This window comes from Puma concolor, chromosome A1 (genome assembly GCF_028749965.1).
Source record: "Puma concolor isolate L17-30 chromosome A1, mPumCon1.1.hap2, whole genome shotgun sequence".
Taxonomy (NCBI): Eukaryota; Metazoa; Chordata; class Mammalia; order Carnivora; family Felidae; genus Puma; species Puma concolor.
In genome coordinates, this window is record NC_141667.1 from 212640225 (window position 1) to 212705585 (window position 65361).

The following is a 65361-nucleotide window of genomic DNA, read 5'->3' on the forward strand; positions in this document are numbered from 1 at the left end:
GAATGTTGAAATGACAACAAAGGACTTACAATATTATATAAACGTAGCTGACAAAGCAGCACCAGGGTTCGAGAGGACTGAATCCAATTCTGAAAGAAGTTCTGGGTGTAACAAAACAGCATCATGATACAGAGAAATCGTTTACGAGTCAATTCACATGGCAAACTTCACTGCTGTCTTAAGAAATTGCCACAACCACCTGACCTTCAGCAACCACCACCCTGATGGGTCAGCAGCCATGAACATCGAGGCAAAACCCTTCACCAGCAAAAAGATGGACTTGCTGAAGGCTCAGAAAATGGTTATTAGTATTTTCAGCGATAAAGTACTTTTTAATTAAGATATATGTATATAGTTGCAGACATAATGCTATTACACACTTAACTGCCTACAGTATAAACATAAATTTTATATGCACTGGGAAACCTCTATAATGTTTCTCCCAAATGATAATATAGAAAAACTAACTAGCAATGCTCAACAATTGACCCCAGAAAAGGAAAACTAAAATCAGATATCTAATAACTGTCAGTTCAATAAAAGAACTGTGGTTTGGCCAAACAGTACAAACCCAGTCACACCAGAGGTCTTAAAATTTGCATACTGTATATGCTTTCAAATATAGCTCTTCTGATGAAATAACTTTTATGAACCAGTACTGGTAGGGAACTATCAATACAGATGCAAAAAGTACCTACTTTGCCTGCTCCACTTGCTCCAAATACAACCCAAGGAAAGTGACCTGTACTGTTCCTGGATACTTTAAATTGCCCAATGGACAATTCAAAGTCTGGCAAATGGATTTCAATCAACCTCTCCCCTATCCCCAGTTTCATAGATAGAAATATGTTTTAGTCATGGTTTGTATGTTTTCTCACTGGACTGAAGCTTTCCCTTATTAGGCAGGCTACTGCCTTTTCTGTGGCTAAAATACCATTAGAAAAGACTGTCTCTACCTGGGGAATCCCCTTGAACTTCATAATGACCAGGGAACTTAGTTCCCTGGTCAAGGGTTTTAAAGACCTGTGCTTATTAGCCATTCTACAACACTTGCATTGTGCTTACCATCCTCAATCCTCAGCTAGTCAAATACACACTAATGGCATCATTAAGGCTCAAGTGGCAAAATTTGTAGAGACCCTTTTAAATACTCAGGCCAAGGGGCACCTGGGTGGCTCAGTCAGTTAAGCATCTGACTTCAGCTCAGGTCATGATCTCATGATTCATGAGCACAAGTCCTGCATGGGGTGAGCTCAAGCCCCGTGCTGACAGGACGGAGCCTATGTGGGATTCTCTCTCCCTCTCTCTCTGCCACTCATGGGATTCACTTTCCTTGTCTGCCCCTCACTCACTTGTGCCCACTCTCTAAAAAATGAAGTCGTAAGATGTCATTAACACTGCATTTTTAGAATACATACATACATACATACATACCCAGGCCAAAAGCACTGCCATTAGTCTTTCAGAATCCAGAAACTCTCCCTCAAGGCATCCAATCCATATGGCTCCTGCTTCTTTGATTCATAGTCAAGAAAAGGAAATATACTCTAATACTGTAAAGGTCTAATTACTTCTGTTGAAAATAACCATGCTCTGGTAGAACAGTCTTTCAACAGTGCACTCCTGGGAGACAAAGACCTCAAGCATCACTTCTTGTAACTCAGAGATTTAATCTATTGGAAATGACATCTCTAGAAAGACTCTTCAACTCTGTTAGAAAGGCTCAATTTTTCTACCACCAAAGAGATTTTTGGATCCATGTATCACTTCCAAACAAAGCACCAAACCCGAACTGGACTTGTGCACCAACAGGTGACCTGAAAGAAAGTATTTCCCAAGCAGGTGGCTTCCTGGGATGACTGCACCTATATACCTTCTTTCCCTTGCTTGTTCTCCCGTTTTCTTCTCCCTTTTTCATGGAAGGGTAATACTTCTGTCATCATTTCCCAATATCTTGCAAAAAGGGTAAGCTGCTCCAATTACTGGATTTGTTATCAGAAACCACTATCTGTCCATGACCCCTTAGTTTACCATGTAAGTAATTCTGTTGGAATCCCAGATGCAACTGTAAGCCTGAATTGTTCCACAGGTCCTTTTTACAAAATTGAAATACTAAATCCACATACCACCAATTCCTGCCTCAATTTAATCCAACCCTAGGATGGGAGAATGTGATCCATCAAATACAGATTTGAAAGATACTGCACAGCAGTCACCATAAATCAGACCATTGCAGATTTGCTGTCAAACCCATGTATCTGGGTGGTCTTTCAATATAGTATACAGCATTTGAGTCTTGGCCGAATGATGCAAACACCTCTATATGGACCAATGGGTCCATAACTACTACTACTTATGAGGAAATCATATATATACACATTCCAGCTACTCCTTCACATGTGGTGGTTTTGGCAAATTGCCCCTATGCTTAGGTAACTTATCATCTTAACAGCTGGACAATGAAAGGGCAGTGTGCTCTTACTGTAATTACTGTTCTGTCGTCATAACAATGAGAATCCTCCTACGAAGTCCAGCCCATTAAGCCTCCACAGTCACCTTGAACAGGAACTTCCTTGAGGCAAATAGGACTCCCGGTTTGCTTCCATAGAGATAGCCTTTCTCTCTTAGGCCAGAATGATCAGAAATCTCTCTCTTAGGCCAGAATAAGTGCTAATGACTGCATGATCAGAAAGCTAGCCAACTTTGTAGCCAAGGCAACAAGCAGCGTACCAACAATGACTTGACTCACTGGCTAGTGCAGTTCTAGCTAACTGTATAGCCCTTGATTGTATACTTAATGAACAAGGAGGTATCTGTGTGACTGCCAATACTTCCTGTTGCACATGGATAAATTCCTCTGGGAAAGCAGAAATTCAACTGCACAAAATTAGGAAATTAGCACATTTCACCTAACAATCCATGGTCCTTTGATCACTTCAGCTGGTTACCTTCAGGTCTGGCCTCCTGGTTTAGAATCATTGAACTGGACTTGTCATTATTACTTTTTTTTTTTTTTTTTTTAACGTTTATTTATTTTTGAGACAGAGAGAGACAGAGCATGAACGGGGGAGGGTCAGAGAGAGGGAGACACGGAATCTGAAACAGGCTCCAGGCTCTGAGCGGTCAGCACAGAGCCCGACACGGGGCTCGAACTCACGGAGTGTGAGATCGTGACCTGAGCCGAAGTCGGCCGCTTAACCGACTGAGCCACCCAAGCGCCCCGTCATTATTACTTTTAATTTTGCTTTGTAGAACTGTTATTAAGCTTTGTACCCATGGCCACCAACCCTTTGTAAAAAACAATATGCCCAACAGGGTAATGTTAGCTCAACATTTTGAGCTGATCTCCCCACCCTTACAACACTTACAAGATATAGACTTTAAGTGGGAAATGCCCGAATTCCCCCTCCTACCCTTCCTTTTTACTCAAATGTGGCCTAAACGATTTCCAACCTGGGTACTTTCTCTCCACTGTGAGATGTGACAACCAAAAAAGGTCCTTCCAGGTACTGAGGAACAAAATCACTAAATGCAGAAAACCTGAGTCCTGGTCATCCAATGAGAAACTGCCACATCTCAGCCAATGAGAAGTAACCACAAGCCTGAATTCTTCTCCTCCTCCAAACTTCCCTTCAAACTCTCCCTCCCAACCTCTTCCTTTCCTCTATAAAAGCAAGCCCTTCTCCTTCATTCCTAGAGTTGCCTATGGTTTGCCATAGTTTTCATGTTTCAAATTGCATTTCTTCTGCTATTCCCAAATTAACTCATTTTGGTGGTAAAATAACTCTTTTATTTTTAAGGCTGACATTCCCCATTCTTTGGTGAGAAAATAGGATTGATGAACTCTTGTAAAAACGTCAGCTTCTCTACACTCATGGAAATAATGGGACAGAATTCATAGTTTATAAGTGGCGTGATTTTGCAACTTGTTTTTATAAATCCTAACAGTTTTACTCCGTTTTGACATTTAAATTAAAATGGAATTAAAACTACAAAACTTCTGAAAAGAAGTCCCTTAACATTCTACAAGTCTTTTAAAAATACTGCTGACAATATGTCTACATATTTAAGCTCTGCTTAATTAAAATAACTACCCATTCAAATTAAAGACTCTTTCTATGAACTCTTATGCTTCGAAAGTATCAAGTTTAAAAATTATACTAACAATTTTCAATTAACTGATACTTTCCTCAGACAGAATCTTGAATTTTACAGGACTGAACTTGTAACAAAAAGGCTTTCTATAGGATTTAAGCCTCTCAGCCTAAAAGCGTATAAAATAATCTGACATTATCTATAATATTAAGCACTGCGCTTTGCACTTTATAGATACAGGTACATAATTCTTTCAAAACCCTTGGAGTCAGATGTGTTTCTCAATTCAGAATTTTGGGTTTTAGAATACAATACAGATACAGCATTTATTTTTTAACATCAGCAGGATTTGTGCTAGCATTCTGTAATTAAACATATTAATATTTCTACATCAAAATAGGACTTCATATTGTAAGTTCACACACAAATTTAGTTTTTAGAGCCCTCGGGATTAAAATAAACTCCTTTAACTCCTAACAGCCTACAAGGTGCATATCATTATTATCCCAAGAAGTGATCAGCATGAGGTGCCAAGTCTTCCTATACTTGTAATAGTTGTTAAGTGTATCTCATTTGTCTGTAATTGCCTGGATTTAAAAAAAACAACACAGCACCTTCAACACAAATCAAGACAACCTGCTTACAATACCTTCTATTAAGAGATCTGTATTCCCAATAGGCTTTCCTACTTAAGAAACTGTTAATATTCTGACCTTTTTAAGAATATGCTTTCCCAGCCCACATACAAGTAGAATCAAACAGTTCAACAACTTGCACATTTTCTGCTTGTCAGACAGGTGATTAATAAAAATCACTCACTGCACACCCAACTCATAAACCTGAAGAGGCAGTTACAGCATGGCAGTGGAGTCTCACAGGCCTAGGTTCAAATCCCTGCTCTGTCACTTAGCAGTGGAGTAAATTTGGGCAAGGAACTTAACTTTGACTTCATTTTTCTGAGATATAGTAAGATGTTATCACTACTTCACAAGGCTGTTATAAATGAGGTAGTGTATATGTAACAGTGACACCTGGCCACATTTGTGTGGCCACATTTGTGTACAACAAAATGTACAGAATAGCTACCACTGTTACTGCCCTAATGGATTCGCAACATACATAGGATTTTAGCTGATTTGGGGGTCAGGAAGTAGGTAGGCAGAGGCAGGAAGAGAGGCTAAGAGTTAATTTCAGAAACAATTTACAAGGATGGTCCAAACAGTAACAGTTGTGCGTAAATCAGTATTTCCAATTTGCCCACAAGTTCCAGACATTTCGAAGATCACATCTCTTGGTGTAAAATGAATCCACAATAGAATATGCATAGTTGCAGACAAAGGAACCAGATCAATGCTGATGATCTCTTACATACAACTACTTATAACTCTTTCTGGCACAGACACCATTATTTTGTCCTTTTAAGCTCTTACTATCTTCTCTCCTTGGTTCCTCTGAGCGACAGATAACTGAAATCCATATTCTTACGAGACTATGTAAGAGCAGGTATGAATGGCTAAAGGTAAACTTCTTTAGAACTGGTTACAATGAAAAGCAGCTCTCCTAACAAACCACTCAGCCATCCAGAAATTTTCTGAATTATTTTTGGAAATGTCAGTAATAGCTACAAGTCAGAGAGATGCACACTAATCTGGACAAGGAAGATACCAATACAATTAGTAGATCTGCATTAGGCAGATCAGATGGTAAACAGGCAATACTGCTCTGAATCAGTGATATATCTCAGAGATCAATGACCTAATCTGATATGTAGATAACTGGGGAAGGAGAAAAGGAAAGTAAAACGGGTAAGGATAGTCAAAAAATATTTAGGTTATTGAACTAAATTAAAATTTCTACATATTCACGTTAACATAGTAACATATCCTCATTTTAAATATTTGAAATTTATAGAACTTATAGATACATTTTTATAAGACAGTCCAATTTTCTCCCTTGTTCTACATAGTTCGCCTCAGGAAAACAGTATCATTCAATATTCTGAAGTCAGTGAATACCATAAATCTAAGAGATGAGTATGTTTTTACAAATGTAGTTATCGGGGCGCCTGGGTGGCGCAGTCTGTTAAGCGTCCGACTTCAGCCAGGTCACGATCTCGCGGTCCGTGAGTTCGAGCCCCGCGTCAGGCTCTGGGCTGATGGCTCAGAGCCTGGAGCCTGTTTCCGATTCTGTGTCTCCCTCTCTCTCTGACCCTCCCCTGTTCATGCTCTGTCTCTCTCTGTCCCAAAAATAAATAAACGTTGAAAAAAAAAAATTAAAAAAAAAATGTAGTTATCAATGCAAACCATCCTTTCTCTCCATTTCCATATAAAGAAAAAGAAAACCAATTATTTTTTAAAGTGGCCTGTAATTACCATGTTGAAGACTGAACTTTGTTATAGCTGGCAACCAAATCTGAAGGAGTTAGGACACAGACAGAAAATTATCAAAATTGACTCTGATGTTTAAACTGTGGTACAGCCATCTAAAGAGATTACTTGATAGAAGAGTTCAAAGGAGTAGATTATCCCAATCAAAATTCTTTGAGGATAATGTGAGAATTCTGGGAAGTCATCAAGGTGCAAATGATTATAAAAATCAGGAGAACAGATGAAGAATCTAAGGTTAAGAAAAAAATGTATTCCAGGACTAATCCTTAGAAAAGAAAATAAGAAATACTAAGAGAAAAAAAAAATGTATCTTCTGAACAAAAAGTCAACCAGAAAACTAAGAAAACCAAATTTAAGAACTGAAAATGGAAATCTAGAAAGAAAGCAAGACCAATTAATAGCTGAGAATATAGAGGATAAGGATAAAGAGATTTTTAATTGAAATGGAGGGTTGCTGTTGTTTTTTAACTTCCTGGAGGCTTATAAATTCTCATTCTCTAGAATGGTGAAAGAGAAACAGTACTCCAGAGTGGTACCTTATGCAGCAGTGTAATCCACTTCTCAAAAGTCCCTTCTTTACCCATAAATCTAGTGTACTTGTTTGAACCAGATCCATTTTATAATATAGTCATGTATATTAGGAACTCCATTTGGCTCAGCAAAATCCTGAATCCCAAACATTAAGCAAATCTAGTCAATAGACAAGTGTACTTTAGATACAGTCAGTATACCTTTTTAAAGTACAAGCAAAACTAGTACTAGAATTCTATTTTAAAACAGCTTCTATTACAACAGTGTCCTTGCTAAGAAAGAAAAAAGTTGCCCTTTAGTGGCAAAAATGTTTCTTATTTAGAATCATGGACTTTTAACTCTAAGACGCTAAAGATTATTTACAAATAATGAAGACAAAGACAGGCTAAACCTACTGAAGATTATAAAGCGACTTGACAGAGGTTTGCTGGAGCTAGGACTCTTGTCTCTGGTGTAGTGCTGTATGGCCAACTTACGACATCTGTAGCAAAGCCTCCCTACCCCTTAGGACTAATGGTATACTGAGAAACTCTGACATACAGAATACTAAAACTACTATCAAGTTTCCTCAAGATGAAAATGTTATAAATTCACGCAAGAACTTAATTTTACCTTTCCTTCAATATTGAAGAACAAAAAACGTAGTCTGTAGCTGTAAGTGGGCGGAAGGACAAGTAAAAATTCCCAGGTGCTTACATGAGCTTGTGTAAGGTTTGGGCAAGGCTGGTTTATCACACCACCACCGTCCTCATGAATCCCGCTACATTTCAGGTCAAACAATTAGATGGAAGGGACTGAATTCCCACTCTTCTGAAAGTTGAACCAATGGTTGATTTGCCTCCTGTTCACCCTATCCTCAGCTATGAGGGCCCAGTAATGCCTTGTGCCACATTGTGAGACCTGAGAGACACCAACCTCTATGGCATTATAGTTAACAATTATGGTCAGAAAGCAAAGTCAGACCTACATGTCACCAATGGCCTACACTCTGTAACAGCTTAGACTGCAAAGTATTTTAATCATAAAACACTATTTTTCTGTCTCAAAACTATTTATAATGAGTTCCATAATTCTTTCATCAATAATTTTCTCTGTGCTAGATTATAAGCTCTTTGAAGTTAATGATCATGTCTTTACCTTTTGTATTCTCATGGTATCTATTTACTCTAGAAACAGAGTACATACTAAATGTATACCTGTTAATTTACTCTCTCAGCAGCTACCCTAAACCACAGAAACCAAAGTAACCATGGCGACATGAGAAGGACTAATAAAGAAAAAAATACACAAAAACAAAAAAAAACAAAACCCCAAACCAAACCAAACTACCAGTGATTTGGCAGGAAAAAAAAAAAAAAACCAGCAAGAAGGTAAGTTGGGCTTTCCTAAATCACTATTTGGCCCAATTTCACAGATTATCCTTCAACACAGATAAATTTGCAGCATGTTAAACTCAGGTGTCTATGTTTTAGACAGGAATTTGGAAAGTAAGGACCAAAATCTCAGTGTAATTACAAATATTTCGCATATAACCAAACAGGAATTCCCTGTGATAATTTCTCAAAGTTCTCATTAAAAAAACTTAAGAAAAAGGTAAATAAACCAAACAACTTCATAGAAAAATTGTATTTACAACTCCATCCAAAAGCAGTTTTTAAAAGCAAACAATGTAACACTTGAAAAAAATCTATGCTCACCCAAAATTGCCAAGTCTAATAAATATTAACGTAATACTTCATCAAAAATAAGGCAATAACCCAAGATATTCATTAATGATTTCTCCACCTTCCATAACTAGGTAGAACTACTCTATCTAGTAGCAAATGATACTTCATTCCATTTCAGCATGTCTGAAATCCTTAAGGACAAAAGTGATAAAATAGGATCTTCATTCTTCATTAGACTCTTAGAACACTTGAAGGAAAATAATTTCTAAAGCACAAAGAGGTAAAGAGGTAAAACCTTTCAAAAAGATACTCAGTGTTCAAAATTCAAGAATGCAATATTAATACACAATGGGCATTAGGTGAATATATGCAATACAGTGATAGCAAATTAATTTATTTAGTACTTTTTCCATTCCATATCATCAGGAGGATTGATTTCAACTTTCCTTTTACCTACATCAGACCAGTTGGTACTCAAAACTGTACCACCAGACTCCATCTGCAATAAGAAATAAAAATAGATTAATCTCTGGACCATATAATCAAAATAGTATTTTTCTAAAAATGTTCCAAGCATAGAGTTCCAAATATAAGCTATGTTTGTCTCAATATAAACACAAGATATCATTTTGATTTAATCTTAGTCTTTTCAGAGAAGTTAACCATGTTCTCTACAACCTAAGAAGGAAACTCTAGAGTAAGGTAGAAGCCATCATGTTCATACACACTGTCTTATTTCCTTCTGCTAATCAGCACTGAGGCGTAATGTGGAAAATCTACCTTCTGATGAAAATACAATTGGCTCCCAAAGAAAATTCTTAATCTCTTTCATTAAAGATAGTAGAAACCAGGCAAAGTAAACTCTTTCGATAGTAGCTGAACAGAACTTTAAGAGACCCTTTGTAAAGCTCTGTGACAATATATACCAGGGAACATGGAATTTTTTTCAAATCACACACAGGTACTTAATATCAGTATCTCAGTAGAGAACCGGTTATCGATTTACCATCTACAGAATATACCTCCTACTAACAACCCTAGCATATTCATAAATACATTTTAAAAAACTTCTAGACATTTGTTATCTTAATGGAATAAAAATTCATCTACTTGGATCATAGCAAAAAACGTGAATTAAAATCTAAACATTTTTACAAAACCAGTTGTGTTGCTAGCAAATGTATAAAGTTATACAATTACACTGGAACCTTGATATAACCCCATGCCCCACACTCTCTGTCAAGCTCTCTTACATGGGTTCCTTTGCATGGGATATTCTCCATCCCAGTTTTCTTTCTATTCTTTAGTTACCCTCTAAACAAGACCTATCACCATTTCTCTGTGGCCTCATTTGACCCTAATCAGGACTCTACCCTTGTAGGATTTGTCCTCTGCATGAAAATAGTTACCATTAATATAATACACATCCCACTACTGTTAGAATTTTAAGGATCTAATTTCTTTTATACCTGCTTCCCACCCTTGGTTCCAACTAAAGCTGAGAGCTCCTACAAAGCAAGAAAACTATCTTACCAACACTTATATACTAGATCTAAGCACAATCGTTGAGCACATGGTAGGCTTCAAATAAAATACCGATACCTATGTTTGTAAATGGTATGTTTGTAAATGGTCTGCATGTGGGAACAGACCTATACTTGAATCAAACTACATGGTGTATAATGCGTATTTCAAGTAATGCCTTCTTTCATTAAGATGTAAGTGCTTGTAAACATATGTTAGCAGCATATGGGAAGAGCCCTGTGCTTATCTCACAAAACTATACTGTGTATAAACTGTTGTTCAAGTAACATCTTCTCTCATTAACACAAACCCACTAACACCCTAAATCCCAATCCTAACCCCTAAACCTAACCCTAAAACCCAAACCCTAAACCTAACTCTAACCCTAAATCAAACCCTCTGGAGAGTTCTCTAAACTTCGGGATATAAGGAACATACTCTCACCCTGCCATAAACCCTAACCTAACCCTACATCTGAGGAAAAAAAAAAAAAAGAGAAAGTAGTGGTATATATACAATGGAGTATTACTAAGCCATAAAAAAAAAATGAAATCTTGCCATTAACAATGACACAATGGAGCTAGAGAGTAATATGCTAGCTGAAATAAGTCAGAGACAAATACCACGTGATTTCACTCATTATGTGAAATTTAAGAAACAAACCAAAGAGCAAAGGGGAGAAGAAGAAAAAAAGAGAGAGGCAAACCAAGAAAACAGCCCCTTAACTATAGAGAACAAACTAACGGTTACCAGAGGGAGGTGGGTGGGGGCATGTGTTAAACAGGTGGTAAGGATTAAGGAAGGCACTTGTGATGAGTACCAGGTGTTGAACAGAAGTGCTGAATCTCTATTTTGTAAACCTGAAACTAATATTGCATATATGGTAACTGAAATTTAAATAAAAACTTAAAAAAATAAATAAATACAAACTTTATTTTATTTTTTTATTTTTGAGACAGAGAGAGACAGAGCATGAATGGGGGGAGGGTCAGACAGAGAGGGAGACACAGAATCGGAAGCAGGCTCCAGGCTCCAAGCTGTCAGCACAGAGCCCGACGCGGGGCTCGAACTCGTGAACCACGAGATCATGACCTGAGCCGAAGTCGAACACTTGACTGAGCCACCCAGGCGCCCCGTTAAATACAAACTTTAAAAAGAAACAAACTACTCCTAAAAAGACTACAGAAAGATTTAATTTGAAATTTGATATTTACTCAAGACATCTGTTTCCCCAATTTAGCATTTCCCTCTGAGTATTTTATACATGTTGGTCTTTTTGTCCCAATTAGACTGGGAGATCAGAGTCTATTTTGTTTGTTTTCCCATAGCACGTGGTATGTTCTAGGTCAATGCTGACAAAGGGTGGCTTGTTTTATGGGTGTAGATGGTTCAATTACTACTAGCAAAGCCTCTGTATGAAAATGGATGCAGATTCTATAATCTTTGAAATTTTACACACTATTCTGTCCAGCACACTCTTAAAAAAGTCAATACTGAAATGGACTTCTCTTCTGGGGACACAGGGTAGATGTACTTTAGCCAACTCTTCCCATAAAGTACTATTAAAAATCTCTGACATTATACATATGTAAACAGACATAAGAAAACTCTAAAAGATGAAGGGAAGTAAACAAATCAGCTAGGGACCTTGGGAGCCAGGGAACAACATAATATGGTGGTGAGTCTCTGGGTTTTCTTTTTTGTCTCATGTCTTACAGTTGCTGCTGAAGAAGCTGGAAACACTAAGAGGCACAAATAAAGCTCCAACAAAAACCTGATTTCTCTAGCAAAAAAATTAGACAAAAAGACCACTTAGGAAGACAGAAAAGTTTTAGACTATAATCACTCCACTGCAGCTAAACACCACAGATAAAAACTATGGTTCCATTCCCACCCAAGGCCAGCAAAGGCTGAGTGGGAAGCCTAGACTTCCATCCATGCTGGGCTACCATGAACCCACCTCCTCTGCCACCTGTGGTGCCAGTGAAAATCACATAGATATAATATCTATCCCATTGCCAACAGTAACAAGGGGATGCCTGAGATGTATAAGGAGGCTGATTAGGGTATCTGGATTTCTACTTCCATCTAGCAATAATGAAGGGATGCCCTCCCTTCCTCTGCCAGAGCGGCTGGGCAAGAAAGCCAACGGAGATGGAGGGGTGAAATAAGATCCAGTCGTACAGCAGAACATGAAAATGTCCAGGTTTCAAAGGAAAATCACTTGTTGTTGATAAAAAAAAACACCAAGAACCAGGAAGCTTTCATACTTTTTTTTTTTTAAAGGCAATCAATAGATGCTAATGTTGAGATGACAGAAATGTTAAAATTATCTGATAAAGATTTTAAAGTAGTCATAGTAAAAATGCTTTAACTGAGAATTATGAAGTTACTTGAAAAAAATAAATAGAAAAATTCAGCAAAGAAAAATAGACACAAAAAACAGTCAAACGGAAAGTTTTAGAATTAAAACTACAATTGAAATAAAAAGGTAAGCAGATAGGCTAAAGAATAGAAGGGATAGAGAAAAGAATCAGTGATCTTGAAACCAGGACAATACAGATCACTTAATCTGCACAACAAAGAGAGAAAAGAGATAAAATGAAGATAGTCCCAGGGATGTGCGAAAATTGTAACCAAGTATTTAACATTAATATCATCAGGTTCCAGAAAGGAGACAAAGGAGGCAGAACTGAAAAATTACTCAACAAAATAATGGCCGAAAATTTCCCAAATTTGTCAAGACACCTAAACCTACAGATTCAACAAACCCCAATCAGCATAAACCCAAAGAAATCCTTGCTGACAGAAAATCTGTCATGAGCAGATCTAAAAGAATGATTAAAGAAAGTTCTCTAAAGTAAGAAAGAACAAATGACAGAATCTTAAAACATTACAAATGAAAAAAGGTAACAATATAGGTAAATATAATAGAATTTGTTTTTTCTCTTGAGCTTTCTAAACTACATTTGATGGTTAAGTGAAAATATAACACTGTATGATGTGGTTCTAAGTGTACGTAGAGGAAATATTTGTGAAAATTATAAATGAGAAAGGGTAAAGAACATAGACGGAGGTCTGGTTTCTATACTTCACTCAAACTGACAAGAAAAATGACACCAGTAAACTATGATAAGCTATGTATAATATGGCTACTGTAATATCCAGAGCTACCACTAAAAATGCTATACAAATAAGACACACTAAAAAATATACATAAATCAGAATGAAATTAAAAAATAATCAAAAGTACTCACAGGAAGATAGGAAAAACAAAATCAAAATACAGAACAAAAATAAAATGGTACACTTAAACTCCTAACATATCAAAAATTAAATGTAAATGATTTGGAATTAGGAGGGAAGATGGCGGCGTAGGAGGACGCTGGGCTCACCGCGCGTCCTGCTGATCACTTAGATTCCACCTACACCTGCCTAAATAACCCAGAGAACCGCCAGAGGATTAGCAGAACGGAGTCGCCGGAGCCAAGAGCAGACGAGAGGCCCACGGAAGAGGGTAGGAAGGGCGGCGAGGCGGTGCGTGCTCCACGGACTGGTGGGAGGGAGCCGGGGCGGAGGGGCGGCTCGCCGGCCAAGCAGAGGCCCCAAGTCTGGCTTGCAAAAAGCGGAGGGGCCTGACGGACTGTGTTCCGACAGCAAGCGCGACTTAGCGTCTGGGAGGTCATAAGTTAACAGCTCTGCTCAGAAAGCGGGAAGGCTGGAGGACAAAGGGAAGGAGAGCTGCTGAGCCCCCTGACGACAGAGCTCAGTTTGGTGGGGAACAAAGGTGCTCGCCAGCACCATCTCCCCCGCCCATCCCCCAGCCAAAATCCCAAAGAGAACCAGTTCCTGCCAGGGAACTTGCTCGCTCCGCGCAAACACCCAACTCTGCGCTTCTGCGGAGCCAAACCTCCGGCAGCGGATCTGACTCCCTCCTGCTGCCACAGGGCCCCTCCTGAAGTGGATCACCTAAGGAGAAGCAAGCTAAGCCTGTCCCTCCTGCCCCTGTGCACCTTGCCTACCCACCCCAGCTAAGACGCCAGATCCCCAGCATCACAAGCCTGGCAGTGTGCAAGTAGCCCAGACAGGCCACCCCACCCCACAGTGAATCCCGCCCCTAGGAGAGGGGAAGAGAAGGCACACACCAGTCTGACTGTGGACACAGCGGTGGGCTGGGGGCAGACATCAGGTCTGACTGCGGCTCCGCCCACCAACTCCAGTTATACACCACAGCACAGGGGAAGTGCCCTGCAGGTCCTGACCACGCCAGTAACTATCCAAAATGACCAAGCGGAAGAATTCCCCTCAGAAGAATCTCCAGGAAATAACAACAGCTAATGAGCTGATCAAAAAGGATTTAAATAATATAACAGAAAGTGAATTTAGAATAAGAGTCATAAAATTAATCGCTGGGCTTGAAAACAGTATAGCTGACAGCAGAGAATCTCTTGCTACAGAGATCAAGGGACTAAGGAACAGTCACGAGGAGCTGAAAAACGCTTTAAACGAAATGCATAACAAAATGGAAACCACCACGGCTCGGATTGAAGAGGCAGAGGAGAGAATAGGTGAACTAGAAGATAAAGTTATGGAAAAAGAGGAAGCTGAGAAAAAGAGAGATAAAAAAATCCAGGAGTATGAGGGGAAAATTAGAGAACTAAGTGATACACTAAAAAGAAATAATATACGCGTAATTGGTATCCCAGAGGAGGAAGAGAGAGGGAAAGGAGCTGAAGGGGTACTTGAAGAAATAATAGCTGAGAACTTCCCTGAACTGGGGAAGGAAAAAGGCATGGAAATCCAAGAGGCACAGAGAACTCCCTTCAGACGTAACTTGAATCGAGCTTCTGCAAGACATATCATAGTGAAACTGGCAAAATACAAGGATAAAGAGAAAATTCTGAAAGCAGCAAGGGGTAAACGTGCCCTCACATATAAAGGGAGACCTATAAGACTCGTGACTGATCTCTCTTTTGAAACTTGGCAGGCCAGAAAGAATTGGCACGAGATTTTCAGTGTGCTAGACAGAAAAAATATGCAGCCGAGAATCCTTTATCCAGCAAGTCTGTCATTTAGAATAGAAGGAGAGATAAAGGTCTTCCCAAACAAACAAAAACTGAAGGAATTTGTCACCACTAAACCAGCCCTACAAGAGATCCCAAGGGGGACCCTGTGAGACAAAGTACCGGAGACATCACTACAAGCATAAAACATACAGACATCACAATGACTCTAAACCCATATCTTTCTATAATAACACTGAATGTAAATGGATTAAATGCGCCAACCAAAAGACATAGGGTATCAGAATGGATAAAAAAACAAGACCCATCTATTTGCTGTCTACAAGAGACTCATTTTAGACCTGAGGACACCTTTAGATTGAGAGTGAGGGGATGGAGAACTATTTATCATGCTACTGGAAGCCAAAAGAAAGCTGGAATAGCCATCCTTATATCAGACAAACTAGACTTTAAATTAAAGGCTGTAACAAGAGATGAAGAAGGACATTATATAATAGTGACAGGGTCTATCCATCAGGAAGAGCTAACAATTATAAATGTCTATGCGCCAAATACCGGAGCGCCCAAATATATAAAACAATTACTCATAAACATAAGCAACCTTATTGATAAGAATGTGGTAATTGCAGGGGACTTTAACACCCCACTTACAGAAATGGATAGATCATCTAGACACACGGTCAATAAAGAAACAAGGGCCCTGAATGAGACATTGGATCAGATGGACTTGACAGATATATTTAGAACTCTGCATCCCAAAGCAACAGAATATACTTTCTTCTCGAGTGCACATGGAACATTCTCCAAGATAGATCATATACTGGGTCACAAAACAGCCCTTCATAAGTTTACAAGAATTGAAATCATACCATGCATACTTTCGGACCACAATGCTATGAAGCTTGAAATCAACCACAGAAAAAAGTCTGGAAAACCTCCAAAAGCATGGAGGTTAAAGAACACCCTACTAACGAATGAGTGGGTCAACCAGGCAATTAGAGAAGAAATTAAAAAATATATGCAACCAAACGAAAATGAAAATACAACAATCCAAATGCTTTGGGACGCAGCGAAGGCAGTCCTGAGAGGAAAATACATTGCAATCCAGGCCTATCTCAAGAAACAAGAAAAATCCCAAATACAAAATCTAACAGCACACCTAAAGGAAATAGAAGCAGAACAGCAAAGGCAGCCTAAACCCAGCAGAAGAAGAGAAATCATAAAGATCAGAGCAGAAATAAACAATATAGAATCGAAAAAAACTGTAGAGCAGATCAACGAAACCAAGAGTTGGTTTTTTGAAAAAATAAACAAAATTGACAAACCTCTAGCCAGGCTTCTCAAAAAGAAAAGGGAGATGACCCAAATAGATAAAATCATGAATGAAAATGGAATTATTACAACCAATCCCTCAGAGATACAAACAATTATCAGGGAATACTATGAAAAATTATATGCCAACAAATTGGACAACCTGGAAGAAATGGACAAATTCCTGAACACCCACACTCTTCCAAAACTCAATCAGGAGGAAACAGAAAGCTTGAGCAGACCCATAACCAGCGAAGAAATTGAATCGGTTATCAAAAATCTCCCAACAAATAAGAGTCCAGGACCAGATGGCTTCCCAGGGGAGTTCTACCAGACGTTTAAAGCAGAGATAATACCTATCCTTCTCAAGCTATTCCAAGAAATAGAAAGGGAAGGAAAACTTCCAGACTCATTCTATGAAGCCAGTATTACTTTGATTCCTAAACCAGACAGAGACCCAGTAAAAAAAGAGAACTACAGGCCAATATCCCTGATGAATATGGATGCCAAAATTCTCAATAAGATACTAGCAAATCGAATTCAACGGCATATAAAAAGAATTATTCACCATGATCAAGTGGGATTCATTCCTGGGATGCAGGGCTGGTTCAACATTCGCAAATCAATCAATGTGATACATCACATTAACAAAAAAAAAGAGAAAAACCATATGATCCTGTCAATCGATGCAGAAAAGGCCTTTGACAAAATCCAGCACCCTTTCTTAATAAAAACCCTTGAGAAAGTCGGGATAGAAGGAACATACTTAAAGATCATAAAAGCCATTTATGAAAAGCCCACAGCTAACATCATCCTCAACGGGGAAAAACTGAGAGCTTTTTCCCTGAGATCAGGAACACGACAGGGATGCCCACTCTCACCGCTGTTGTTTAACATAGTGCTGGAAGTTCTAGCATCAGCAATCAGACAACAAAAGGAAATCAAAGGCATCAAAATTGGCAAAGATGAAGTCAAGCTTTCGCTTTTTGCAGATGACATGATATTATACATGGAAAATCCGATAGACTCCACCAAAAGTCTGCTAGAACTGATACATGAATTCAGCAAAGTTGCAGGATACAAAATCAATGTACAGAAATCAGTTGCATTCTTATACACTAACAATGAAGCAACAGAAAGACAAGTAAAGAAACTGATCCCATTCACAATTGCACCAAGAAGCATAAAATACCTAGGAATAAATCTAACCAAAGATGTAAAGGATCTGTATGCTGAAAACTATAGAAAGCTTATGAAGGTAATTGAAGAAGATTTAAAGAAATGGAAAGACATTCCCTGCTCATGGATTGGAAGAATATTGTCAAAATGTCAATACTACCCAAAGCTATCTACACATTCAATGCAATCCCAATCAAAATTGCACCAGCATTCTTCTCGAAACTAGAACAAGCAATCCTAAAATTCATATGGAACCACAAAAGGCCCCGAATAGCCAAAGTAATTTTGAAGAAGAAGACCAAAGCAGGAGGCATCACAATCCCAGACTTTAGCCTCTACTACAAAGCTGTCATCATCAAGACAGCATGGTATTGGCACAAAAACAGACACATAGACCAATGGAATAGAATAGAAACCCCAGAACTAGACCCACAAACGTATGGCCAACTCATCTTTGACAAAGCAGGAAAGAACATCCAATGGAAAAAAGACAGTCTCTTTAACAAATGGTGCTGGGAGAACTGGACAGCAACATGCAGAAGGTTGAAACTAGACCACTTTCTCACACCATTCACAAAAATAAACTCAAAATGGATAAAGGACCTGAATGTGAGACAGGAAACCATCAAAACCTTAGAGGAGAAAGCAGGAAAAGACCTCTCTGACCTCAGCCGTAGCAATCTCTTACTCGACACATCCCCAAAGGCAAGGGAATTAAAAGCAAAAGTGAATTACTGGGACCTTATGAAGATCAAAAGCTTCTGCACAGCAAAGGAAACAACCAACAAAACTAAAAGGCAACCAACGGAATGGGAAAAGATATTTGCAAATGACATATCGGACAAAGGGCTAGTCTCCAAAATCTATAAAGAGCTCACCAAACTCCACACCCGAAAAGCAAATAACCCAGTGAAGAAATGGGCAGAAAACATGAATAGACACTTCTCTAAAGAAGACATCCGGATGGCCAACAGGCACATGAAAAGATGTTCAGCGTCGCTCCTTATCAGGGAAATACAAATCAAAACCACACTCAGGTATCACCTCACACCAGTCAGAGTGGCCAAAATGAACAAATCAGGAGACTATAGATGCTGGAGAGGATGTGGAGAAACGGGAACCCTCTTGCACTGTTGGTGGGAATGCAAATTGGTGCAGCCGCTCTGGAAAGCAGTGTGGAGGTTCCTCAGAAAATTAAAAACAGACCTACCCTATGACCCAGCAATAGCACTGCTAGGAATTTATCCAAGGGACACAGGAGTACTGATGCATAGGGGCACTTGTACCCCAATGTTCATAGCAGCACTCTCAACAATAGCCAAATTATGGAAAGAGCCTAAATGTCCATCAACTGATGAATGGATAAAGAAATTGTGGTTTATATACACAATGGAATACTACGTAGCAATGAGAAAAAATGAAATATGGCCTTTTGTAGCAACGTGGATGGAACTGGAGAGTGTGATGCTAAGTGAAATAAGCCATACAGAGAAAGACAGATACCATATGGTTTCACTCTTATGTGGATCCTGAGAAACTTAACAGGAACCCATGGGGGAGGGGAAGGAAAAAAAAAAAAAAAAAGAGGTTAGAGTGGGAGAGAGCCAAAGCATAAGAGACTGTTGAGAACTGAGAACAAACTAAGGGTTGATGGGGGGTGGGAGGGAGGAGAGGGTGGGTGATGGGTATTGAGGAGGGCACCTTTTGGGATGAGCACTGGGTGTTGTATGGAAACCAATTTGACAATAAATTTCATATATAAATAAAAAAATAAAAAAATAAATAAATGTAAATGATCTAAATACATCAATTAAAAGACAGTGACTGACAGAGAGATTAAAAAACATAACCCAACCATTTGCTGTCTCCAAGAAATTCCCTTTAAAATAGTAGGAATCAATCAATTTTAACATGATATATAGATAGGTTGGAAATAAAAGAACAGAACAAGATACATCATGCAAACAATCAAAAAACAGAAGAATTGACTATATTAATATCAGCGCAAAGAAAATTACCAGAGCTAAAGAATGACATATACATATGTTTAAAAAGGCCAATCCACCATGAAGATACAGCAATCCTAAATGCATATGCACCAAAGCTGCAAAATATGTGAAGCAAAAATTGACAGTACAATAAGACAAAATCAGCAAGGACACAGATTTCACAAGAATATCAAGATAAACCAAAAATTAAAAGATCCAAAAAACTGATGGAATTGATCCATGAATTCAGCAAAGTTTCAGGAAATAAAATCAACGCACAGAAATCGGTTGCATTCCTATATACCAACAATAAAGCAACAGAAAGAGAAATCAAGGAATTGATCCCATTTACAGTTGCACCAAAAACCATAAAATACCTAGGAATAAATCTAACCAAAGAGGTGAAAAATCTATATACTGAAAACTATAGAAAGCTTATGAAAGAAATTGAAGAAAACACCAAAATATGGAAAAAGATTCCATGCTCCTGGAAATGAAAAATATTGTTAAAATGTCGATACTCCCTAAAGCAATCTACATAGTCAATGCAATCCCTATCAAAGTAACACCAGCATTCTTCACAGAGCTAGAACAAACAATCCTAAAACATGTATGGAACCAGAAAAGACCCCGAATAGCCAAAGCGATCTTGAAAAAGAAAACCAAAGCTGGAGGCATCACAATCCTGGACTTTAAGATGTATTAGGAAGCTGTAATCATCAAGACAGTATGGTACTGGCGCAAGAACAGACACTCAGACCAATGGAACCGAATAGAGAACCCAGACACGGACCCACAAACGTATGGCCAACTCATCTTTGACAAAGCAGGAAAGAATATCCAATGGAATAAAGATAGTCTCTTCACCAAGTGGTGCTGGGAAAACTGGACATGCAGAAGAATGAACACAGACCACTTTCTTACACCATACACAAAAATAAACTCAAAATGGATGAAAGACCTCAATGTAAGACAGGAAGCCATCAAAATCCTCGAGGAGAAAGCAGGCAAAAACCTCTTTGACCTTGGCCACAGCAATTTCTTACTCAACACATCTCCGGAGGCAAGGGAAACAAAAGCAAAAATGAACTACTGGGACCTCATCAAAATAAAAAGCTTCTTTCTGCACAGCAAAGGAAACAACCAGCAAAACTAAAAGGCAACTGACAGAATGGGAGAAGATACTTGCAAATGGCATGCCAGATAAAGGGTTAATATACAAAATCTATAAAGAACTTATCAAACTCAATACCCAAAAAACAAATAATCCAGTGAAGAAATGGACAAAAGACATGAATAGACACTTCTCCAAAGAGGACATCCAGATGGCCAACCGACACATGAAAAAATGCTCACCATCACTCATCACCAGGGAAATACAAATCAAAACCACAATGAGATACCACCTCACACCTGTCAGAATGGCTAACATTAACAACTCAGGCAACAACAGATGTTGGCGAGGATGTGGAGAAAGAGGATCTTTTTTGCACTGTTGGTGGCAATGCGAGCTGGTGCAGCCACTCTGGAAAACAGTATGGAGGTTCCTCAAAAAACTAAAAACAGTGGGGCGCTTGGGTGGCTCAGTCAACCGGTTAAGCGGCCGACTTCGGCTCAGGTCATGATCTCGCGGTCCGTGAGTTCGAGCCCCACGTCGAGCTCTGTGCTGACAGCTCAGAGCCTGGAGCCTATTTCAGATTCTGTGTCTCCCTCTCTCTGACCCTCCCCTGTTCATGCTCTGTCTCTCTCTGTCTCAAAAATAAATAAACGTTAAAAAAAAAACTAAAAACTAAAAATAGAACTACCCTATGATCCAGCAATTGCACTACTAGGCATTTCTCCACGGGATACAGGTGTGCTGTTTCGAAGGGACACATGCACCCCCATGTTTATAGCAGCACTATCAACAACAGCCAAAGTATGGAAAGAGCCCAAATGTCCACTGATGGATGAATGGATAAAGATGATGTGGTATATACATACAATGGAGTATTACTCGGCAATCAAAAAGAATGAAATCTTGCCATTTGCAGCTACGTGGATGGAACTGGAGGGTATTATACTAAGTGAAATTAGAGAAACACAAAAATCATGACTTCACTCATATGAGGACTTTAAGAGACAAAACAGATGAACATAAGGGAAGGGAAACAAAACTAATAAAAACAGGGAGGGGGACAAAACATAAGTGACTCATAAATATGGCGAACAAACTGAGGGTTACTGGAGGGGTTGTGGGAGAGGGGATGGGCTAAATGGGTAAGGGGCACTAAGGAATCTACTCCTGAAATCATTGTTGCACTATATGCTAACTAATTTGGATGTAAGTTTTAAAAAATTAAGAAATAGAAAAAATAAAAATAAAAAGATAAAATTGATACTTCTACAACACTCCTCCCAACAAAAAATATACCTTCTTTTCAAGTGAAACATACACTTGAAATAGACTGAACACTGGGCAATAAAACAAAGAATGTAAATCATAAAGTACATGGTCTCAAATCACGATGGAATAAAATTAGAAACCAGTAATAATATGATAACATGGAAATCTCCAAACACTTGGAAACTGAACAACATACTTCTAAACAACAACCCATGTGATGATGTCTCAAATGAAATCAAAACACATATAAAACTGAATGAAAATATAACATTAGAATTTGTGAGAGAGCTAAAACCCTAAGAAGGAAGTTTACAGCATAAACACACACAAAAGAAAACACAGTATCAAATCAATAATCTAAACTCATATCTGAACAACCTAAAAAAAATAGCAAAATAAACCCAAAGCAAGCAGATAGGAGAAAATAGCAGAAATGAATGAAATTTATAATAAAAAGTTGAAAAAAAATGAAGTAAACAAAGAGTTGATTCTTTGAAAAAAATTCACTAACATTGACAAACCTCTACATCAAGACTGGGGGGAAAAAAAAGACAAATTCCCATCACAGGAATGAAATGGAGTATCACTAAAGACTCCGCACATATCACTACAGCTTAGATAAAACAGAATAAATGCTCAAAAACACAAACTGCCACAAGACACTCAATATGAAATAAATAATCTGAACAGTCCTATTAACTATTAAATTTGTAATTTAAAATCACACCAAAATAAGAAATGCACAGGCCTACATGGTTTCACTAAAGAAAAAATTAACACCAATTCTACACAATCTCTTCTAAAACACTGAAGAGGATAGAGCACTTTCTAATTCATTTATGAAGTTGGTATTACACTGATACCAAAACCAGACAAAGGCAGTATAAGAAAAGAATACTACAGACCAATATCCCTCATGATACAGATACAAAAATCCTTGGGGCGCCTGGGTGGCGCAGTCGGTTAAGCGTCCGACTTCAGCCAGGTCACGATCTCGCGGTCCGTGAGTTCGAGCCCCGCGTCGGGCTCTGGGCTGATGGCTCAGAGCCTGGAGCCTGTTTCCGATTCTGTGTCTCCCTCTCTCTCTGCCCCTCCCCTGTTCATGCTCTGTCTCTCTCTGTCCCAAAAATAAATAAACGTTGAAAAAAAAAAAATTTAAAAAAAAAAAAAATCCTTAACAAGGTATCTGAAAATAGAATTGAACAACACATAAAAGGAATTACACACTATGACCAGGTGAGGCTTATCCAAAGGATGCAAGGCTGGTTCTAGTTGAAATCAGTCACATTAATCATACAAAATCACCACTGTTAACAGGTTAAAGAAGAAAAATTACATAATCATAGATCACTGCAGAAAAAAAGCATTCAAATTCAAAAAGCCAACAGCCAACAGCTGTGCAGTGTTGGTGGTATAGTGGTGAGCCTAACTGCTACCTTCCAAAAAGTCAACAGCCACTCACGATAAAAATCTCACACAAGGAATAGAGAACTTTTAACCTGATATAGCATCTACAAAAAACCTACTGCTAACCTACTTAACGGTGAAGGAATGAATGGTTTTCCCTTAAGCTGGGGAACAAAGCATAAATATCCACTCTCACCACTCTTACTCAACACAGTGCCGCAAATTCTAGCCACTGCAATATGGAGAGAAAAGGAAAGAAAAGCCACAAATATCAGGAGGGGAAAAAAAAGTCCCTATTTGAAAATATGACTGTCTACCTAGAAAATTGCAAGCAATTTACTAAAAAATCTCCCAGAATAAGTGAGTTCAACAAGGTCAGAATATAAGATAAACCAAAAAAAAACCAAACAAACAAACCAACCTGTGTTTCTAAATACTAGCACATGGACACCAAAGTTAAATTTACAATACCATTTACAATCACTCAAAACAAGAATTAAATATTTAGGTATATCTTGCAAAACATGTACAGGATGTGCTGAAAATTGCACAATACTGATGAAGAAATCAAAGATTGGATTGGAAAATTCAACACAGTAAAAATGTCAATCTCTCCAAATTTATATACTGTTCAACAGGATTTTTTGGTACCTACAGACAAAACATTCTAAAGCTTATGTGGAAACACAAAGGAACTAGAATATCTAAAACAATTTTGAAAATGAAGAATAAAGTAGAAGGAATGACTTCCTGGTTTCAAAAGTTACATAGCTAAAATAATCAAGACTATATTAACAGAGGGATAGACATGCAGATCAATGAAATAATCCAGAAATAAACTGAGACAAATACGCTCAACTGATTTTCGAGCAACACAAAAACAGTTCAAGGGAAGAAAGACAGGTTTTTCAACAAGCAGTCTAGAGCAACTGAACACACATAGGCCAAAAACAACCCCCCCCCCCAAAAAACCTCAACCTACATCTCTGCTTTATATAAAAATTAACTCAAAATAGATCATGGACTTCAATGTAATAAGTGAAAGTATAAAAGTTTTATTGAAAGGAAAAACACAGCAGAAATCTTTCAGATCTAGAACCAGGCAAAGAGTTCTTACACTTGATACTAAAAGCATGATCCATAAAAGAAAAAACTGATAAACTGGATTTCATTGAAATTAAATACTTTAGCTCTGCAAAAGACCATCAAGAAAATAAGAAGACAAACCAGAGGCTGAGAGAAAATATTTGCAAACTATGTATCTCCCAAAGACTTGCCAAATTAGTAGTGGTACAGTTTAAAAAGGGGAAGGGGTGGAAGGAAGTGGGTATGGCTATAAAATGACACGAACAAAGGAATCCTATGGCAGTGGAAATGTTCTCTGTCCTATCGATAACATGGTTGTGATACTGTACTGTAGTTTTACAAGGAGATTCCACTAGGGGTAACTATGTAAAGGATACAAGGGACCTCTCTATATTATTTCTTATAACTGCATATGAATCCACAATTATCTCAAAGTAAGAAATTTAATTAAAAGAAAACCTTTTTAAGTCAACAGTGAAAAGTTGAATCATGACAAGTTATGACATAGTAACTTATGTGGAATATCTGAGTTTCTAAGACATTAACTAAATGCTAATTTGAATATCCCTTGAAAGAAGAGTGACATTTCCAAAGCTACTGGTAAAAGTCAAAGGATTACATCTTCAAGCAAAATAATCAATACAGTTCTACAGTGAGGACTTGTCATTAAAATTCCAAAACTTGAGGCCTAATTAGGTGGTATCTGTTGTCTGGCAAAGGCCTAAATTTTCTTATTCAACAGACAAAATTATTAACAAACCAATGAATAGTTAACATGCACCTTCTACTTGCCAAACACTGTTCTGGAAGTTTCCCCTCTATGTTCTTCATCTCTGACACTGAGGCTATACATGGTTCTAATGGAAGCGCCTTCAGCTACCGTGATAAATCCAACTACCATAATTAGAGTATTTCTTAAGCTTTCCAAGTTCTAACTTAATGACTAAAACATATTTATTTGGAATAAACCACTTACTTCTCAACTACCCCACAAGTTTCCAACTTCCTCAATAATTAGTCTAAGTTTAGAGCGGGAAGAAATGTTCAGATGAAGCCTATTCAAAACCACAGTACATGCAATTTTGTTTAAAATTGCCTAATTTCTTTTAAATTTTCTGAAATTTACTACTAAAGTATGCTTTTTTCAAGCGTATGTTCTTACAAATGATTTGTTCATGGCACGTTTCACTTCATCAGAACCATCTGAATAGATCTGCTGAAATAATTTGTTTAAAGCTGCATCTCCCTCCAACTTCTCATTTTTTTCTTCTTCTTTGATCTCACCGACCAATTTATCCCAATTTCTTGTATAATGAGATGATGATGGATATAAGTTCTTTACATCTATGGAGTAAAAAAGATAGAAGTGATTAATCAACACGTGATGACTATGTCAAAAATATGTAAACTTTGTGACTGTGGTATAAAGAACATTGTAACAGTTTATAGTTCACTGAATTTCATATTTATAACAAATGTCTTCTTTGATAAAGTTTATTAATTTTGAGGGGGGGGAGAGACAGTGTTTTATTTATCTATCTATTTATTTATGAGAGGCCTGGGGAGGGGCACAGAGAGCAAGAGAGACAGAATCCCAAGCAGGATTGTCACGCTGTCACGCTGTCAGCATCGAGCCTGACGCGGGCTCTATCTCACAAAATGTGAGATCATGATCTGAGCTGAAATCAAGAATCAAGACACTTAACTAAGCCACCCAGGCACCCCTCTAATAAATATCTTTCTGATATATACATCAACAATCAGACTTACACTTATCAAAACTGAATCAGTTAGTATAATGTAAAATCTGGGAATTTTTTTTGAGCAAAATAAAGTGTACATTTTTGGTACATTATCCAAGATTAGATTAAAAACAGACTCTTTGTGTTAATAATGGGGGGGACTGGGTGAGAAGTGTACTGGAACTTTTATATTTATACAAAAGTTGCAAAAATAGTACAAATAATAAAAGATACTAAATAATAATAGTGTTTGTATTTATTTTTTTATTATGAAATTTACTGTCAAATTGGTTTCCATACAATACCCAGTGCTCATCCCAACAGGTGCCCTCCTCAATGCCCATCACCCACTTTCCCCTCCCTCCCATCCCCCTAAATAGTGTTTTTTAAAATGATGCTGAAGAAATTTCTCTTATAAATAAGATTTTATTAAATGTTAAAAATGTAGCTTTTCCTTGGGGTGTTTGGATGGCTCAGTTGGTTAACCATCTGACTCTTGATTTTGGCTGAAATCATAATTTCATGGTTTCATGAGTTTGAGCCCTGTGTCAGGATCCGCACACTGATCATGCAGAGCCTGTTTGGGATTCTGTCTCTCTCTCTCTCTCTCTCTCTCTCTCTGCCCTTCACCTGCTCATGTGCTCTCTCAAAACAAATAAACTTTAAATAAAAAATGTGGCTTAGTTTTTCTGAGGTACTCCTGTATCTTTCAGAGTAAGTATAAACTGAAAATATAAGTAATTATCCATACAATTAGACAGTGAGTTAAGACTCTATCCTCTCCCCACGTTAAAATATTTGATTACTTCGATAGGAAATAATAATTCTTCTTGAATGATGAAAAATACACCAGGCAATAATCCAGAGCTCAATGTCCACTAACGCACACATAGAAAACATTAGTATCTGTAGGGCACGTTGAAGTTAATGGAAGCTGCTTGCAGCCAGACAGGCTACTGACTAGCCCAGGGGCTCAGGGCACTGCCAAGACTACCCTAAAGACTAATGGAATCAAGAGCCCCCCCACCCCACCCCCCCCACACAAATAATTAAAAACTAATCTACATAATAGCTATAAGAGCAGTGCTGTTTACTCTCCAATGGAAATACAATGCAGGCACAAATGTGAGCCACATACATAATTTAAAAATTTCTAGTAGCCACATTACTAAAAAGAATCAGATGAAATGCATTTTAATATTTAACCTAATATATTCAAAACTGTATCAACCTCAACACAAAATCAATATAAATATATTAAGATATGTTGTAATTTTCCTTTCATAAGATCTTCAAAATCTGTATTTTATACTTCCAGCACAACTCAATCCAGACTAGTCATTTCAAATGCTCAGTACGTACAGTGGTGACTATACTAGAAAGTGTAGCTACAAAGCTTTAAAAAACACCCGATTCAAAGTTTCTCTATTAATATATTACGACACACTAAAAAAAAACTATATAGGGGTGCCTGGGTGGCGCAGTTGGTTAAGGGTCCGACATGATCTCACGGCTTGTGAGTTCGAGCCCTAGGTCAGGCTCTGTGCTGACAGCTCAGAGCCTGGAGCCTGCTTCAGATTCTGTGTCCCTCCCTGGCTCTGCCCCTCCCTCGCTCATGTGCCCTCTCAAAAATAAACGTTAAAAAATATATATATTTATTATTTATTATAAATATATTAGGACACACTGAATGTCCCTCTTCCTCTACTGCCTCTCTATCTCCCGTTCCTCAAAATAGTTCAGAAATGAGAAACCACTAACTGTTCATTTTGTTGTTCCATCCTTTCTCTTCACCTATAAACCAACTTTCTCCCTATCTATCTCCCAGCAAAACTAAACCAAACCATAATACCTCACACAGTTTTATTTAGGTTAAGCATATGGTTTTCCAATCTACTCTTCCTCTACCAGTAATCCCCTCTTGATCTATGTACATTTTCACTAGTAGCCAAAGAAAACAAACAAACAAAACAATGCAAGTTACAGTAAATTAAGAGCCTAAAAAAACATGGGTTTAATTAATCCTAATGCTGACTCCCCAGAGAATGAAAACACAGATTCTAACTTCCACTTTACACACAAGAAAACTGGCTCAAACGTGTTAAGCAACTTGCCCTTATCTGCAGTCTCCAGCTTGCAGGACACAGGAATCTGACAAGCATATTAATTCCTTACAAAAATATACCAGGACAGGAGGAATAACATCTGAAATATCCAAGGCACTGTGTTTAGAAACACTCTGCAACTGTAACACTAAAAATCTTTAATCTTAGAAAAATTTTAACACCTGTAGATGAAAGATAAACTACTGAGGGATGGTAACCTAACTTCCTTGCTCATTCATTATAATATCAAACAACGGCAAAGATACTCATGTCAGCAGATTTTCCACTGTTAGAAGATGCAGGAACAACCAGTATCACATACAGAGTTTATGTAAGAACCAGACCCAGATCCTGAAGACCAGGGTTTAGTCCTCGACAATGAAAATTGCCAGGTGATCTTAAGCAATCTGCTGCTTCTCTGAGCCTATAAAACAGGGCTGCCTAATTCAGAGGGCTGTTGTTAGAATTTAGTGATGTACGACATTTAAAGTGTTTCTTTAAAAAAAATACTTGAACTATATATATAAACCTCAGCCCCCAAATCCCAGAGAGTCAGCCCCAAAAGAACTACATAGCATCTTTCCTATGTCTTTCAAATAAAGTGTGAAAGCAGAAGTTTAAGAGCTTAAATACCAACTTCAAATACTTCAATATAAAAACTATCTGTTGGTGTCAATTTCCTGGTTTTGCTAATTACACTATAGACTAGTTATGATGCTCTCATGCAGGGAAGCCAGGTGAAGGGCACATGAAAACTCTTAGTATTTCTGCAACTTTCAAAATAAAACTAAAATAAAATAAATGATCTATTGGCTAACTCAGGGTTTTCTAAAAGGTGCCACAAGGAAATGTGTTTTCTGTCACAGAAGAAGGCAGTGAAAAATCTAAAAGTGGCTGAAACACAATGTTAGCTCATTTTGGTCATCAAATTGGAACATTAATCAAAAAGAAATTTTTCTCCTCCCATTAATGAGGCCAATGCTGTAAAATACACTCTTAGACTGTAGTTCTAGGAGTGTCTAGCATATTAAACATTCCACTAGAAAAATACCTGTCTACTGCATATACTTAAAACTGACCCAATGTAATATATATATATAATGGAGTATTACTCAGCAATCAAAAAGAATGAAATCTTGCCATTTGCAACTACATGTATGGACCTAGAGGGTATTACGCTAAGCGAAATTAGTCAGAGAGATAAATATATGACTTCGCTCATATGAGGACTTTAAGACACAGAACAGCTGAACACAAGGGAAGGGAAGCAAAAATAATATAAACAGGGAGGGGGACAAAACATAAAAGACTCTTAAATATTTAGAACAAACAGAGGGTTACTGGAGGGGTTGTGGGAGGGGGGATGGGCTAAATGGGTAAATCATTGTTGCACTATATGCTAACTAACTTAGATGTAAATTTAAAAAATTAAATTACATTTAACACATTTTTTAAAAATAGAAAGAAAAAAAATTGACCCAATATAAAGTAGCCTGTCCCTTAAAGGGTTAAAAACAATCGACCCTAGTTTTCTATTCTTCTCCTGGGCTTTTCTGTCTTCATGACCTATTTATGAGCACTTGTACTAAAAGAGCAATATAGTGAAATGGGTTAGATACTTTACACTGTCAAGCCCTGAAATTCCAGGAAATTAGAGTTGACAATATATTCTATATTATTCTATAAGAAGAAAGAGAAAGAAAAGAAATAAAAGGGAAAGGGAAGGAGAGAGACTATTTCAGGAGAATAAACCACTAATTCACTTGCAACCCAAAAAGAAGTAATAGGAAAGGGCAACACACGAAAACAACCCCCAAATGATATCCTACATTAACTTGGTAAACAATAAATCCCAACTCCCTCAGGGTTTTTGTCCCCATTCATTTGTATTGAGGTTAAGAAGTTAGAACCTTCACATGAAGAGCTAGTTTGTATTCATTACAGAGCAATCTTCTTACACTCATTGTATTTTACCTTGGGAACATAAATAATGTAGGCAGAAAGAAAGTCCATTACTATTTAACTTCAACTATATAACACAATATGAATTTAAAGCTCATCAAGGCCAGAAAACAAACCTGCTACAAACTGTTTTGGAGTAGGCACATTTCCTTGCCCCTCTAGTTTTTCCCATCTCACAGCTTCTGTCTTTTTCATTTTAATTTCAATCTGGAAGAAAACACCAAACAAAATTTATTATTCAATGTAAAATATACAAAACATTAAAAAAATGCAATTTCCTCAAGTCATAAACTTTTATAAGAATTAATAGAACCCTTGAGATCATTTCCTTAAATTATTCAAGGTTAAATTTCAAGAACTTGTAAACATTTATTTTTCTACTTAAAAGCCACCCTTCAAAAACAACATAAATACACACTGTAAGCTACAATTAAGAAGAGTCTTGGGGCACCTGGGTGGCTCAGTCGGTAAAGATCTGACTTCAGCTCAGGTCATGATCTCATTTTTCATAAGTTCAAGCCCTGCATAGGGCTCCACACTGGCGGTGCAGAGCCTGCTTGGGATTCTCACTCTCTCCTCTCTCTGCCCTCCCTGATTCATGCTTTCTCTCTCAAATATAAATATGTAAACTTAAAAAAAAAAAAAAAGTCTTGAAATCCATGTTTTTTTTCTTCCAATGCAGTGTTCTCAACCAGAGGTGATTCTGCCTCCCAGTGGAATTTGGCAATGTTTATGGATATTGTTGGTCATCACACCCGGGGTGGGGGTTAGGGATGCATAAAGGGCAACCTTCCCAAAACAAAGATTTATACAGCCCCAAATGTCAACAGTGCCCCCCTTTGAGAAACCCTGTTCTAATAGAATCACTACATTTGCATGCACATTAACCTGTTTGAGAGTGGAGAACACTACCATTATATAAACATATTACAACTGGGGCACCCGGGTGGCTCAGCTGGTTGAGCATTTAACTCTTGATTTCAGCTTGCATTGTGATCTCATGGTTTGTGGGATCAAGCCTCACATCAGGCTCTGCACTAACAGCACAGAGCCTGCTGGGGATTTTTTCTCCCTTTCTGTCCGTTCCCTGTTCACATGTGCGCACATGCTCTCTCAAAATAAATAAATATTAAAAAATACAACTAATGCTACCATTTTCATAATCATTCACTAATTATTAAACATACAATATGAACAAGTTGTAATTTTCACAGATGTGGTGGATTTTTTTAAATAGTAAAAACAAGTTCCTGACCATCTTGAAGTATGTGAGATATAAGATACTACAATAAAGTTGATCATGAGGCAAATAAATGTTCTAATAGCTCAGCAGAGATCACACCTGGGTGTAAAAACAAAGAGTTTTAGCACACTTTGCAGAGCTTTGAGAGGTAGGAGCATTTACAATGGTGGAAAGAGGAGGTCTCTGGAGACAAAAGGAACAGCCTAAAAGGAGCCCTGAGGTTTGAAAGGCCACAAAGCATCAGGGAGTATGGACAAGACCAATTTGCCACCAAGTCCAAGATTTATGTTAGAACAGTAAAAAACTACAGATGGAAAAGGTGTAAGGCAAATTATGAAGAGCTTATGAATGCTAGATTAGCTTCACTTATTAAAATGAAATTTACTGGGGCGCCTGGGTGGCTCAGTTGGCTGAGCGTCTGACTTCGGCTCAGGTCATGATCTCGTGGTTTGTTACTTCGAGCCCCGCATCGGGCCCTGTGCTGAAAGTTTGGAGCCTGGAGCCTGCTTCGGATTCTGTCTCCCTCTCCTCTCTCTCTGCCCCTCCCCTCCTCATGCTCTGTCTCTCCCTCTCTCTCAAAAATAAATAAACATAAAAAAAAATTGTTTTTTTTTTAAATGAAATTTATCTTTAACTCTCTAATCAAGGTCGATCCCCTAGGGTCTATTCTTAACCCTAACATACACTCACATAACACTTTCATCTATCTTGTTTTCCTTATATTTTAATTTTTTTCTAAGAAAAGAATTACTACTTTTGTAAATATGAAAAAAAATTATACAAAGTTTAACAAAAAGAAAAGCCTATTCACACTGGTTCTTTGACTCCTTTAGATCCGATAAATCATTTAAACTAGCAATTACTGGTAATCTTTCTACCATCTGCACTTAGTGACAGAATCCTTAAAATCTGCATTTCATAATAACTTAAAACACTGAGAAATCTGCCAATATTTTTAACGAGACATGAAGTGATGGTATGGAAAGGGTTGTGGTCGCTGAGGATTTGTACTTTCTTTAGGACAGAAATGTAACCAAAAACTATTTTTATAATGAGAAAAACATGAAATGTCACTGGGAAAGAGACCAAAAGTGCACTATTTAAAAAAATTTTTTTTGAAGTTTATTTATTTTGAGAGACAGAGAGAGAGAGCATGAGTGGGGAAGGGACAGCAAAAGGGAGAGAGAACACGGCACAGAGCCTGACACAGGACTTGAAGCCATGAACTGTGAGATTATGACCTCAAAAATCAAAGAGCCAAAATCAAGAGTCGGACACCCAACTGACTGAGCCACCCAGGCAACCAGTACAGTATTTTTAACATAATTTATGTGTTTAAATTCTACATAAATAAAAAAATAAACTCTACATAAATAAAAACAATTTTATAAGAATCTCTACAGTTCTCTAAAATGATGACTAATTTTTATAAAGTAAAATGCTATCAATATTTTCTCATATACAATATTAAGTGACAGTAATATTAGTGACAGTATTTTAAAAGTTATCACTGCTGGAATAATTATCAAAAAGGGGCAAAAATCTAGTAGCTGGCAATGACACAGCAATAGTTACTGAAAAGAGCTTTAATCCTAAAATTTAAAAAGTCATTTTGCTTCTTTAATTTTCAACTCATCTGGAACTGAAGACCTGGCAAGCAGTGTATACATCAACATTACTATACTTAACTAACCTCTGCCACAGAGCACCCTATATTCACACCTCACGTTCCTGCACTCACGCAGGGTCTATAAAAAGTTCCTCGTTTCACCTAAAGAGCAGCACACACTACCATTCACGTCTACTAAAAACAACCATAACCTGAGGAATTGTGTAGTATGAACAAAGAGGCCTTTATAAGGCCAAAGTCAAAGCTCTTAGTAACAACCTGTATCAAGACATGCTGACCTGAACTTGAAATTGTACTTAATCCATTCACCAAAATAGCTGCACATAATAAACCACTTAAAGCAGCTTTTTGAAAAGACAAAAGTGAGGAGGAATACTAATTTTCTGTGAATTCTTTTTTACACGTATTTCACTTTCAATGTTTATATATGCTTTTTAAATTGAAGTGTTAAGTCTTAATGATTCTGGCAGGTACCTCCAGAGTTACCACCAGCCCAACTTCAGGTACTTTTACTGTGACTATTAAGAAGCTATTCTATTTTCATTTAAGTCAAAAATAATTTAAAAGTTAACTTAAAACTTTGGTAGTGTGCTTGAATGCTGCTCTCATATGCACAAGGAAGGCTTTCAAGAATGTCCCAAAGCAGTATTCACAGATTACTAATGAGAATCCCTGCTGTTCCAAACTGTCAGTTCTTAAGATTTTGTATACTATCACCCACCTCTAAAGTCTTCTCTGCACAGTTTAATTTTTTCCAATGAAAGGACTTCAGATTTAAAGGGAAGCCATTACTTCAAAAGGGTCATGACATCCAGATACCACCTTAAGAGGAGGTTAAGCTCCCACTTCCTGCTACAGAGGGACAGTGAAGGCATCTTTCTCAGACACTATGAGTTGTGGCAGTTTACTGCTGAACTTTCTTTTTCTGGTAGTTTTGACAACCACATGTTTCAAGGCTGTAGTCATTAAATAATTGTTCCCGACCTTCAGAATGTAATTTTTCCCAACATTCTCTTAAACATTTAATTGCTGTATCTAACCCCTTCATCTGATAATAAACTCAAGTCTTCCTGAAGTCATACTGCACAACTACCATCTTTATTTTTACACTCAAATCATTTTTTTTAAGTTTATTATTTCAGAGAGAAAGACGAAGAGAGAGAAAGGGGGCGCACAAGCAGGGGAGGGGCAGAGAGAGAGGGAGACACAGAATCTGAAGCAGGCTCCAGGTTCTGAGCTGTCAGCACAGAACCTGACGCGGGACTCAAACCCATGAACCGTGAGATCATGACCTAAGCCAAAGTCACATGCTTAACCGACTGAGCCACCTAGGTGCCCCTACACTCAAATCATTTTATAATCATTTTTTTAAATGCAAAGAACAGTAATTAATGACAAGAAACTGAAAAATCTTCTCCAAAGTTCAACAAATTTTTTTAAATGTTTTTACTTTTGAGAGAGTGCGTACGAGTACTGAGTCGGGGAGGGGCAGAGAGAGACGGGGACAGGGGATCCAAAGAGGGCCCTGTGCCTGATGGCGATGCGGTGCTTGAGCTTGAGATCATGACCTGAGTTGAGGTTGGACGCTTAACCTACTGAGCCACCCATGCGTTCCTCTTCCCCAAAGTTCTAATCGCACAATTCAAATATCTACTTTGTGTCTACTCGGGCCAGGCACTGTATTAGTACAAAAGGTCACAGTCTCTACTCTCGCTTATGGGAAGCGATAGTCCCATAAAAAAATTCCAGCAGGTATCACCTCTAGTGAAAGATCTAAATATAGGGAAATATTCCAGTTTCCTGGAAAGAAGTATGCCAAAATATCATCAATAGTGAGACTGAGTAATTACTTTCTCTGCTCCTTTACGTTTTTCCAAATTTCCTATGATACACATTTATTGCTTTTACAATCTGAATAAAAATCTAAATAATCTGGATAAAATAACTATAGCAGTAACATTTCTTGAGCACTATTACATACCGTGTGTTTCATATACATCATCTCAGTTAAAAGAACAACACTATAAAAGGAGATTACCAACCGTATTTTAGAGATGAGGCAACCAAGATAGACAACTTGCTGGAAGTATCTTCTGCTAGAAGTTTTACTTACTTCCTCACAAATAAACAGAGGTTGAAAATAAGACAACTATCAGTTTTAGAGAAGAGTCATAGATACATACTACCTGCTGGAAATATGGCCATGAGCAAGCAACTAATCTCACTGAGCCTCAGCTTCTCCTGTAAAAAGGGATTAATAGGGTCTACTTCATTTAGGGTTCTTATGGGGATTAAATGAGCCCATGCATGAAAAGAATAGAGCACTGTATCTGGCAAATAACTGAATGTTCTTATCATTATCTTTATCATCATTAAAATCAGCTAAAAAATCTGTGCAAAGTATTTAACATCTCTGGATTCAGTTTATACCTGTAACTAGGTGATAAAAATACCTCTACCATACAGTAATTGTTAGGATTCCATGTGTAGATAATACACAGCATTCAAAATAGTTACCTACTATAATTCTACACAGGTCAAACAGATAGGACTGACTAAATAAGCTACAATAGATGCATGCAATGAAATACTTTCCTGTAAAACATTTAAGGGCATGAAAAAAATATCCATAGTATATGGCTAAATTTAAAAAGATAGCTACAGACAGTATTTACAGTAAAGTCCTTTTCTTTTGAAAATACATGAATATGCATTAGAAAAGGTGGAAAGAATACACTTCAAAAACAATTTGTGCATCATCAGCAACTAATTATTTAAAAACATAATTACCACCACCACTGTTATCAAAAAGACATAAAACAACAATCCAAAAGTCTCTACATCCTGCCCAGACATCCCCAACTCCATCACATCATCATTAGGATTCTTCTATGAATATTAAGAAAAGGAATTCACTCTGAAACTTCTCAAATTTTAGTAAGTTAAGGGAGCCATGGTCTGTCTCAAAATAAAGACACACATTTTTACCTCCCACAATTCCAGTCAAAAGCCTTCATGTTTTATAGACATAATACAAAAAATTGCTCTGACTAGAAATAGGAATAGAATTTTTTTTTAAAAATTTTATTTTTAAGTAATCTCTACACCCAATGTGGGACTTGAACCCACAACCCCAAGATCAAAGGTCTCACACTCCACTGAATGAGCCAGCCAGGTACCCCAAAGAATATTTCTACAAAGCATTTTGAAAATTCTCACTTTTTTAGGAGGAGTGAATATTAACCTTTAATATGAGTATTTCACAGGACAGCTGACACTTAAGTTATAAGCCTGTGATTGTGAGCAGAGAATACTGTCATGAAATTAGTAAGACGGAACAAAAGAAACACTACAGTTTCTTAATAAATAAAATGAATTAATAGGCAGATAGGAAAGCTTGGATTCAATAAAAGGGAGAAATAACTGTCAGAAGTACTGAAAAAAATGAATTCTGACTTGGAAAAATCTAGGTAGGACACTGTAAAATATTTAGTTAAAAATGCTATTTCACTGATTGAAGGGTGCTACCTCTCTTATTTTCATTGCAAATTATATTTCCCTTGAATTAATAACACTTAACCAAAGATTATACAAGAATATGCAACATTTCTTCACCCTTGAAGGTGGAAAAGAAAAAAACCGAATTCCCAAAGAAATCACCCCTTTAAAGCACACATTTTACAGAATCTCTAATTTTAAGCAGTTTCTTGTGACCAGAAGCATTCTTTTCTCAACTCACATAAACAATTCAAGATACCTGAATTCATATGAAAACCATGTGATTTCATTATTGTCTTCGTGTCATCACTAAATAAACCTCAGTAACCCACAGAAAGATTTGATTTTCAGTTTTTAACAGTCTCCCTCTGCTGTATGAAAAAAGATTCTAAATTTTCATTTCCCTTAAGATATAATTAAGTACAATTATTTCAATTTGTTTCCCATAATATACAGCTTAAAAGTTGGTGGTCTAACAAAACTAATATATGTTACTTTCGGCTAGGAAAAGAAAAGTCATCTTCTTTACACATCTTTAGAATGGTAATTCTTTAATCTAGAACTTAGAAAAACCTAAGCAAAGAAGCACTAGCTTTCCAGAAATGAAAGTATTTCCCCTGGGCCAAGATGGATAATTTAGTAACTATGTAAACTTGGGGAAAGCTTTTAAAGTCCATGAACCTCGGTTTCATCTATAAAACTAAGAATAAAAATAATCTAACAACTTCAAAGGGCTAACATCAGAATCCATTTTAAATTAATTCACTGAGGGGCATCTGGGTGGCTCAGTTGGTTAAGCATCTGACTCTTAGAGTTTGGGCTCAGGTCATGATCTCACAGTTCATGAGTTGGAGCCCCATGTCAGGCTCCCTACTGCTGGTGCAGAACCTCTTTAGGATTTTCTCTCTCTCCCTTTCTGCCCTGTCCCCTCCCCCTTCTTTCTACCCCACCTAACCCCCCTGCCCAAAATAAATAAACTTTAAAAAATTAAATAAATGTATTCACTGAACAATTATTGAGCAGCCCTATGTACAACACATAGGGCTAGGGTTGACAAATTTAGCAAATGGAATATACTTACACTAAAAAATTATTCAGTTTGTAAAATTAATGGGGCATCCTATACTTTATGAGCCAATCTTACCTGGAGCATATACAAAGACATAAATATGACATGCTTCTTATCCTCACAGACTAAATGCAAGGGAAATAAAATGTATACATAAACTACTGCACAAAAAAGAAAAATAGTTATGTAGCATTTAAAGAAAGAGGAAAGGCACCAAAAAGGTAACTGGGAACACAGCAGGAGCACTGCAAAATGGTCAGATTCAAGAAGTACTCAAGACTCAAAGGAAAATAAAGAATAAGAGATGACAGTGCTTCGTTAACATCCTCAATTCCAGCCACACAGACTTCTGTATTTATTATCACAAATACTATTCTTCCATAAGTTACATGAGGCGACCCACTAACACAAGTTTTTAAGTCATTTACGCCATCTATTCACACAAGTCAGCTTCCATTTAAACTACTTCAAAAGAATATGCATTAACAACCTGTTGATAAAAATACCGTATGTAGGAAAATGCCTAATTCGTAATTTTCTCAACTGTCCCCCTCCCAAATCTAGCCATAGTTTTGTGGTTGATTACTTACCCATCTTCTTTTACTAAACAAATTCTACGCTATGTGGATAGGGTCAATAGGACTACAATCTTGGTAAGATTTCATTCCTTTTTCTCACCTACTTTCTATCTTCCAAACAACTGTTTCTTCTCTCCCCCTCATAATTTAACAGCTTTGTACTTTGTAATCTTTAAAAATTTTTTTTTTTCAACGTTTATTTATTTTTGGGACAGAGAGAGACAGAGCATGAACGGGGGAGGGGCAGAGAGAGAGGGAGACACAGAATCGGAAATAGGCTCCAGGCTCTGAGCCATCAGCCCAGGGCCCGACGTGGGGCTCGAACTCACAGACCGAGAGATCGTGACCTGGCTGAAGTCGGACGCTTAACCGACTGCACCACCCAGGCGCCCCTGTACTTTGTAATCTTTAAACAAATTAGTGGGCAAATCATTTCTAACTAGATGCAAAAAATGACCACTTCTTTATTTTGCACTTTTGCTCAAACGCTCTGCAGATACCCTCTTCTTTCCGCAAAGCCAGTTACCATATTCTCCCTGACACTAGCTGACCTGATTCTACTCTAGGATATGAAAATTCACCCAGCCTTAGAACTTAAACTCAATAATTAATAACACAGCATGTTGCAGGACATGTTCGTAAAGAAGGTGTAGCATGGAAAAAATCTACTTATATCATTTATTGTCATTAACTCATTACATATCTCCATACAATTTTATAGATGAAAAAATTTCAGCACTCATTTAGTCCATATCTCTCATTTATACAGTGAAAATTTACACCTACAATAATTTTGTGACAATGTAAATTCACAGAGCAAAGAACCAGAGTCAGATTTTTTTGATTTTTCAGTTCAGTACCTGTCCTGTTAAATTATACTACCTACATCTTTTGATTGATATCTAAAACAATATATGAATTTTAATTCCATTGCATACTTTTTGAAAATCTAAATAAATCTAAAAATTACATAATTACTCAAACCACAGTTTGAGTTACTCAGTATTCGCTTGTTAACAAAGTATTCTAAAATTCAACTTAATTAAAAAACAGGAAAAAAAACAGGCAGATTCATCTTCACAGTAGTATTTTTAACTGCATAAAACAGGGTGAGAAACTATTTGTACATCAAAACAGACAAGTTCAAGAGAAGAGATACTCACTGTCAGTATCAAATCTTAAATAGAGGCTGATAATTGCTTTTTAAAAAACCTCTTTAAGAACTATTATACCAATCTTAATAAATGTATAAACACTACTGAGGTTAAATTGAGTTTTACATTCCACTGTCCTAGAATTTTGGGAGGGGAAAATTGTTACTCAAAAATTATTGTTTTTAATTTGAAGACATGTGCCTGAAAGGATCTATAAACTTAAAATCATATGGGTGAGTAGTTGACCAATATTTCTAGATTTTGAAAACATCACTACTGACAACTATTTTATTTTTAAGTAATATCTACACCCAATGTGGGGTTTGAACTCACAACCCCAAGATCAAGAGTTGCATGCTCTTCTGACAGCTAGCCAGGTGCTCCCACTAACAACCCTTTTAAAATTGTCTTACCTTTAAAATAAATAAATAAATAAATAAATAAATAAATAAATAAATAAATAAAATAAAATAAAATAAAATAAAATAAAATAAAAAAATAAAAAATAAAATTGTCTTACCTTTGTTGAAAGTACTTTAAATGTGCTCTGTTCTGGTATTATAAGATGAAGAAGTCTCAGTTTCAAATTATAATCCTCTCCAGAAGGAAGTTTCACCAAAGCAGACAACTAATGAATACAAAATTAGCAGTACATTTTATAATTTATATAATGAAGGATCACTTAAACTGAATATAAGAATAGAATTTCAATGCTGCTACAGATTGTTTTAAATACTTTATATAGAGTACCAGATTTAAGAAACTCAAAATAATCCTTTTTTTCTATCGGGTACCCTTTACATGGATTCTCACATACATTATTAAATAACAGAAAATAGTATGTTTCAAACAAATATTTAACATTTAAATCTCCAGAAAACTCAAGAGCAAAATATAGTATGAAACAAAAGTATTCATATGCAAGACATCTACTTCTACCACTAACTTAAATATCATTAAAGTTTTCTAGTAAATGCTAGCAAACCAAATGATTAGAGGCCGTACTAATTTCACGTGGTTAGCAAATTCTAAGACATATAAATCACCCAACAAATAAGTAGATCTTTTTCACAAAAGTGCATCACACAAATGTACCAAATCACATCTTACTAATTAATGTCTTTTATTATTTGTCAACCAGATTCTACTGTGAATTTCAAATCTAAAGGAAAATTATGTACATCTAGCTGTACCCTACAGTATAAACACTTTTGTCTCAAAATTTAAAATCACTCAAACTGAGAAGCAATGCTTTAGATTTTTATCAGCATTTTCCACATCTCAGGAAGAAATGACATATCTGATAAACTGCTATAGGTTATTCTGCAATATACTATTTTGCAAATAAAAGTACGTAATCTCAAAATAAAAGATAGTTCAAAGATAGTATTAACCTCTTTTTCTGAAAATTCCACATTTACATTATTCTTCTGAACATTCTTGATCATGAGTGTAATGATTACTTGAGATTCTGTTTGATACCAGTCATACCTATTAAAAGAGAAAAAAAAACCTCAGAACATCTAATATTCTCAAAGTTGTTGCTTCTTTATGTTTTGTCAAGATAAAAACTACAATATGATAAACAAGAGCTCCACCTTGAGGAACAAAATAGAAAAGCAGCTGGTGATTCACAAACAATTTTATATAACTGTATTTCCTTTGATCTGTACTAATGAACAGTGAGGTATAATCCCTAAAACATTTCCAGGAGACTTAAACACTTACATGATTTTCGGGGTTCTGACTTACATCTGTATTACTGTTATGCTTAATCTAATGTTGAAAACAAAACTGATTCTAAACAAACCATTATTATATACCATCAATAGTTTTACACTTCCGTTTCAATCTAATACGAAGAAAAAGCACTCTATCCCTATTTTACAGATGAAAAAATATAAGCCCAGAAGGGTGAAGCAATAAGCCAGTCAGTGGTAGGTGTTACACTGGACCCACATCAACCTGACTTCATACTCCAAAATCTCTTAACTGAAGCTGGGGGCAACAGCACTGAATACAATGAGCAGAAGCAAATGAGCTAAAAATTAAAATAACTTAAAAGTTTAACCCATCCTACCAAACACAACATTAAACACAGTATCTTCCTTCAGTCTCAAGGTACATGGGAAAACTAGTGGGCCTAGAAATTCTAATTATGTGTATCTTTCCCACAGAAGGCTCTAAAACTGTAGGGATCCTCACTTTCAAATTAGATTAGATTAGATTATAAACTCCATGAGGGCAGAGCTATTTATCTATCCTGCCACTATTATATTCCTAAGACTGAGCACAGTGCCTGGTAATATGAAATCAATGTCAGATTATCTTACATTCTAACATCATAGTTATTATTCTATGTTTGTGTTATACTCTTGATGCTGCCACCAAGCTAGTCAAATTTCCCTGTCTACTTGGTATTTGGAGACTCATCCTAAATCTCGCCAGAAAGAACATGAATTGTTTTAACATTTTCAAGCAATTTTAGGTAATTAAAATGCACCTTGATTAAAGACATATACTTTAAGAGTCTCAGTTTCCTGCTGAAATTCAGTGAGGATGCAAAGCTCCAGATCAATGCCTTGTGTTTCTGTTACAGTCCTAAGAATACGAGTTGTACACATGGCTAATAAATAATTAAAAATAAATTCAAATACTTGCTAGATGTTTAATTCATCATTGTAACTGTTGCCCTGAGCAATAGTAACTTTCAACTCATGCAGAATTATCCTATGAAAAATATACTCTAAAATATAAAAGGCACAATTCTGTCAAGCCTACTAACTTATTTACCTGTGTAATAACACCTAAAGAGGTTCTTGTCATCTCAAGGTGACATAATATGGAACCAGAAAAAGCAAGTTTAAAGTGAAGTGATTTTAATTTACCCTTGATCATAAAGACTAACAGGAATCAGCAAAGAGCTCGAGAATTTGTTTTCTCGGGCTAAGCACTATTTCTAAAAAAAACTTAAAAACACCTAAAATCACAAAGTAAGGACTTGCTCATTACTATTAAACAATAGGATTTTTCCCTTTAGACATATATATCATGCATTATTTCATGAAAAAGAAACACTTACTTGATTTTTGACTGATGAGTCCTCTGGGATGCAGACTGATTTTGGCAAGTAGAAAGAGAAAAATTTTTACAAACTGGTTTAGCAACTGTATATTAAAACGCACATATTATTAATTTACCCAGTGCTATGGTTACTTTGATATGGAGTAACTACATGAAAACGTCCTCAAAGACAAAGCATAATATTCATAATTGTTAAGTAACACTAGTCATCTCAAAAAATTAGAATATTCAGTATTTTTATAATTTTAAGATTTTTTTTCTAAAATAAAAGCATAAAACCCAAAATACTTTCTAAAGGTATGATTGGAAAAGCTTACATCTAAAATGTTCAGTACTCTTTTTTTTTTTTTTTTAATTTTTTTTTTTTTTTTTCAACGTTTATTTATTTTTGGGACAGAGAGAGACAGAGCATGAATGGGGGAGGGGCAGAGAGAGAGGGAGACACAGAATCGGAAACAGGCTCCAGGCTCTGGGCCATCAGCTCAGAGCCCGACGCGGGGCTCAAACTCACGGACCGCGAGATCGTGACCTGGCTGAAGTCGGACGCTTAACCGACTGCGCCACCCAGGTGCCCCAGTACTAACTCTTTAAAATGAAAATAACAGGGGCGCCTGGGTGGCGCAGTCGGTTAAGCGTCTGACTTCGGCTCAGGTCATGATCTCACGGTCCGTGAGTTCGATCCCCGCGTCGGGCTCTGTGTTGACCACTCAGAGCCCGGAGCCTGTTTCAGATTCTGTGTCTCCCTCTCTCTCTGCCCCTCCCCTGTTCATGCTGTCACTCTGTCTCAAAAATAAATAAACGTTAAAAAAAAAAATTTTTTTTTAAATAAAATAAAATGAAAATAACAATGACATTTAAAAAACCATTTTTCAGAAATAGTGTAACTTGGGTCGCCTGGGTGGCTCAGTCGGTTAGGCATTGGACTTGGGCTCAGGTCACTATCTTACGGTTTGGGAGTTTGAGCCCCTCACAGGGCTCTGCACTGATGGTACAGAGCCTGCCTGGGATTCTCTGTCTCCCTCTCTCTCTGCCCCTCCCCAACTTGCGCATGCACTTCTCTCTCAAAATAAATAAATAAACTTTAAAAATTAAAAAAAAAAAAAAAAAAAAAAAAAGAAATTAGTATAAACTTCATGCTTAACAATGGCATCAAACATGGCTCTGGAACATATGAAGGAACGTTTTCATGGTACCTTCCAGATAACAGCTTACTCCATTTATGGTCTCTCAGTAACAAACATTCTAAACTGCCCATCAAAAAACAAAGTGACTCTTGACCAATCCATACTTTCCTAAACTACATGTGTGCCAGTTAAAAGTATGTAAATCTGAAAAACTTGCCCTGGGTCGTAAGTGACCTCTAAGTTGCCCCTAAATGATAAGCGAAGTGATGGGGTTTAAAGGAAGAAAATAAAACCCCTCTACAGATCTGAGTCTAACTCAGAATTACCCTCCAGCATTAACTATTGACAAATACTCAATCTAGATATCAGATGGAGATAATGACTAGAACAGATTATTCCAGTTCACCTCGGTATAAAGATAAAACTACACTGGTGTCAACTACAGCAGTGACAAAATGCACTGTGACTATACAGCAATTTGTGTTACCAGATGAAGTATTATCCAAATGCTACTCTGTTGTTTTCAGGACTAGTTCCAATCCCCAAAATAGTAAGCCATAAACAAAAATACCAGCGGTGTGAAAGAAGCCAACTTTTAAATACTTCCCTCACCTATCATACTTAGGAATATACACAAGCCTTGGGGGTATAGGGATAACCAGACAGGGTTCACTTTTGGTGATGTTCAAAACTCCAGTCACTACATATGCACATACCTGGCCTCATGCTCACAACCTGTCTAAAGCAGATTAACTCTAGCAGACCCGGTTTACAAATGAAGAAAACCCAGAGAATAAAATATTTTCTCAGTGTCACAATGTAATTCTGGAAGACAAAGATGTACATTTTCATTCAGACTTGAAGAAAGAGACCCAAAAAGGTTAAGTAACTGCCCTTAGAGTTAAGACCACACACACGTTTCCTAAATCCTTGTCATTTTATTGACTAAATTGTAGATGATCACTGCTAAAAAACCACTGGCCGTAATTTATGCGTGTTATTTATAAACACTGTAGTTAAAAAAAGTCAAATAATTTTCAACTCCACCATAATTTTAATTTTTTTAAAATGTTTATTTTTGAAAGAGGGACAGAGTGCGAGCTGGCGGAGGGGCAGAGACACACAACCCAAAGCAGGTTCCAGGCTCTGAGGTGTCAGTACAGAGCCAGATATGGGCTCAGACTCACAAACCGTGAGATCATGACCTGAGCCGAAGTCAGACACCTAACCAACTGAGCCACCCAGGCATCTCTCAACTCCATCATAATTTTTAATTTTTCAGTTTTAAAAGACTTGAAAGTCTTCATGTCCAAATACCAAATATGAAACTAAATTAGATAAACATTTCCAAATTCTACTTAACTTTTATGTGTGGGTTTTTTTTTTAATATTTATTTTGTGAGAGAGAGCAAGCAAGCGAGCATGCGCACATGAGGGACGAAGAGAGAGAGAGTATATATATTCCAAGCAGGTTCCATGCTGTCAGTGCAGAGCTGGATGCAGGGCTCAAACTCACAAACTATGACACCATGACCTGAGCTGAAACCAAGAGTTGGACGCTCAACCAACTAAGCCATCCAGGCGCCTCTGACTTTTGTGTTCCTATTACACCACCATAAACCCTGCAAGTGCTTCCAAGGCAGCAGCTGTTCAAACTAAATGTGAGGACGTTTCAGCAAGGAAAAGAAAAAAAAAATAACCACCCTGACCATACTAAAACATACCAAATCAACTTGACTCATACATTAAATGAGCTCAATAATTTTCATGGCTACAAACCTCTACATTAATTTCATCAAACCAAAATGTATTACTTCAGTTACTAAAGGAAAAAGTATTTGCATCAAATTGCTTAAGATATAACTAAAAGAAAGATCAGTCTGAGTCCTGTCTCAAATATGCATAGCAAAATTATAATTAAGTAAAAACACGAAGGAGAAAAACTTTGTACTTACCACCTCAGATTGTGATCCTATTAAAAACATAAAAACATCTCCGGTTAACAATACACTTATAGACAAAGTTATATACATAATTTCTATGGTGCAAACATACTGACTGATTGCATAAATCAATTTACCATACATCTCAAATAAAAGAAAGTGGTTTAATTTTGCATTCTGGAGTCACTTTAGACTTCTTAGTAATTTCTTACTGGTAATATAATGATACAAATCTATCTAAATCATCCTTTCAATATAACAGTACCTTGGAAATCCCTGAGGAAACTAGTTAAATTTATGATGTATAAAGTTATAAAGTTACAAATAAATTTGTTTAAATCCAAAAATGTCAAACATTTACTTCTTTGTAAACTGAAAGACCTTTAGAAACCTACATGCTTACCATCCTGAGCTTCTTGACACCTTTTAATCCAGACAGTGAAATCAGGATCTGCACCTAGAAAAAAACAGAGTGTAACATCACTAATCTGCACCATCTAACATATTCATTCAACAAATACTTACTGAATATCTACTATGTTCCAAGCAGTGCTTTAGGCACTCAGGGATTCAGCAGTAAATTAGACAGAAACCCTTGTCGTACCACAGTTTATAGCAAACGTAAAATTACAGCTACAAATACACTAATAGGTTTAACATCTAGACATTCATCCTGAAGAATTAAAAAAAAAAAAAATTGCTTTTAACCAGTCAACCTTACTGGTTCCCAGATACACAGAATCTCTATTTCCCCTCACCCTCTTCTGTTAAAGGAGCTTCCTCTAGCACAACGAAATCAGATCTGAATTAGAGTCCCTACACACCATCATTTAGTGTGGAGTGGAAGCCTAGTAACAGACAGCTGGACTGGGATCTAAAGGCCTCTCCTGACCCAGGTTTGTTCTCCAAAGCAGCTACCTACCTATCCTGTCTACTGTTCTCTCAGTGGCCTGCTTGTTACCATGCCATTCTTACCAAGGGCAAAAAACACCTCTGGGGCGCCTGCGTGGCTCAGTTAAGCGGCCAACCTCAGTTCAGGTCATGATCTCACAGTTCATGGGTTTGAGGCCCGCGTTGGGCTCTGTGCTGACAGCTCAGAGCTTGGAGCCTGCTTCAGATTTGGTGTCTGTCTCTCTCTCTCTCTCTCAAAAATGAATAAACATTTAAAAAAATTTTTTTAAAAACCACTTCTGTACTTTGTGTAGTTGTCGTATCTCCAGATTCCATGGGAGCCAACAGATGACAGATGGTGAACTATACACTTAAAAGACGGCAATGCAAACATCTATGTAAGCAAATTATTACAAGACTTAGAACAATGATGATATCTAAACAGTACAGGGTCTAATGAAATATAATGTTTAAAATTATTAAAAGTATTCTACATAAAAGTTTACACACTCAATCTAATTACAAGCAAGATTATTTTGAAAAATAAAAATTTCTTAAAATGGGGTGCCTGAGTGGCTCAGTTGGTTAAGCATCCAATATGGGCTCAGGTCATGATCTCGTGGTTTGTGGGTTCAAGCCGTGCACTGGGCTCTGTGCTGACAGCTCAGAGACTGGAGCCTGCTTTGGATTCTGTGTCTCCCTCTCTGCCTCTCCCCCACTTATGTTCATTTTCTTTCTCTCTCTCAAAATTAAACATCAAAAAAATTGTTTTAATTTCTTAATATGAAATTTCCTAATACATTAATTTATAAGTGAAATTCAACTACACAGGCCTTAACTAATACCTACATACACGTACATACATATTCATTTTAGTGGGCGAAACAATTACATCAAAATCTTTGATTTAAATAACCTATTATTCAAATTAATCAGTAAATAAAAACCAAGCTTTCTACCATACCAAAGGAAAAAAAAAAGTAATATTCTGAGTTATAAATTTTTTACCTTGTCTAATAAGGGAACCCTAACAATTTAACATAAATTTTCCCTAAAATTAAAAAGAGCAAATCTGTTTTTAAATTAAATATCCTCAACAGCAATTTTACCAAAAACCAGACACCTTCATTTGAGGCAGACTGAAGTAATTCTAAGATAAAAGTCCATGGCAAGAAGGTATTAAAAAAGAAAAATTTTAGATGGGGAACTTTCTATTGCTCTAAAAAAAGAAGTAAGGAATAGGGCTTTGAAGTCTAGAAAGGGGAATGATTCATGTCTCTTCAGGGTTTTCATATATGTATCATACAAGAAAACTGGACTCTAGAATTTGCTAGGAGTGGTGGTACGCTGGCTTGCTAAGCGAGTAACCTAATGGTTCACATACTACCACTCTTTCCTAATTTGTAGGTTCCGATTGCAAAGTTGGGCGCGCTGTCCTCTCCCGAGCAGGTATACAGAAGAAAAGCAAATAATCAAAACAATACAACAGTAAATTTTTAGAAATATAAAAACACAGTCATGCAATACTTTAAAGTAGAGATTCACAACCTCAGCACTACTGATATTTTGGATGAGATACTTCTCTCTGTTCTGGGAAATAATCCTGTACAACATAGAATGTTTACCAGTATCCCTGGCCTCTACTCACTAGATGTCAATAGCACATCCCCCATCCATCAGTCATGGTCATCAAAAATCTCTTCAGACATTATCAAATGTCCCCAAGGGAGTAAAATCATCCCTAGTTAGGAACCACTGCTCTAGAGAACTGTGAAAAGACTCTATCATTAGAGGAAGATAAAATGACAGTACACAATACACAATAAGAATTCTGTAGTCTACGATTATCTATGAGATTACTTACAACTTTTGTCTGCCAGTATTTTGCAGACTTTTCTGGTTTTTTGGCTCTTTCAATTTCTATACGTGTGCAGATATCCATACTACTAATTTTCACATACTTCTCTGAAGCTGACGTTAAAAACTCACAGTACTTTCAAACCTCCAAGTTTCCTCCTATCACAATTTACCCAAACTGACACTACACTTCCTTATAAAAATTTCTGCTGTAAAACTTCCCATCTCAGCTACCTGAATAATAACTTAAACTGAATAGACTTCTGAAAAAAGAGCAAATGAAACTTTCACTTGTCTATTAGAAAAATATAAAGCCAGGCTAAGTAAAGGGAGCACACTGAGTCTTTATACACAGTTTTTAACTTCTAATGGCAAAGTTCACCTGTGATTTAAATGCTAAAGAAAGGACAATTTAACCAATTTTAAGTAAACTCAAATTCTGCAAACAACAGGAAATGTCAGTAAGAAAAGAAAAAAAGATGTTGGGTTTCTACAATGAACTTGAGATGAATCTGAGATTACACTAACAAAATTGAGCTGTGGTATTTAAAATACAGAAATAGTGGGTTAGTTTATTAACATACAATTCCAATACTTACTATCTAATTTCTGTCCTCCTACAAAAGTTTCTAGAGCAGCAGCAAAGTTTTTTTCATGGTATTCACATATCCTGCATGAGCATATTAAAAACAAATACCACACACACGTGAGATCATGAAAAAAGGCTTTCTTTCTAATTAAATATCTTAGCATGCTCTACTGGTAAAAGAAATATTTTAAGTATATGTTAATAAGCCAAGAAGTGTTCTAATATACTGTAACATTAAATATATCTCCCATTAAAACCCTATTTTGGAACTCATTTCAGAAGGAATTTCTTGATTTTAATTATGTACACTTGCTTATTCCAAAATATAGTTACACTAAGAAATTAAAGAAGTTTCTTAAGAATAAAGTTACACTTAACAGAAACAAGCTGGGATATAAAGTACACAGATACAGCGCTTTCACAGCATTAAATGTAGCCTGTCTAGCTTGGTTGAGAAATATATTCTCTAGTCACTTAAATATAGTAAATCCCAAACAATGAACAAAAAGGGATATGAAATCCATCAGTTTCATCTATACCTTGCAATTACTCCAATCATTGCTATTTTAAAAAACACTAGTTATATATCTCCTATCACATACTAACTAGTTATGGAAGTATAAAATTATATTTAAAATTAAATCCTATTTCAGCTGTAAAATGTATTAATAAAATGTATCAAGGGGCGCCTGGGTGTCGCAGTCGGTTAAGCGTCTGACTTCAGCCAGGTCACGATCTCGCGGTCCGTGAGTTCGAGCCCCGCGTCAGGCTCTGGGCTGATGGCTCCGAGCCTGGAGCCTGTTTCCGATTCTGTGTCTCCCTCTCTCTCTGCCCCTCCCCCGTTCATGCTCTGTCTCTCTCTGTCCCAAAAATAAATAAAAAACGTTGAAAAAAAAAATTAAAAAAAAAAAAATAAAATGTATCAATACAGAATTTACTATTTACATAAAACTTAAAATTAATTCATTCAACAAACTAAACACCTACTATCTATAGTCCAGATTCAATAAGAAGAGTGGTTATTGCATACCCTTTTCTCAGCATAGCAATGGAATTATTTGGATTAAGTTCAAGAGATTTCCTTGCATCAGCAACAGCATCTATATACAAAAAAAATAAAAAAATTTAAAAAAAATGGGGTTTTTAGTCAGTTATTTGTGGATCCTAACAAGTTACATACGGAACTTGAATCAGCCTTAGATTTTTAAGTTTTCAAGTTTGAAAATGGACAAATGCTTCTAAATTAGGAAAAACTAATCCAAGATATAATTCAAAAAACTTTACCCTCATACCTTATGAGCCTAATATTTAGCTTCCTTTTTAAAGCTATTCAGTCAATGAATAAAGCTCTGTGATAAAGTTCATCTAATTTTCTCATTAACATCATCTATGTAATTTGTCTCAAGGTATTTAATTTTTCCCTACCCAGATTCTCTATCCAGAATAAAGTTACACAATACAGAAAGGTATTCTTTTTTTATAAAAATTGCAAATAAGAACATTTCATTTAAATACTCTGTGAAATAGTAAATGTAATGCTATTTTTTGTTAGCATATAAAATAACTACAAATGAAATCCATATAAATTGTCCACCCACTGAAGGAAGAAAAGACACCCAGAACATCTGTTTGGGTGTTGCTCAACAAGTTTGTCATGTTTCAGCTACTTTACACCCTGTATGAAAGACCAATTTAAAAATCCTGAAAGATAATCTCTACTGTGTATGATTCACTGTATCTTTGGCAAAATTTACAACTTAAGAAAAAATACAATCAGTAAGAAAAGTTACCACAGTAATTCCCAAGAAGAATGTAACAATAAGCTCTTTGACAATAATATTCTGCATCATCTGGTTTCTGTTCCAAAGCCTTAGTCAGCTCCTAAAATATAAACATGTTGACTGTTAGTACATGTTTTTTTAAAAGCAACTGAATTCTAATTAAACATGATTTTTAATCAAATAACCTATTATCATAAGCTATTTGGAGAAAAGATAACAGGGAATTACAATAAGTCTGGAGCTTTTCTTTGCAAGAGAGTCGGTATCTCCCCTTCTCCGCTCTCCCCCACCAAAACCTACAATCTAATGTAGTATCTTAGCACAATTCCTGGCCTACAGTAGAAACTCAATAAATGGTAATTATTATCACCTCATTTATTCTGAAGAATTTAGATGATATACATTGACCATCACAGATTTTCTCCTCCTAATTTGGAAAAGACTCAAAGATCATGTAGAAGTTGACATGCCTAGAAAATGCAAAGCTGTCCAATAAAAACAAAGAAACAAACACAAAACCTAGAAGTTAAATCTAGAGCTCAGGGAAGTTAACAGAATCAATAAAGACACAATCAAGCTTATCTGGCCCTCTCCTATCCTGTCAATGGCAGGCAACCCTAAGAAATTACAGCATTCTGTTTAAAACCCAGATACAATATCTCATAGAAAGCTACTATCAATTGATCAAGATTTAACATCAGATTAAAAGTCTGCCACCCTGGGCAGTCAAAAAAGTATGTTAAGTGGTAGCTGAAACGATGCAAGAAGACACAACACGATCACAATCGGCCAACGAGAAATATAGGCCAATAGGAATGCTTTCATTCTCTACCCAGTGCTCACACATCCTAGGGATTTGGTAGTTTTCTTAAAAGGTAAAATCATTTCAAAAGCCACACATCATTAATTTTGCTTTAACCCAGTAGTGTGGTTCTCACAAAGCAATGTATACTATACATGGTAATCATTTACCCAAAATCCAACACACCTAAGATCCACACCATTTTTTACTATCTTCACCTCTACCATCCTGATTCAAGCAATAATGAAAATCAAGATCCGGTTTACATCAATAGGCATAAAATGCTCCAATGTCTTTCGCTGACTCAGGACAAAGGCCCAAGTTCGTCCAGTGACCTGCAATGCCCTCCCTGATACTACCCTCTGCTAGCTTTTCAACCTCCTCTCTTACTACTCTTCCCCTTGTTCGTCTACCCTAAGCAAACTGGCCTCCTTGCTGTTCTTTCAAACACCTTAGGACTCTGCACCTGCTGCTTCTCTCACTGGAAAGCTCTTTCCCCCCAGACATGCACAGAAGATCTATTCCTTTACTTTCTGGTTAGTGATGAGGCTGTGCCAGAGACAGGATTCAAATCCAGTCTGCCTGACTCCAAATATGGTTTTAAACACTGCCTCTTGGTAATGTTGTTCCAAGTATCTTTCACACACCAATGACATTTTATTAATGTGTTTTCCTAACACTTTAAAATTCCTAAGTTAAATGATACCATCTTGCACTAAACTTTCAACAATTTTGAAAAGAGCTAATAGCTTCTTACCTATCTACTCAAATATATCTTCAAACCAAATTTCTAGCCTCTCCTAAGCAAGAAAACAGGTACATTTCAGGTCAAAAAAGCTACTATAAATTATACTAATATCTGGATCATCTAATTGTTTTATTTTTAACGTTTATTTAAGAGTGCGACAGAGGGGGGAGAGGCAGAGAGATAAGGAGAGAGAGAATCCCAAGCAGGCTCCAGGCTGTCAGTGCAGAGCCCGACACAGGGCTTGATCTCACAAACCATGAGATCATGACCTAAGCCGAAATCAAGAGTCAGACGCTTAACTGACTGAGCCACGCAGGCACCCCGGGATTATTAACTTAGAAAGCATTTTTAAACATATGTTACGTAACAAATCCAGGCCAGACACTGGGGGTACAAAGATAATTAAAATTAAAATGGAGTCAAGTAAAAACTTCTGAATTTCAAAGAACCAACTTGCAAATAACCTTTAAAAGCACAAACTAACTGGTTAAGGAGAAACAGTTACGTGATGCAGTTAAATAAAACAACTTACTTGTTAGGCTGTTATTTTTGAAAAGTTACCAAGGGACAGAGCACAAACTGAACATTATGACACAAATTTAAATCATAAACTACAATAACCAATTTACTTTGAATAAGCAATACACAGTATAATAAAACCAGAAAAAGTGAAGTTAAAACAATAATTTGTGGTTGTATGAACTACAACGGACTTGTGGCATGTTTTGAGAGTTCTACTGTTTCTGTGACAACAGTTGTTCACTGCTGGAGTACAAAGGGACTGAAGAAAGGTATCTCAGAAGGCAAGGACTTCAGTGCCAACATTTGAATCATAGTGGCAAAAGGCCATTATGTAATGCAGACCAATGGGAAACATACTGTGAACATGTCCAAAGATATATACTTCCATAAAATTGGTTACGCTATGATCAAGCAATTTATAGTTCTAAAAATAAAGAGACTCAGTGAACTCTAAAGTATAATTACACTGAAATCTTTACCAAGCTAATGACAAAGGAAATACCCTGATAATCCAGAAAAAATAAGGGGAAAAAACCTCCTTTTTAAGGCATTAAAATTGTTTAAAATTTGAACCTGAGAAAATGAATTTCTAAATCTTTCCAGTTTTAGGCTTTGTAAAAATGCTACTCAACAAGATAACTTGTTGTTAAGGTTAAAAGCTAAAGCAGACTGCTCAGAGGGACCTAACTGCTGAAGGTATGTAGCTCTAGGTATCTCAATTTGACTCCATTTCCCTTTTTCTTCTAGCCACGCTAATCCCCAATCACAGATAATAAACAAGAGTGTCAACCCTTCTCCTTTCCTAAACTATCTAGCACTGCTGAAAACAAAAACCACACAACCATGCACAACTGGTAACATTGCACATTTATGCTAACCAGCTACACTCTCAACAAAGCTATCAATGGTCAGTATCTTTAAAGTCAGCTACCAAACCTTTAATTATATTATACATCCCTAGACCTACCTCCTCCTCCAGAGGATGACCTTGATGCCTTGAACCCAGAGACTTATCACTTCTCAACTATATAACCTTGAGCAAGTTAATCTCTTTGGCCTCAGCTTCCTTGTGAGTAAAATGCAAATACCCACCTCAACTGTTCCAAGAATTATGGGGGGGGGGGGGGGGAAGGGGGAGGGGTGGAGGGTGCCTGGCGGCTCAGTTAAGCATCTGACTTCGGCTCAGGTCATGATCTCATGGCTCGTGGGTTCGAGCACCGCATTGGGCTCTGTGCTGACAGCTCAGAGCCTGGAGCCTGCTTCAGATTCTGTGTCTCCCTCTCTCTCTGCCCCTCACCTGCTCACGCTTTGTCTCTCTTAAAAATGAATAAACGTTTAAAAAAAAAAAAGATGCACAAAACCCCTGCCACCTTAAAGTTTACAATGGGGCCCACTTTAGATAGGATGGTCTAGGAAAAAAAGCTGAGATGACATTTCAGCTGAAATCTCAATAGGTCTTATCTAGTCCCACTTCACAGGAAACCTGATCCAGAGTGACAAGAGGAATTTTCCTGAGGTTATGGATTTATTATGAAACCAGGATTTTGGATCCAAGCACTCTAATTCCAGAGCCTTTGCTTTTTTCTTTCATTTTTTTTTTTTTAATTAAACTTTACCCCCAGTGTGGAGCTCAAACTCATGACCTGAAGATCAAGAGTCACATGTTCTAAGAACTAAGCCAGCCAGGCACCCCCAAAGCCCGTGCTCTTAACTGTTTATACTGGTTCTCAAAAGATCTCATAATCCATACATATGTTTTCTCTCCCTAGTGAGCTGAGACATCCTGTTCAAGTGTTTGACTACCCTAGTTAGTCTCTGCTATGTTCTCAGTGTACTTCATACACCACTCCATTAGAATATTTACCTTATATTTTACTAATCTGTTGATTTGTCTCTGTCTCCACTAGAATGCAAACTTCCTCAATGCAGTCTTTTCATCTTTAGATACCTGACTCCCAGCACAAAATTCACCAGTAATGTATATTGTATACTGAATGAATGAAAAAGGTGAATCAGCTTGATACATTTCCCCTTTAATCCTAATTGGATAGTCTTATATAAAAATATAACATTTTAGGGGCTCCAGGGTGGCTCAGTTGAACATCGGGCTCTTAATCTCAACTCAAGTCATGATCTTGCAGTTTGTGAAATCAAGCCCCACATAGAGTTCTGTGCTGACAGCTTGGAGCCTGGGGATTCTACCTCTCCCTCTGCCTCTGCCCCTCCCCCACTGGCTCCTGCAGTCTCTCTCAAAATAAATGTAAAAAAAAAAAAAAAAGTTAACATTTTATTGATATAACATCAAGTGTCCTGATCCTGAATTTCAAAATGACTAGTTGACTCTTGAACAATGAGGTGTGTTAGGGGCACTGACCCTCACACAGTCAAAAATCCAATCTAACTTTTAACTCGCCAAAAACTTAATCCATAGATTTCTATTGACCAGAAGCCTGACTAATAACATGAACAGTCAACTGACACATATCCTGAATGTTGTATGTATTATATACTATATTCCTACAATAAAGCTAGAGGAAAAAAATTAAGAAAATCACAAGGGAAAAGCATTTACAGAAAGGTATGTGCTGGGACACATCCATGTATAAGTGGGCCAATGCAAACCCATGTTGTTCAGGGGTCAACGGTACTGCTAAACCAGCCCTTGAGAAAGTCTAGAGAGAAACAGCCTCTCATCAAGGTTTCAGGCTTACTTATCATTACCAATTACTTAGTAACTAACATTTACCTGTTCATCTTTATGAGAAGGTCTTCTCAAGCTTTAAAAAGAACACTTCCTCTTAAAACAACTGGTTCTCCCCACTCCCAGTTTCTGACTCAGGTAGGTGGGGTGGGTCCTGAGAATGTGCATTTCTAGCAAGTTCCCAGGTAATGCTGCTACAGGTGGTCTGGGGAGGATACTTTTGAGAATTACTTTCTACAACACTAGACTCAGTGTGGAAATTTGTGTCCTGAGGGCCCCATTCTGCCTCTAATTGGCTATATACATCTTTGTGACAGATCATTTGGATTTCTTTGGGTCTGTTTTCTTCTGTAAAATGGAAGGGTACGTACTAGACCACATGAAGTGTAAGAACTTTGAGTCCATCTGAGGTGGGGCCCGAGCATTTGCATTTCTAATAAATTCCCAGGTGACGCTGATGCTTCTGGTTCAAAAGCCACAGTTTAAGAACCAAGGTACTAAAGCTAACCACATGCCTATTCTATGCAATTTCGTTCTTAGGTATATACCCCCCAAAACAAAGTGCACGTGTTCACCAAGGTACACGTACAAGGAAATTCACAGTGGCTTTACTCATACTAGCTAATAACTGGAAATAACCTAAACATCTACTGTTAGTATAAACTGTTTTTGTTTTTTTTTTTTTTTGAGAGCACACACATGCGTGAGTGGGGGAAAGCCAGAGGGAGAGGGAGAGGGAGAAAGACTCTTAAGCAGGCTCCATGCTGAGCACAGAGCCGGAGGTGGGACTCAATCCCATGACCCTGGGATCATGACCTGAATCAACCGAGCCACCCACGTGCCCCTGTGCTGTATTTTTAAACAATGAAATACTACACAGCAGTGAAAAAAATAACTACTTCACACAATATGGACATATCTCACATGTTTAAAGCAAGACACAGTACCAAACTCAACTGGGTAACTAGTCTATTATTCCGTTTATAGGAAGTACAAGAGAAAGCAAAACTAATGGTGACAGAGATCAAAATGGGAGTTTTCCTGGTGGGTAAGGGGAATTATTGGCTGGGAAGAAGGATGAGGGAGCTCTCAGGATGGAAGTGGTCCCCATCTTGATCTGGGGGGTACACGCATGTGTAAAACTACAACTTCAGTAGCTGCAGACTTACGATGTTATACACACAACCTCAAAAAAATGTTCTTAAATAAAACAAAGGAGATGAGAAGTGACAACGAAATTCATTGCAACAATATCCTTTAAAAGCAACCCATATAAGCTAGATTTCCAATGAAGGCAGTGGGGCTAAGACGACCACAACAAATGTAGCTTCTGAAATTAACAGTTGTCTAGATGACCTACTGAATTATGGAGAAAAATGCTCAGTGCCTCCTGTAACATTATTCTAATCCTGATCCCAGAAGCTTCTCTGGGAAACAGAGCACAACAGATGAACCAACCATTTTATCCGAGGGCCTTCATATCTAGACCCAAAAAAACACACCCCAACTTAAAAGGTTCTAAAGGACCTGGCCCCTGGCTTCCTCCTGGCACCATCACTCACTCCTCTTTCATCCCCCTCTAGTGAAATGGGCCTTTTTTGCTGCTCCTTGAGTCGGACAGCCTCATGACTTTGCATTGGCTCTTTTCCTACCTGGAATGCTCTTTCCCCAGAGCTTCACATCACCCTCTCTCAGGTCTCTGTTCAAACATCACCTCTTCAGACAGACTCTACTACACAGGTGGCAAATTTCGTTTAGCAGTCCTAGCTAGAAAAAAAACATCTCTTGCCTCAAACTGCTAACCTTACCTGTATTAGATATAACAACTAGACAAGGTTTGGTTTCCTCTTTCCCTCCTACTTCAAACCAAGAAAGCCCTCGCTGTATTTTGCGACCAACTGCATCATGTATCCCTCGCCTTGGGCCCTCTTTATTATTCTTAATTATTACTTAAATCTTGCTCTTTTGACTTTTCTTTCTACCTTTATAGTCTTCCACTTCACACAAATACAAAGTATCCTGTAAATACAAATGCAAGACATAATACAAGACTTTAATCCATAGCAATCAGTGTCTTGTACAAAGCAACTCCAAAAAAAAGTTCTGATATATGAGTGGATAATGAACAGTGACAGGACATCTGGAAATATTCAGGAACACGGTAAAAGGTTTTGTTCCAGGAGTCTGCACTTTTTAGCACAGCACTTGGTATGTACGGATGGCAAGAATTATCATCAAGTGGAAAACCGAATTAACAAATATAATCAAGCCTAGATTTCACTTTTTCTCCTACTCACAAATGCCATTAAAAAAAAAAACAAAACAAAACTGTTTCCAGGCCAACTATGAAGGTTAACTACGCCCCCAAGAAATAAAGAAGGCATTCGTAAGCAGCTACGAGGATGCAGTAACGCTCTACAACTGGGAGGGGACATGAACAAGGGTCTGGAGTAACTGGGGCACTGTGGAACCGAGGACAGACGGACACTGTCAGGATTAAGGATGATACACAACATCAACAGTAACCCCGATCCCAGGAAGGCAGTGCCGAGAAAAGGCGGGGTCCGCTGGAACCCGTGGGGGCCGCGCTCTCCCAAGAAGAGTGGAGGAAGCGGAGACTGATTCTCTCACCTCTAACGCCGCCTGGGGGTCCTCGTCGATCAGAGAATCTGAAAAGCTCCGGAAAAACCTGCCAGCGAAAACAACGACATGCTCACTAAGGAGAGGGTGAGTGGGAGGGGGAGATAAAAAAATAATTAGCGAAAAGAATAAAAACACGCACGTCTGGGCTGTTGCAGGTTCTGCTGCAGCTGCCGCCATCCCTAATAATCGCTGTTGCTGTTAGAGCTGCTACCACCGAGGTTACGAGCTGCGCCGCCGCCCAAGGGGGAAACTTCTGGAGAAACACAAACTGAGCTTCCGTCCTAAGTAGCCAACGAGCAGCCACGCAGCGTGCGGCGGGGGGAGGGGAAACGAAAAGTGAGCGCAGGGCGGGCTGGGACCGTGGAGGACTGAGTCTCGCGGCCGGCCGCGTCCCGTGACCAACACTCCCAGTCCCCGCCCTTCGCAGCCATGGTTACGGACGCGTGGGCTATTCACGTCTCCGCACTCCAACAGAGCCTTCGGGGGTAGTAGTTCAAAAGCATTTTTGTACCATACTGTTATTCCCCAGGAGCGTGTGACGCTTGGGAAAGTTTTGCACGTCTATTAATAATAAGGCACATCGGGCTCCATTTTCACCACAGCTCACTATAATTCTTATCATGGCTCCCCGAGGCAGCCGAGGCTTTCATGACCTGTGACGTCATTCTGCACTACGTGTCTTTTCCGGGAGCGTAGTTCCGGCCTGTGCGTATTTCCTGTGATTTATGCGCTGGGAATCCTAACGGACAAGGACTTGCCGGAAATCGTCCTGCCCTTGCAGATGCTAGACTGAAGGATGCACTTTGGTTCCGGTTCGCGTGTACTATTCCATTACCCAGGACTCCACAGCCGCAGGCTTTTTTCCTAGTTGGCTTCCCACATTTGCATTTTTAAAAGTATGTTATTGTCTCTGTGCTATGGAAGAATGGTTAAAGGGAAAAGAACAGTTGTTGACCACAACTGCTGTGTTTCAAGCCAAAGTGACCCTCTTACATAGGTCAGTAATTGTAGGGATGGACAGAAAGGTAAGAGAAGAAATATGTGAGGTAAAACTGGCTGGGTTTGCTGATCTTTTAGGATCAGTGTTTTTTGTGTCATATTAATAAGGCTTCACCTACTCCAAGGGCATGAGGCTATTCTGTGTTCTCTTCTAGATGCTTTATTAATTTAGGTTTGACATCCAGGACTATGATTTATCTCGTTAATTTTTGAGGAAGGTATGAGCCTGAGATCAAAGCTCTTTTCCCCCAATATGGATATCTGAGTGACCCAGCCCTACTTACTGAAAATGCTGTCATTTATTATTTCGCCTATTAAATTCTTTTTTTAATGTTTTATTTATATATTTTGAGAGATAGAGAGCACGTGCACACGTGGGGAAGGGGCATAAAGAGAGGGGGGGGGGGGGAAGAGAGAATCCCAGGCAGTTTCCATGCTGTCTGTGCACAGCCTGATGCGGGCTCGATCCTGTGAATTGTGAGATCATGATCTGAGCAGAAATCCAGAGTTGAACACTCAGTTACCATCCAAGTGCCCCCACCCCCACCCCACTAAATTCTTAAGGTACTTTTGTTGTCAAGTAGAAGACCATGTGTATGTGGGTCTATGTGTCTAACCTTGTACCAGTACCACACTATCATAATTAATGTAGCTTTATAATGGATCTTGAGGTCCTAGAACTTTTCAAGTTTGCCTTGGCTATTCCAAATCCTCTGTGTTGCCATTATTTTATACATTTTATACAATTTATTTCCACTTAGTTACAAATTTTAGAATGAGCTTGTCAACTTAAAAAAAAAAAAAAAGCCTGCTGGGATTTTAATTGGACTTGCATTGGATCTGTAGATCTGTTTGGAGAAAACGGACTTCTTAATATTGAGACATAAGTATCATTCATATACCCTCCATTTGTTTAAGTGCTCTTTAATTTCCCTCAGCAGTTTTGTAAATTTCAGTGTAGACGTATCACATATCTTTCATTAGATTTATACTTGGGTATTCGGCTTAAAAACAAAACTTTTATTTATTTATTTTGAGAGAGAGAGAGAGACGGGGTGGGGGAAGAGTGAGCAAGGGAGAGGCAGAGAGGGAGAGAGAGAATTCCAGGTGGGCTCCACGCTGTCAGCACAGAGCCCTGCGTAGAGCTCAGGAACTGTGAGATCATAACCTGAGCCAAAAATCAAGAGTCAGACACTTAACCAACTGAGCCACCCAGGCCCTCCAGTTATTTGGTTTTTTTAATGCTATTTTAAATGACATTTTAAAAGTTTTATATTTAGGGATGACTGGGTGGCTCAGTCGGTTAAGCATCCAACTTCAGCTCAGGTCAAGATCTTGAGATCCATGAATTCAAGCCCTGCATCTGGCTCTGTGCTGACAGCTCAGAGCTTGGAGCCTGCCTCATTCTGTGTCTCCCTTTCTCTCTGCCCCTCTCCAGCTTGCACTCTGTCTCTCTCACTCTCTCTCAAAAAATAAACGTTAAAAAAGATAAAAGTCTTATATTCTACTTCTTTGTTTTTAATACGTAGAAACAGTATTTTTACATATTGACCTTCTATTTCTTTTTTTTTTTTTTTAACATTATTGAGAGACAGAGCATGAGCAGGGGAGGGGCCAAGAGATAGGGAGACACAGAATCCGAAGCAGGCTCCAGGCACCGAGCGAGATCATGACCTGAGCTGAAGTCGGACGCTTAAGCGATGGAGCCACCCAGGCGCCCCTTGACCTTACATTTCTAATACCTTGTAGGTTCTTTTAGAATTTCTATGATTACAATTTTTCATCTGTGAATAAAGATTGTTTAAGGTCTCGTGAAATGACTATACCATTCATTTCTTTGTCTTGCTGTCTTTCACTGGCTGGTACATCTCATATAGTGTTGAATGGAATAGTGATAATGGGTTTCCTCTCTTGGCTATAACATCAGAGGGGAAGGCATTCAATAGCAAATGCTTTTTCTGCCTTTACTGAAATGTTCATATCTATTTTTTCTTTAAAGTGAATTACTTTGATTTTCAAGTGTTCTCTAAATGGCCAATATGCATAGGAAAAGAAGTTCTACATCAATAGCTATATTAGGGACATTAAAGTCATACTTTGCTACTAAACACTCACCAGAATTGTTTAAAAGGAATTCCAATACCAAGCCTAGGCAGGGATATGGGGCACCTATAACTGGTGTATGTTGCTAGTGGGAGTATAAATTGGTGTCATTACTTTAGAAAACTTTTTAAGATTTAAAAAAATAATCTCTACACCCTAACATGGGACTCGAATTACAACTCCAAGAATTACATGCTCCACAGCCAGGCACCCCTAGAAAACTTTTGACACTATCTACTAAAGCTAGTCATACATATACCTTGTTACCCAAAAATTCTACCACTGGGCATATCCCCAAGAGAAAAGAGTACTTAGTTTGTGTACACGAATATTGATTACAGCATTATGCACAGGAAAAACTGTAAATAAATATCCTTTGATAGGAGAAAAATACTATAGAGCAATGATTAAGAATAAATTGCCAATACACACAACAAAATGTAGGAACCTCACATACATACCTCACATACATAATGTTGAGTTAAAGAAGCCAGACAGGGTACATCTCGATTGATTCCATTTATAGGAAGATAAAAACTATTGTGAGGGATACCAGAAAGTGATCTCCTAGCTGAGAAGAGCCACAAAGGAAACTTCTTGGATGCAGGAAATGTTACATATCTTGAACCAGGTGGCAATTACGCCAATATATTCAGATGTAAAATTTTATTGGGTTGTACACATAAGATTTGTACCTTTCATGCCTCCATAAATAGGAGGTAAAGATTTAAAACACAACCAGCAACAGTCAGAATTTGAAATTTATGACATTTACAATAGCATCAAAAATATTAAATACTGAAAAATAAACCTGACAAAGGATACACAAAAAGTATACATTGAGATTTATGAAACATTGCTGAGAGAAATTAAAGAACACCTAAACAAATGGAGATACATCTATGGAGACTTAATATTGTTAAAATGTCAGTTCTTCCCAAATTGATCTATGGATTCAACATGATCCCAATCAAAATCCCAAAGGTTTTTTCTGTTTCAGTTGAGAAACTGATTCTGCAAATTCAGGTGGAAATACATAATTAGAATAGTCAAATCAACTTTGAAAAATAACAAAGCTGGAGAACTAACACTACTGATTTCAACACACCAACCTTTGTATGTATTGGCACAAAGATCAATAGAACAGAATAGAGTCCATAAATTCACCTGTACGTATACGACAAGTGATTTTCAACAAAGGTCCAAAGATAACTCAGGGAAGATAGTTGAAAAGGATAGTCTTTTGATACTTTTTAATTGAAAGGGACAGTGTTTTCAACAAATTGAATATACAAAAGCAAAAAAAGTGAACATCCAATACATACCTTGCATCATCTATAAAAATTAACTCAAAATGGATCATGGGCCCAAACGTAAAATTTAAAACTATAAAACGTCTAGAAGGAAGAAAACCTTAGTGACCTGGGATTAGGCAAAGATTTCTTAAATATGACACTAACAGCATGACCCTTAAGAAGTTGATAAATCAGACTTTACCAAAATTAAAAGGTTTCTGCACTTTAAAAATACTTGCGAATCATATAGCTGATGAAGAACTTGCATCCAGAATACATAAAGAGTTCTCAAAAGTCAGTAATAAGAAAGCAACAGAATTTTTGATGGACAACAAATTTTAACAATCATTTCATCAAAGAAAATATATGGATGTCACATGAGCACATCAAAAGATGCTCAAAATCAGGGGCACCTGGATGCAGGAGCACTTGTATCGCAACCAAACTCCTGGGGCAGCAGAGACAGTGATACAAAGCCTAGTGTTTAGTGCTTGGCAACAGTGGCTACAATTTCTCCACAAAATCACTTGTGCAGTTTTTTCCTAGCTGTTTGACTCAGATTGACCCCGATTCTCTAGTCCTTTTGTCTATTCTATGAACTATACAATATTCTTATAATAAAATTTCTTTATGCTGAAAACCAGAATCCATCTCTATTGCTAAGGACCCAGAACTCAAACTGGAAGACAATTTAGTATTTGGAAGTGGAATTCTCCAAAACTGACCCTGGTATGTTGTATAACTGACTGGGTATGTATAAAAGGCAGGATGAAAGGTACTGAGGACACAACTATTCCAGGATGGGAAAATGGTGACCCTGGGACAGGGCATCAAACTTATATCATCAAATGGTGTGTTCTAAAGCTGACTCTGGAAAGAGTATCCTGAGTGCTCATACTGGATGTGGCTGTGGAGGACAAGAAACCAGGGGGACACAGCTGATCTGAAAAAGACGACTGCATATGATCTCAAACATCCCAGGCATGAAACTGGATCGAGCAACAGGATGGGACTTTGATCTCACTTTGGGAGAGAAATACATGTTTTATGTAGGCATGAGCGTTTTTGAAAGTGTCTGTAAAGAAAGATGTGTGTGGGTGATGGTAGGCCACACCATTCTCCCTCATTTCTTGCTGGAGAGCCCCGATTTTGTTTGGCACCATACACATCTAAGTCATTCATGGTAACCCTACTTCCTTGGCTAGCAATTTGTTTAGGAAGGGGTATATGACAAATCTAGCCAACGAGCTCTGAAGAGACGGCTGTTCAGGGTATTCTGGGAAAGATCTTCTGACAAACAGAAACCTAGAAGGAACTACTGCAGCTATCTGCAAGTATGGCAGAAGCCATCCTGGAAACTAAAGCAAAATGCTGAGGATGGGAAAGCAGAGAGGGAAGAAACCTGGTTACTATCACCCCTGAGTTCCTGAATTAACTAACCTGGAAACCTAACTCCAGACGTCTTATTTTGTACTATTTAATAATTTTAAATTGGGTTTTTGTTTCATGCAACTGAAAGCACCCCAATCCAAACTGACAGGATTTGGAGAGTAATATTTGAAGATAAGGCTGGTGGGACCAAGAAGAGGTAAGACCATGCAGGACATCAACTCTGAGGACAGTGAGGAAGGGCTTGACACTAAAGGATTTGACATAATGAAATTGGAATAAACATTAAAAAAATTTTTTTAATAAAAAATAAAAATTAAAAAAAGTGAAAGCAATAAATTGAGAACTTAAAGTAACAGTGAGTTGGGGCACCTGGCTGGCTCAGCTAGTTGAGCATCCAGCTCTTGATTTTGGTTCAGGTCATAATCCCAGGGTTGTAAGATCAAGCCCTGCATTGGGTTCCATACTGAGTGTGCAGCCTGCTTAAGATTCTTTCTCTCCCTCTGCCCCTCTCCCCTGCTCACACACACTCTCTAAAATTTAAAAAAAAAAAAAAAATTGTTTCAGGGTGAGTTATAAAAGGTTAAATGTTGGAAAGGTCAAGGAAGATAAGGACAGAAATCTGGCATATGGAAATTAACTACTAGTTAGTGACCTTTGCAACAGTAATTTCAGGGTAATAGGGCAAATGCAATACTATAGAAGGTTAAAGAATGAATGGGAACTGAGAAAACATCAGGTTTTTAGGTTAGGACAGTGAGAGTAACATCACAGGCCAGAGAGCTAGCTATGCTCCTGTTCAGGAGTTCAATATGAGGAGATTATGTTAGGGGATGCATGGCTAGCCAGAGTTCTATAGGAGAAAGAACTTTCCCATGACTCTCTTAGGGTGCTTAGCTGGGCCTAAAAATCAAACTGACAGTTTAAAGAAGGAAAGCATACCTATTTATTTTAATGTTTTACATGATGTGGGAGCCTTCATATGGAAATGAAGATTCAAAGAAATGTTAAGCCCAAGTGTTTTTATACTAGGTTTGATAAAGAATGGGAAGTCATGAAAAATGACAGAAGAAAAGGGTATGAACTAAGGGTAGTAAACTGAGGGAAATTTAGCAAGGCCTATTTGTTCAGATTCTTTTCTGCATTCCTCTGACTTCAGAGATTAAAATGCTCCTTTTAAAATCCAATTTTTTAAGAATATTAACTGACATGACAAAATGAGTAAGTGTGTAAGTTACTACTAGGTACAGGGGTATTGCATTGAGATTTTAATTTTCTTCTCTTTTTCTGGTTCTATGTTTTCTAAGTTTAACAATTAACTGAT

The 65361-nt window shown here is 37.5% G+C and overlaps 1 protein-coding gene across 1 annotated transcript; it reads right to left on the reverse strand.

Annotated features, from left to right (window-relative positions):
• Positions 1 to 8624: 8624 nt before the first annotated feature.
• SUGT1 (SGT1 assembly cochaperone of MIS12 kinetochore complex) lies at positions 8625 to 58811 on the reverse strand. The gene is made up of 13 exons (XM_025923714.2): positions 58391 to 58811; positions 58240 to 58297; positions 50845 to 50935; positions 50085 to 50154; positions 49065 to 49135; positions 46121 to 46174; positions 45730 to 45746; positions 42649 to 42683; positions 40961 to 41057; positions 40087 to 40194; positions 30511 to 30601; positions 25748 to 25929; positions 8625 to 9179 (listed from the first exon to the last, which is right to left on the reverse strand). The coding sequence occupies exons 1-13, from the start codon at positions 58426 to 58428 to the stop codon at positions 9078 to 9080; spliced, it is 1014 nt and encodes a 337-aa protein (XP_025779499.1). The 5' UTR covers positions 58429 to 58811; the 3' UTR covers positions 8625 to 9077.
• Between the last annotated feature and the right edge of the window lie 6550 nt (positions 58812 to 65361).

What these genes read in the sequence shown, in the direction of transcription:
- SUGT1 (XM_025923714.2), bottom strand. Translation starts at nt 58,428, where the DNA reads ATGGCGGCAGCTGCAGCAGAACCTGCAACAGCCCAGAC. An exon ending in ACCCCCAGGCGGCGTTAGAG is followed by an intron (nt 50,936 to 58,239) that starts GTGAGAGAATCA and finishes TTTATATTTTAG; the next exon opens with GAGCTGACTAAGGCTTTGGA. An exon ending in TCTTCTTGGGAATTACTGTG is followed by an intron (nt 50,155 to 50,844) that starts GTAACTTTTCTT and finishes TTTTGTATATAG; the next exon opens with ATGCTGTTGCTGATGCAAGG.